This window comes from Hibiscus syriacus, unplaced genomic scaffold, assembly GCF_006381635.1.
Source record: "Hibiscus syriacus cultivar Baekdansim isolate YM2019G1 unplaced genomic scaffold, ASM638163v2 tig00113726_pilon, whole genome shotgun sequence".
In the NCBI taxonomy this organism is placed as follows: Eukaryota; Viridiplantae; Streptophyta; class Magnoliopsida; order Malvales; family Malvaceae; genus Hibiscus; species Hibiscus syriacus.
In genome coordinates, this window is record NW_024063472.1 from 3016299 (window position 1) to 3088387 (window position 72089).

Sequence of the window (72089 nt, forward strand, 5' to 3'; positions counted from 1 at the left end):
TAATATGAGTTATGAGTTTGGCTTACCCCAAGTGGGCATTTATAGCCTCTCAAAGCCTAAAGGATAAACAAAGAAAATAAATAAAATAATCCTAAAGATAATTGTATTTTAATTTAAATTCAAACTTAAACTAGTCTTCTAATGCAACTCTTCTCGTTAATCTTCCAAAAGGCGTGCGGAGGAAGTATTCCAGAAACCGTCGCTGACTGGACCTTCTAGAAACTGCCACGTCAGACCGCGTCGTGCCCATGTCTCCAGCCATGACCAAATAATAAAAAAAATTGCAGAATGTGCATGTTTTGTCACTAATTCTGGAAAGTAAGGACCTGCACGAAAACAAACATAACACGACCAATTTAGTAACAATAATTCCATAAAACCGAAGAAATAACGAGCAAAGATTGACGATTTTGAACACTCATCAAATTCCCCCCTCACTTATCTCATTCTTGTCCTCAAGTATGATTAATCAAATTAGTCAAAAGTTTCATTTACCATTCTTTGTCAAGTTTCATATTCGAGGAAGCAAGGTAGAGACCACAATAACAATTCAAGTCAAGAAATCAATCAATTGAACATCATCAATTGGAACAAGTTAAGTGCAATTGTAATAAACATTCATTCATCAATCTCAATGCTCATTATTCAACGCCTTATTGGGATTCACTCAATGTGTTTGGGGTAAAGAAACGCTCAATGTCAGAATTGACACGATATTACCATAGGCCTGTAAGTAAATCAAATCTCCACTACTAATGAGAACACGATGCATAAATCAAAGGGTCTTTTATTGGTTGTAACGGGGCTTAGGTAAAGGTGGGGAAAAGGCTAAATATATGGCTAAATATTCAAGGCAAGGAACTAACAAATAATAATTTCAACTCCATCAAAACATTAAGCACAACAAGATAAAAAGACGACATATCAAACAACAAATTTCTTTTCGAACTGTATTTTTTTTTCTTTCTGTTGTTGTTTCGTTTTCCATTTTTTTCATGTCTTTTTTCAACATTTTTTCTTCTTTTTTTGAACTTTTGTTTTTTCCTTTTTTTCGATGGAGCATACAATGGATTAATTATTCACTTTCCCTGAAATAGGTAGAAAAGAGGGATAAAATAAAAAGCCTCGGGTTTATAAATATGGTGAAAACAAAGAAGCAGGGATTGGCTCAAAAGTGGTTAACTAAGGGAAAAAATGCATGGGTAGGATATTTAGTGGGGAAACGAGATGGTTAATCCTAAGGTGCCCAAATCATTTTTAAGTATCATGTTCATGTGTAATCTCGACAGTATTCAACATGCAGGTTCTAGAATATCAATTCCAAATTCGACACACTCAATCCAACAAAATGAGAGCGAAAATGATATGCTCGTAATGGCTCAAATCTCACCAAATTGTTTCATGCATTGAGCTAATCACATTGCAACCAACAAAGTCATGGAATATCACAAAAACACCAACTTATCACAATTCATGCTATTCACTATCAAGAACATCCTAACATAAACAATTATGTGTTCCCAAACAAGCACAGCATTCCAAAAATTTTCAACAAGACAAAGAAATTCAACGAAATTTCTGACAAATCCAACCAACACATACTAGCATCGAAACATAAAGATAAGAAAAGGGAAATTCAATCATACACTCTACTCCCCCTCACTTAAAGCGTTTTGCCTCAAAACGTAAAACTGAAGTGCAAGAGAAGGGATATAATACTCCCCGAATTTCATGTTGGTTTTGCTAACGTGCGTCGGTCTCCATAGGAGTGTGCTAACGTGCGCCATTAAATGAAACGGTGCGCACAGCTGGGCATTATTTTTTTTGCTTGTTCGACTGTTCACTGCTCAGTAGTCTCCAAAATTAGCACTGTTCGAATCATAATTTTGTAAATCTTCATCGTTCAAGTTTGAATAAAAAAATCGGTTCCTGCAAAATAAAAATAAAATAAAACATGCTTGATCAAAAAAAATAAAATAAAAATAAAAATATAACGGAATTGAAAACAATGGGTTGCCTCCCATAAAGCGCTTTTGTTTAACGTAGTTAGCTCGACGACCTGATTCAGACTATAGGTTCCGTGACAAACGCTTCCACTTCATTCGCTTTCTCCAACTAAGAATTTCTTATGAGAAATTTGAAAATTCTCATAAAGATTTCTTTGAATATTTCCCAAATTAAAAATCCTGTCAAAAAGAATGGTCGTCAAAACATCTTTTTTACCAAAAAATGATTTCTTCAAACGATTCCTCTATGGTTTCGGCTTAATTTTTTGTGCCTGCAAAAGGGAAGGTAAATCTTTAGTGTTTAAAGGAGTTAAGATCAAATTTGAATCAACAACTAAAATATTTTTCAACTCCCTTATGTTGTTTTTTTTATCATCCGAATTCCTATATAAATCATCAACAAAGTTAGATTCATCATCAACAAGCTCAGTAATGCCAACAAAATTAATACTATGCACGTTATCCGGATATCTCATTGCTTTATAAACATTAAATTTTATGATCTCACCGTCGAACTCCATAGTAAGAATACCACTTCGAACGTTAATTTTTGTAATTGCCATGCTCAGAAAGGGATGACCGAGGAGGATTTCAGAACCAATGTGGCTACGATCATTTTCCATATCAATCACATAAAAATTAACAGGGAAAATTAAGTCATCTACCTCTACTATAACATTTTCTATGAGTCCTTCAGGATAAATAATTGATTTGTCAGCAAGCTGAAGTGTAACTCTCGTCTCCTTCAAAGGCTCGGTGTAAATTAAATAATATATGGAGATAGGCATTCCATTGATAGAGGCACATAGATCGCACATGGCTCGCTTAATCCTAACTTTACCAATTTTACAGGGTATTGCGAACATACATTGGTCTTTCAGTTTCAGTGGTAACTTTCGTTGGAAAATAGCTGAGATATGCTCTCCCAAATTTACCTTCTTGTTTCCGGTCAGTCGCCTTTTATTAGTACATAGATCTTTAAGGTACTTGGCATATCTCGGTACCTTCTGGATTACATCAAGAAGCGGAATATTTATTTCCACTTTCCGTAATACATCCAAGATTTTTCTCTCCTCTGATTATTTGTCTCTTTTAATGAGTCTTTCAGGAAACGGAGGCGGAATGGCATAGGGAGATGGCGCAGAATTAGTTTTCGATTCATCTTTATTCTCTTCTCGGGATTCTACGTCAACTGTTTCTTCTTCCCTCTAGGAGTTTGAATTTTCTTATTTCTTTCGGGATCTTGCGCTTACTTCCATTGGGTCTGGTTGTTCAACAATTGTACCGCTTCGGAGGGTGATGGCACTAACATTCTCTATTGGGTTCAGCTCAGTTTGTGATAATAGCCTCCTTTGTCACTCTAATCTCCCCACGGTTTGAGTTAGTTGGCTCATTTGCTTGTCTATCTCTTGGAAGTGGTCTTCTGCGGCTATTGTTGTGGTGGAAGTGGAGTTGGTCTCTCTTGATAACCTTGATCCGGCCTTGAGATTTGAGTATAACTAAAATTCGGATGATCCCTCCATCCTGGGTTGTAAGTATTGCCATAGGGATTATAAGTTCTTTGGGGAGGACCTGGAAAGTTTCTAACTGAATTGACTTGAACTGTTGTGTCATCTTGAATCAGTGGACAACCGTCTGTCAGATGATCATGCAATGCATATATTCCACATAATCGGTTTGGTCCTATCTTTCCTGCAACAAGAGAGTTGACAACTTCAGTTAATATATTTATTTTATTTTCCAAGGAAGATGAACTTATCTCATGAACCCTTCGAGAAGGTTCATTATTTGTGTGAAATTGTTGGGAATTTATGGCCATTGTGGAAATTAAATCTCTAGCCTCAGTAGGAGTCATATTCACCAAGGCTCCGCCGCTGGCAGCATCGATCATCTTCATTTCCAGGGGAGATAATCCTTCATAAAAGTATTGAAGGAGTGTTTGTTCGGTTAACTCGTGTTGTGGAAAACTAGAACATAACTTCTTAAACCGCTCCCAGTAGTCGTAAAGTGACTCTTTTTCAAGCTGCTTGATTCCAAGTATTCTCCTTCGTAGTTCACTTACTTTCACCGCAGGGAAAAACCTGTTAAGAAAAAGATGAGTCATTTGAGCCCATGTAGTAATAGAATTAGGAGGAAGATAAAATAACCACTCCTTAGCCGAATCGGCTTAAGGAAAAAGGAAAAGCTCTAAGTTTGATTTGGTCCTCGGTTACTCCCTGTGGTCTCATGCTGGTACAGACCATATGAAATTCGATGAGATGTTTTTATGGTTCCACGTTTAGAAATCCGCATAATGTAGGGAGGAGATGAATAAGGCCAGTTTTTAACTGGTATGGAGTTTCGCCTTGGGGAAAATCAATACACAAAGGCCCTTGTTCAGTAGGTTCGGCCATCGGAATTGTATCAACAGATTCACCTAAATTTGATTCTTCTTCTGGATTTGATTGTTGTTTCATTTTTCCCCGAAGTGTCTGTGTGTGGAGTCTCCTAGCTTTGGTTTCGATCTTCGGGTTGTACTCCACTAATGCTCCCGGATTAGTCCTAGTTATAAATCAAAAACAAACAAAAAATTAGTAACTTTGGCGAAGTCCCCGGCAACGACGCCAATTTGACAACTGGCGTTTTCGATGTCAAATAAAATTCCTTCTTCTCGAATAATAAATATGGAAATTCGCAGTATAGAGAAGTAAGGGTCGATTTCATGGGGACTTAGAAAATTATAAACTTTTGTTCGATTGTTTACACCAGGCGTGAAAGTAGTAAATGGGGGGTTTGATAATGAGATATTTAAATAATAAAAGTGATTAAATAAATAAAGTGATTTAAATAAAAAAAAAGAATAGAGGTTGTGAATAAATACGGTAAAATATGGTAAAGTAGTCGGTTACTTTGTCGAGGGCAATCCCTGTGACTCTATCTTGTATATCGAATACCCAAGGCAATCTTTGATTCTGGCTTCGGGAATTGAATCTAACAACATCAATTACCGTAGATCAATTTTCGTTTAAGTTCGTGGTGACCGACTCGGATTGTTACTTCAATAACCGTCAATTCTGATCTTAAATCCCTCTTGGCGAAGCTATCTCGCCAAGTGTGTTCCCAAGAAGTCGAATTGCTTTCTATAAGCCGAATCTTCCTCCCACAAGTTTAATCGCAACAACCTCTTGACCAAGGTCAATCTTTGATTTTGAAAACTGTTTTGATTTTGAAAAATGAGCGCAGAGATTGAGAGAGATATTCCAAAGATATTAAGGGCATGTTTCAATTCTCCCGTTAGAATTGAGTCATCGCGTCAACTCTCGGCTTGTGAAAAATTTAGCTAAGCATGACAAAAGTTATACTTAGCATTTTGAAAACAAAGCTTGAAAAATAAAAATGAAAAGAACTTGAAAAGTAAAAAGAAAAAGCTTTTATAAAAACTAGAGAGAAAAGAGAATTGTAATCTGAGTGATGAGTTTAGGCTTACTCCAAGTGGGTATTTATAGCCTCTCAAAGCCTAAAGGATAAACAAATAAAATAAATAAAATAATCCTAAAGATAATTATTTTTTTAATTTAAATTCAAACTTAAACTAGTCTCCTAATGCAACTCTGCTCGTCAATCTTCCAGAAGGCATGCGGAGGAAGTCTTCTAGAAACCGTCGCTGACTGGACCTTCTAGAAACTGCCACGTAAGACCGCGTCGTGCCCAGAGTCGTTCTCATGTCTCCAGTCATGACCAAATAATAAAAAAATTACAGAATGCGCCCGTTTTGTCACTAATTCTTGAAAGTAATGACATGCACGAAAACAAACATAACACGACCAATTTAGCAGCAATAATTCCATAAAACTGAAGAAATAATGAGCAAAGATTGACCATTCTGAACACTCATCAAGGATATATATCGTTCCGATTCCGGGGCCATATTTATACTTGTTACACTTTCTCTTTGAAAGTGGCCTTCTAACATCTATTCCTCCAAGGCCTAATACTTATTTGCGTCTAGATTGGCAAGGTGTCAAAATTCATGCATCTATCATTCTGGAGATTTTAGCCACTCTACGAAAAGTTTTACGATTATGAGATTAAAGGTTCAAAATCTCATAAAGGAAGGGTTGTTGTGCTTTGAAGATGGAAAATCTAAGCTTCCCAGAAGCTCAGAACTTATCGATAAGGGGAAATAGGCAAACCATGTCTCCCACAAGATGTTAGTCAAGAGTTGAACCATCAAAATGAATATCAATTATTATTTCACAAGGTCTTCAAGATGATCATAAAAGTGACAAAGAGAAAGTGAAGTCAAAAGAGCTTCTACTAAATTTTCCTTCATTTTCATACAACAAATTATATCCCAAGTTGCTCGAAGCTCAACTGATTACTCCATGTCTGGCTAAGCCTCTACTACCCCCTTATATGAGTTGGTATAATGAGAAAGTTTCTTGTGAATATCACGTCGGAGCCCGAGGACACTCCATCGAGAATTGTGGTAACTTCAAACGACAAGTCCAAGATATTTTGGCACATGGAGTTATAGAGGTGGATGTTAAAAATCAGTCGGTTTCAGTCAAACAGTTGGGAGTTATCCCCCAGAATAGAGTTGATAGGGTCCAAACAAATGAAGTGCATATAGAAAAAGGGTGTGAAGAAATAAAAGAGCAAAATCAAGGAAAACGAGGTATGTGAGGTAGAGTTAAAGGATTTAACTCTTGATACTTCTCTGATGATGAAAAAGGAGAAAGAAATGGGAAATGACGATAAGGAAATTAAAAGAAAAGTAATCCAAGAATGGACGCAAAAGATGTCTTGGAAAAATACGACCCTCAAGATTTTTCAAGTGCCCCCATTTCTGACTTGTTATCCCCTTTAATCAAGAGTCAGTACCTCACTCCAGGGCCCTTGAGAATGAGGACTAACCTGTCTGATTATGGCTATGACCCAAATAGTGCTTGCAATTTTGATCTGGGGGCATTGGGCTATCTCATTGACAAATGAATACCATTGATAGAAGAGATAGAAAAACGTGTTAACAAGGGAGTCCTGACACGAGAAATGATCGAGAGATGGGGAGAAAATAAGTGTAAAGACCCTAATCTAATTAGACACCCAACATTCTATGAGTAATGGGGTGTTCTAGATGAACAAGTGGAGGTCGTTATCCACCACAGTAGCACCTTATGTTGAAAACATCTTGTTTGAATTTGTTTTTTGTCATTTCTCAGCATTCTTGTAAGGATATTTAAATGAACTTATGCTACTTTAAAGATGGTGATCATTAAATCAAATTTTCAATCTTGCAGTTCTTTGAATATCAACTGAATTGGAAACTCTTTAAATTATTAAAATTATGAATCTTTGACAAAGTGACAATATTGAAAAACGATAAAACAATGACCCTTGACCTTACCCCAGAAGATACACTCAAAAACCATACCATTATCTTGTAGGGACCAATATAGCATTCTCCTCTCATGAGGAAATGATCAAGAGGCTTGGTATTCAGGTATGCATAGGAACATACAACATGGGGCATCTCTTGTTATGACATTGCAAAACTGACTAGAATACACTTCTATTAAGTTGAATTGTGGAGTGACTGAATTAGTATAGGTCAGTTGTTTGGTAACTGAACTCTAAATATGGGATTTTCTGACCATTAAAGACATCTAGACTATAACAGGTTCTTCTCAAAAAGCTTAAGAAATTCTAAATCTGAATACTCAAAAGGTTAATAAATTATTATTATTATAGATTATACAATAAAGCTGAGCTATTCCTCTAAAGCAATTGGTTATAGCAGAAACTCAAAAGACATGGCTTTATGAATAGATTGCATTCAAACCATGTCATTGCTCGGGTACTTGGCAATTTGGTGTTTGGTTTACTATGATTGTCAAGTCGAAGACTTTGTGATGTGATGAACCCTTCAGCTATGATTGAACAAAGGAAATCTAAATAAATTCCAATAAATAAAGGCTCTAATGACTATGGTTAATCTAATAATGAGTTTCAGTAAAATGGACTAAGGGAGTTGAGGAACACTTGTTATAGTCAACCTCACACAAGCACTCAGGAATTTTATATTTAGATTGATATCTCTGCACTACCTTTGCTAAGGAAATCTATGAAGCTTGAAAAAATAGAAGATTTTAGAGAACTGAAATAGAAGTGTTCAAAGTCTAGTATTGATTATGCTGGTTATGTCATTTTGTCAGTATCAGATTAAAATACCAAGCCAAGAAAGAGGGTCATGTTATAATGTTCACGAGGATCGAGAAATAAATAACATCTTTGATGACTAAAATCTTAGAAAATAGGAAGTCAACCTGAAACCAACCCATCAATTTTGACACTTGTTAAAAAGCTATATCTTTGAGAATATTAAAAGAGTCGTTGATTCTTTTATATTCTATGAATTCATGTTTATGATTTTCTTTAATTGTGAGCCTGAATAAAGGGACAATACTTTACAAAATTCTTTCATTATTTGATTTCTAAAATAAAAGAAATGAGAAAAACATTTTCAAGTAAGACAATCTCTAGAGTAGATCTTGGTAGTTGACACGAGTCTCACACACATAGAGCTCGTGCTTAGAATCAGTACTGGAGTAATAAATGATAAATGCTGGGGCAGAATGCCCATATCATCCAGAAATAATAAATGTTGGGGCATTTTTGAAGGTTCATATCATCCGGGAATACAAGATTGTTGAATTAAGCAGACATTTATTTTCAATGAGACAGAAAGGTGTGAAAAATGAAAATGGAAACAAGGAAAACGGAGGTTACTATATATGATTGTTTTATCCATCATCACAACATATAGTTGCATTATTATGGTGATTTCCTTTGCATTAATATCAACAAGCCAAAGCTTCCCACTTATATTCCCACTGAGCTTTATTCTTTGGTGTCCATTGCAACTCTATACAAAAGCTCTTAACACTATACAAAGAGCTTCCGTGGTTGAAAAATCTAGGCAGAAGCCACATGAAATGATGAATAAGTTGTCGAATGTTTTACGAACCAGTAACTATGGCATTGAACCAATGTTGCGATCATGTGGTGTTTCTATAAATTCTAATGTTACTCAAGATGAAGGTTGTATTTTACAGCCCCCGAGGTTAAAAGTGAGGAATAGTGAAGATTTCTTTCCACGAAATGGGCGATAGAATTTTAACAACAAAAAACTAGTGGAGCCAACTAAGATTAAACGATGGATTATTGTTAAACTTCTTAGAACGATGTGATACAACTTGATGTGTTTCAAGAGTCAAAACAAACATTGTTCTCCTTTTGATATAGTGGATAAAATGTTTGAGGACATCCAATCTAAACTTCCTGGTACTTCACAATTCCTCATTTGTGTTTTAACTGATAATAAAAATTCTAATGTTTATGAATCTTTCTGAGTTTCGTGTAGTCACACAAGTGTATGGTAGTACCTTACGAATTTGCTTCTAAAAATCAATGCAAAGCTTGAAGAACTAAGTTCGAGGTTAGTAATTGAGCAAACACCTTCAATTTTAGTTGTTTCGAATGTTCCAACCATCATCCTTGGTATGGATGTATCTCATGGCTCTCATGGACAGTCTTATATTCTATCAATTGTTGTGGTTGTTAGCTCCAGGCATTGGCCTTTAATTTCCCGCTACAGGGTAGCAGCACGTACAAAGTCTCCAAAGCTTGAAATGGTGGATCCTCTTTTCAAAGATGAAAGCTCTATCGGATTTCTACACAAGTTCAGGCGGAGAAAGCCAATCTTATCAGGGGAAATTTTATTGGGTTAAGAAGAAATTAACACAAGTCAAGAATTGCAAGAATGTACGCTAGTGCAAACAAAAAGTGAAGACAACTTAATCAGGAAGAGAATGAAGATCACTCTTGCATCCATTCCTACCACAAATCAAGAAAACATGCATTTATGCATGATACATGAATTTGCGTCATTTCATCATACATCATTTCATACATACATATATAATTCTTACAGATTTTTTAAGAAAAGAAAAGGAAAAAAGGTCAGGATTCAAGCCTTGAATGAAAGAAATTATATTCAGAATGGCAGAACCTCAAGAATTAAGAAACCCAATCCACAGAACGATCATTGTTTTAAAGCGGGGCATTTAACCCAATCAATATACATTTTTAAGGAAACTAAGTATGATTTTCAGAGATTTCTTGACGATTACTCAATCAAGATGATGGTTTCAAAAGTTTTTAAGAACCAAGCTTGATTTTCACGGGTTTCTTATTTAATAGGTCATTCGGGCCATCAGTAAGTCTTTCGAGCATGATGCTTAAATCATTCGAGTCATCTGTAAGTCTTTTGAGCAAGATGATAAGTCATTCGGGGTCATCCATAAGACCTTCGTGCAGGATGTTTTCACAAGATTTAAAAAAAATAAAAAGCGATTTTCAAAGTTTCTCATTTATTATTTTCAGAAAAAAAAATTGAAAATTAAAATGATTCAAAGTTCCAAAAAGGGAGAGGTTCAACTAATACTAAAATTGAGGTAAATTCTCATATTCGGTGACTGCTAGACAAGTTTTATCAAGAGAAATCGATTGTCAAAGATTCTCTTGAATTCCAGACCTTCAGGTATGACATTTTCAAATTCTCAAACATATACTAACAAGTGGTACTGTTTAAATTTAAATTTTGATATTCTTGAATATAAGAGAAGCAAATCGAATTTGATTCAATCTTATCTGATGAACAGTGGAATGAATCAACGTTTCCATATATGATTTTCCCTGAAGAAGCAGTGTAACAGATCCATATTTTTTCCAGATTTGATATTTCCTGAGGAATAGTGGAACAAGTCTGCCTCGATTCAATCTTCCCTAAAGAACAGTAGAATGAATCAACGTTTTCATATCTGATTTTCCCTGAAGAAGCAGCAGAACAAGCCCTCTTTTTTCCAGATTTGATCTTTCTTGAGGAACAGTGGAACAAGTTTTCCTTGATTCAATCTTCCCTGAAGAACAGTGGAATGAATCAACGTTTCCAGATCTGATTTACCCTGAAAAAGCAATGGAGCAGATCCCTTTTCAGATTTGATCTTCAAGAATCTCTCTTGAGATATTGTTCAAATCCAGTCTCACTTGAAACAATATCATATTTCCAAATGTTATACAAGTTTACTAATTGTGACAATATTATGACACCTTTTTTTTATATCACCACTGTATATATTTTTCTAATTTAATGTGGCGCTTATCTATTTTGTCACAAAAAAACAATTAATAGTGACAAAAGTACTTTTGATAAAATTAAATTTGTCACAATAATAGAAATTTTTTGTAGTCATAAGAATATTAAAACCCTAAACTAATTGTACTATAAATAACCATATGAATTATATTTATTTCTTATTATTCTATTTTTAAATTATTGAAAATTGAAAAATTTAAAATAATATGATCGATGCCAATAATGTTGGTACAAGTGGTTGAGATTCATGAATTTAAGCTTGTAAGGCCAAGTTCGAATTCTACCACTGTCACTCTTGGTATAAAATATTTTCAATCTGTTACAATAAGGTATAAAATATTCTTGGTGCAAAACATTAAGTGACATAATTTCATGATGTCTTTAAAAATCATCATATAAAAAAGATATAACAATGAGTGACAAATAGTTGATTTTGTCATGCTAAATCTATTTTTTATGAGAATAATAAAACACCACTTTTAATGTCATATAAAATATGACGAATCAAAGTGTCATGAATAAAATTTATTAGTGACAAATGTGCAACGTCGCGAATTCAAATCGCATCGTCATTATAATAAAATGTCACTAATACTTTTTTCTATTGGAGACGATTTTACAACGTCACTATTTTATCTAAATGTCATTATAAGGTTTTCCACCAAAAATTTTGGCAGGAAAATTTTGGCACCAAACATATAGTGACGAAAATCAATGACTATTTTTGAAATAATCATAAAAGATATAGCATTAATCACTAAATATGACGAAATGAAAAAAAAACGTCATGTTATATTATAATTTGCGACGTTATACGCAACGTCATATAGAAATTTCGTCACAAATTGATAAATTTGTTGTAGTGTAATGCATTCCGCCACTGCAAGCCTATGTTTCAGATCGACGGCACATGGTTTTACGAAAAATACACACAAATAATGTTATTGGCGGTTGCACAAAACGACAATAGGAAAACTATTCACATCATCTTCACAACAGTCTAAAAAGAAGACATAGAGTCTTGGGAATTTTTCCTTAAGTACTTGCACAAATATGTTCTATCACATGTTTTATATGAGCGTTCTAGTGGGATAAGTCTTATTTCTGACAAATACTCAAGGATTATATACACAATAGAGCATATGGTACTGACCTCCCCATATCTATCACTGGTACTGTTTACGCCATATTGCTACAAATTATTTCAAAAGTTTAGGAACAAAGATGAACGCATAATGGTGCTTTGAATATGTATGTCTTTCACTCTTTTGGGATTCAGATATCTTTTCATTTATTATTTATAATTAAATGTTGCATTTTTAGTGTCTAGGTTACTCACATTCTGTATGTAAGGTTGAGGAGTTGTTTCAAAAATAGAGACTCGTGAATCAACAAAGATACAACTACATTGTTAATATCCCGAGGGACAAATGTCTTTGATCATTTGATAGGGGTAAACGATATGGTAACTTGATAACGAACTTGGCTGAGGTGAAGGGAGTGTGACATTTTTCTATCACTTTCATTGTCAAAGCAATATATTATCAGTTGGCAACCCTATTTACAACCTTGGAAAGGCAAGCAGTTGACTTGATTGCAGGTGGCCACAGAATCATCACAGACCTTCACAAAAGATTGTAAACCTTTCTGCATCAAACAAATAGGATGAATGTGACATGCGTCTCTCATGAACAAAATAAATTATGTGTTTCAGAATATTCAAGGCCATTGGAAGACATACATCACAATGCATATGTCATCAATCTACGTGATAGAACTTACGACTGCAGAGTATTCCAAATATTCAAATACTTGTGTTCGCATGTCATTAATGCTTGTTCTTTTTTCGGGTCAACTAAATGCAATTCATTATCTCATATACTTACTTGAAACTATATTCAATGTGTATCAGTGCGAGTTTTCTCTAATTGGAAATGAATGAAGTTGATGATGAACTTACAATAAGGCTATATTTTACACTATGATGCAAGAGAAATGGTCATCCATCATCAACGAAGATTTACTGTGACGAGGATTTGGTCGAACATCAAGAAAGAACCGAAAAACCGAAGCTATGCAGTATTTGTAGGATTCTCGATCACTCAAAGAACAAATGTCTCAATCGATCACACCCTCGTATCAAATAATTTATATATCATCAAATCAAATATAATGTTAAAATTTGTTTAATTTGTTAATTAAGTTCTAATTATTAATTTGTGTAAGTTATTCTTCAACAATATGATTTTTACCTTGTCTCGAACATGCTTATGAAGCCATGTTAGCTTCTTCTTCATGTAGAAAACCAAGTTTTGGAACCATTTTGAACACGCCCCACTTACAATGTTTCATATGTATCGATATTACTCTCAATTGAAAGACAAGTTACAATATTACGCCTCTAATCTTATAAATCACGAAATTTTTCAGATTAAACACCCAAAAAGGCCTCGAATATGCCTATCAAACCATTTTAGCCTTTTCTTTATGCGGTTGATCAACCGAAAACTGCCAAGAGGGGTTGAATTGGCTTTGATAGAGTTTGATAGAAACTTGAATGGAAGATAAAACTTTTTTGGCACAAATTGATTTATAGTGGTTCGACTTTCTCAACCAAAGTCTACATCCACTACCTTATCTTTCCACCACTAAGGATTTCAACAAATTCACTAATTTGTTCTTACCTTTAAGGATAAAATGTAACCTTACAATTATATCTTTTTAATGGCTAAGATATAACCACTCTAGTTTTTCTAAGGCTAAACTAGAACCACTCTTGTTTTTCGAGGTTTGATTTGTGTAAACAAGAAGACTTCTCAAGGTAGATGTTTACAATGATTAACCTCACAAGAATAAAAACAAAGGATATGCAATTAGGCTCTATACACTTATGTATAAGAGAAAAATGAAGTAAATAAGAATGAAAACTTTTTTCTCTTGATCTCTAAGCTTGGCTAGGTGTAATAACCTTCTTCAAGTGTCATTGGGTTGCTTTCATATGATGGAATGAGCTAGTGGTCGTTTCTAAGCGTTGGAGATGTTTTGGAGTTGTTGGAAGCCTTTAATCCCCTTAATTTTAGTATTTCTGCACAGTGGTTTTGAAATTAAAAAATGTAACCATTAGAACATGGGGTTTTGAAACCAGGATGGGGGTTTTAAAACCATGTACAAGGGGGTTTCAAAACTAGGCTAAAATTTTTGAAACTTTGAGCATTCTGCCTCAGAGGATTCGAAACCTTACACCAATAATTGAATATTTTGACTTATTTTGAGTTTCTAAACATACTCTAAGGTGTAGATTAAGTCAAAAATACTTTGAAAACATTTTTTTATTTTGTGGACTTTGAATTATTTTTGAATCATTTGAATAAATTCAATTAAGTCCAAAAATATTTTACCCTTTTGTTATATAAAAATATAATTTCAACAATCTCCCCTTTTTGATATAAAAAAACCTTTGAAAAATAGTTTTTGGCAAAAATTCCTCCTTACGTACCAAATTCAATTAAGTCCAAAAATATTTTACTCTTATTTGTTATATCAAAATATAATTTCAACTTGCACAAAACAATCTTTGGAACCATTTTCAACGTGATTTTAAACTGCTTAAAATATTTTGTATGTCTCAATATTTATTTCAATTGAAAGATAAATTCCAATATTACGCATGTAATCTTATAAATTACGAAAATTTTGAGATTAAATACCCAAAAATATCACTCGAACACGCCTATAAGAGCTTGGGAATTGGGCTGGCAAACAACATACCTCGTGTCTTGGAAAACGTGAGGTACGTGGAATACCACTCGTGATAAATTCTATCGCGACGATTCGATATCTCGTAAACCTTGTGTTCTTTGTAACACGAAGTCATTAATAGCAATATAAATAATGTTATGTGAAAAGTACATTCATGTCGGACGTACCTCACGCCTTGTAAAACATGTGACATTACTACAAATTTCATAGGACGCAAGTTAATCTTACGTGGACAGTTTGCTGATATTTTTTAACATATATAAGCAGGAATTATTATTAATCTTATGGGTTTCGTAGGTCTTTTTATTTAGCAACCCCCTATATAACGGCTGATTGACCTAACTGACCCATTTTTTTTTAAATTCTCCCGTTCTAACACCCGTTGACCAATATTTCTCGAAGTAGCACCCTTTCGGCTGAGGTGGCACAAAGGCGCAGCCCCTGGGACGCGCTTTACCTGGGTTTATGCTGAGTCGGATGCCACGTGTGAAAGGCGCATCCCCGGGGATGCACTTTATATGGGTTTTACTGAATCAGATGACACGCTGGTCTTTCTTTTAATAATAAAGATTTTATTTTTATTATTATTATAAATAATTAATATATTATGTAAAGTGTTTCGATTATAATTTAAGAATTATCGAATGTATTTTTTAAATGTGTGTTAAAGGTGAAGCGAATTTAGGTTTTAGTGTTATATGTTTCAGAGACTTTGGCATTTACTCATTCCACGCGACATTAATCAGATGAAATAATAGATAAAAACAAACTTTGATCTTATTGTAGTTATATGAAAAATGTATGAAATTATAATATTACACTTATTGTTATATATCTATTTTTTTTATTTTCGATCTATTAAGTTTATTACATAATTATTTAAATGTTATCAATATAGTAATTTGTTATTAATATTTAAAGAAAATATTGATGCATAAGTTAATAAAATTAGTATAATTACACATTTAATCTTTACATAATATATTAATTATTTATAATAATAATAATATAATAAAATCTTTATTATTAAAAGGAATACCAGCGTGGCGTCCGATCTAGCATAATCCCGTGAAAGTGCATCTCCGATGATGCATCTTTTACACGTGGCATCTGACTTACTATAAACTCAGGTAAAACACATCTCCGAAGATGCGTCTTTATGTCACCTCAACTGAAAGGGTACTATATCAAAAAATATTAATCAACAAATATTAGAACAGGAGAATTTAAAAAAAAACGGATCAGTTAAATCAAATCACCCTATATAACACTGAAAATTTACGTCCATATTATTTATTATACTTAAATCTAAAACTTCAAAAAATATCAATAATTTATTTATTATCGAGGTGGTTTAATTTGGAGATTTATGTACAATATCTGACTCTTTTCGTAACTGGGTCCCACTTATTGCATAGAAATCTGCAACAAACCAAACGCGCAAAGCAAAGCCAAAACCAAAACAAACGAAAGACGCAGCCCCGGAAGAAAGAAAAAAAATCAAACAGTTGCTTGCACGATCTTCAAGCAAAAAAGCAACCTTTTCGTGAGCTTCCATACCAAAAGCTAAAACAATTCTTTCATTTCATTTATGTTCAGTTGCCTTACCTTTCTGCTTAAGCAGTCTGCATTCCTCAGCCGTAATATATAAAGGTACAACTCCCCCTTCCTTCTTCTCTCCCCTTCTCTTTCATTTCGTCGTTTACAAGGGTTTTTCGATTGTTTTGAACAATGGGTTTCTTCGAGGTGGACTTCAAGTCATAATCGGCTGTTTATTCTGCTTTGTTTTTTGTGGTTTCTCTTATTTTGTTTGATTTGTTCTTCAAAGATGGAAAATTCTTTTCTTGTTCATTTTTTCTGGTTAAAGTTTCCGTTTCATCAAGCTCTTTAATTTTTTTTTGGTTCAGTTATGATCTTAGTGGAAATTTAGCTTTGATTTTGTGTTTCTTTTTGGTATGAATTTTAGGTGAGAGATAGTGTTCATTGATGGGTTATTTATCATTTTCTAGGATTGGTGGATTAGTGAATTCTTCAACCCTTTCTTTTATTGCTTTGCCTAACTTGCTTGTTCCCATCAATGTAATCCCCCCAAAACAATTGTGACCCTATTTTTATAAATAAAAATGAAAAAATAGATTTTTCTTTTGTACATGTAGTAATTAACTGTTGGATTGAACACTAAACCTCGTGGTACTGTATATTTTATGTTTTTTTCCCAGAAACTTTCCATTTTGATTGTTACAGTTGAATTGATCCAAGAATGCATTAATGTTTACAGTTGAATCAAGCTGGATATGCCAAATGATTCTTTTAATATGGCATTTCTAGAACAAGAATAGAATATGTATGGTAAAACCAAAGGTCATTTGTTTTATATATGAAATGCTTTTATTTCTCTTTCTTTTATGTCCTTCTTGTTATATGCTTTCTAGTTCATGCCGATTGTTGTAAAATTGTCTTTCTAATTTGTTTCTGTTAGTTGTCACTGAAGTTAACTTCAAGATTAAATTGATCATAGCAACTAGCTCGTAATGATCTTTGTTCTTTCTGTCTTGTTCTCCGGGGCAGACAAATATTGTTAATCGCTCGAGCTAAATGGTATTTGAGATAATAGCAGAACAGAGCTAGATTGGTTCTTTTATATTCTTCATTCATCTAGCAATCCTTTTTATACATGTATCTGGTCTACGATGGACTGATATAGCTTTGGTTGGTTTGCAGGACTATCTGTTTTCTTAGCTTTGATTCACTTCTACATATTCGATGGCCGGGGAGAGTTCACCAGTGGCACTAGATATTTCCGGGCCAGATGAGGGAAGTTCGAGAAGAAAATCCTTAGCTGGAGCAGATTCAGTGAGCATCAGAGAGAAAACACTTCCTCGTTATCTGAGAGCTTCTACTGCTTCGTGTCATGATTTCTGCAAATATGGAAAGAAACATGAATCTGAAGAGAACTCTAAACATCCCTTCCGGAAGAGGAATACAAAAAAGCCATCTGGTGACCCAAATTTATTCCGGAGCTTAGATTTACAGCAGAGGAAGAAGACAACCGCAACTGAATCCAAATCTTTCCCCAATTCCCGATCTCATACCCCTGATATGCCTGAGACCATGGAGCTTCAGCTTTCCAACTGCTCTCCTGATGGAAATAATTCTACGGTTCATGGTGTTTTGTCGGAGAAAGAAAAGATGTCAGCAGCAAAGCTTAAGCCCAATCACTCACCCAATTCCAATAGTCGTCATGATGGGTCCGGTGTCCTCAACCTAGAAGTGTCAACAAATTCGACAGGCAGCCAAACTTCTAAGAAACACAGAATACTGTCAAAGGAAGAAAAGGCATCAACGGCAAAACTCAGATCTTCACCCAATATAAAATCCAGCTCTTCCAATGCCCCAAAAGCCATGCAGAAGGGCGGATCACCATCTTCTAAGAAAGTAGAAGTCTCATTGAAAGCTAAAGAGAAAAGCTTTTCTAAATTGCATGGCACTTCGAAGCTGAAATCTCAAGCCAAAATGCTTCCTTCCGTCCCATCAGAAGGTTTAAGTGTTAAGAAGAGCAATGGAGTTAGTGATATGAAGATGGCAAAAAGGAAAAATACCGCCAAAGTCTCTGTAAAGAAAGCATTATCATCACCGAGAGCCTCATTGTCTCCAAGAGCTTCTCTTGCTAGAGCTACGAGCCTAAATGCAAGAAAGAACCTGAACCTAAAAGTGGTGCCTCTACAGAAGAATCGGAACAAGGTTGAAAAGGCTGAAACTGAGCAACCTGTCGATGAACTTGACGTATGCAATAATGATGCACTTGAAGAGAAAACCATTTATGTTATCGAGACGGAGTTGGAAAATATATTGTTGGAATCTGATAAAAATGAAAATTGTGCCGCTGAATTGTCTCCACCCATCATTTCATCACCCAAGTCATCGACTCTGCCAATGTCTCCACCTTTGTCATCACATGGCACTAGGGATGAAGATGAGTCTGAGTATACGGATGACTCTGACTCTGAATATTATGAAGGTGAAACTGTAAATACAGAAGAAGTTGAAATTTTGGAAGGAGAAAATGAAGGAAGGCCCAGAAATTCTAGGATGGTAATCTCTGATGGAAAGGATTGTCAACCTGTGAAATTATCTTTTAGGAGAGGAAAGATCGTTGAAATTCAATCCGAGAATAATGGTCCAAGGAGGCTTAAGTTCAGGAGAGGAAGATTACTTGGGGGAAACCAAAATGCTAAGGGTGAGCGGAGAACCCTTAGGACAAGAGAACATGATGGTTCCATGAATGACAACCAACCCGGTGGGGAAAAAGTTGTTTTGAGACACCAAGATTTGCAGGGGAAGAAAGACGAAAAGGGTTTGTTTAACAACGTCATCGAAGAAACTGCTAGTAAACTCGTTGAAACCCGGAAAAGTAAGGTTAAGGCCTTGGTTGGCGCCTTCGAAACCGTCATCTCCCTCCAAGACAACAAACCTTCGGCAAACACTTCCACTTGAGCTGTGGGATGAACCATCTCTTAAAACAGTTGGTTTATAGGAAAGTGGTTGGAGAATAAACCAAAGTTTTCAAGAGGTAACTACAGGTTTACACAGATGTGGAAGTTTAAAAGTAGATTTTACCGTTGACTCGTACAATCCCGGATGCTGTTTCGAATTCGAGATCCCGTGTGTACTGATATTGTCATGCTTCACACACATACAGTCTTGCGATGGGTACACTTGTTCGTTTTTTTTTTAACGAGGTTATACTATGATCGATGTTCCATCATGTGAATAAAGCAATATACTCATGACTTTGAAGTTACATTTAGGAGAAAATGAGAATGTCTGGTAACTGCAATTTACGTATTTTTAAGTGGCATATTTGCTCATGACTCATTCTGTTTTGGCTGTGTGGTTTATTGTATATTGTGTTCATTGTTGGTTATCATGTATTCCTTCATCCTTCAAATATTTGACATTTGCATTGCAATTAACGACATCGGTTAGTATACTTATTGTGCATAAGTTGAGACTTTTTTATATGGTAAATTTGATAAATTTAAAAATTGTCTTTGACAACTCAAATCCAACAATCTTTATGTACGAGTCTTTTATGTGTTTAAATATAATTTTCTAAACATACATTTGTTGAGTGATGGAAGATAAAACCTATGCATGTGTGTCATCCTCCTCGCAGTCAAGGTCGACTTGTGCTAATGCTCTTTTGATCTATGATTCTCGTTTCTTTCATTTTGGTCTTGGGTGATGTGAACGTTGGAGATTATGGACGGAAAGCCTGTCATGCCGGCAAAACACTGCACCTTTCCGAAACGTGCTTCCCATGTAGTGCGTCTTTACCAAGAAATACGATTTTCTTAAATAAAATTTGTTTGGGTGTCATTTAACTAAATAAATATAAAATGAGTACTATTCTTATACTATTACCTATAAAATAATTAGATTTTTTATTTTGAATGATAATTAATAAAATTATTAATATAATTTAGTTCTTTATATTTTATATAATATTTAAATAAAACTATTAAAATCATTAATTCAGATTCTAACACAATCAATAAAGTCTTTTACAAATTTTAACACACTAATAAATTCTTGTACAAGTTTTTATCTTAATTTGGGGGGGGGAAGAAACAAAGAAATGAGGGTAACAATGAAAAATGGAAGCATCCAATCAGTAGATTCCACCTCGCAAAACATCCATCAATTAAAGCCAAGAAATTCTATATTTCCACGTGTCACAATTTAAGTGGTTAAGAACTTTTTTTAAGTCCCGACACGAAATTTCAAACATTTAACAGTAAAACCTAAGGACTACATTTTCAAAACGCCGAAGATCTGCTTTAAATGTCAACTCCAATGGGATACCGCCACGTGGTGTAAAGTGGTCCAGCTAAAACTACTTAGGCTTTATGTCACACGTGTGATCATATAATTAGTCGTTGATGTGTGAAGAAAAGGGTAGTTGTAAGATTAATTTTTTTTGAAAATATTTAATATTTATCTTTCTGGGCGTTTTTCTTGAAAAATTATCGGTGACTGGTATATTTATATATAATACCGGTCAGACTATATTTCCGATCTAACACCCTTTGCAGTAAAGCGCGTCCTCTGTACCGCGTTATATGTTGATTTGGCGCCACGTGGGGTAAGGCGCGCCCCTGAACCGCGCTATATGCTGATATGGAATACACGTGGGTATAGCGCGGCCCTTAGAGCACGCCTTACGCCATGTAGGGTATAGCGCGGGTCAGGGGTCGCGCCTTACGTTTAATTCTCTGACATAATTATATATAGCGCGGGACAGGGGCCGCGTCATACCTTTAACTGATATAATTATATAAGGCGCGGTGTAAGTACCGCACCTTGTATAATTAAAGCAACTTTTCTCGGCTATAAATACCCTTCTCCCCCGGTTAAGTTCCTCACATCTCCTCACATCTCTCCTCTCAACTTATAAATTAATACAACAATTCCGTCAACGAGTCAATAATTCTGACAATTGTCTCATATTTGATTCAGAAGTTCGTGCGATTTTTCGTTATAAGGTAATTTTGTGATAAATTTTTTTATTATACTTATTGTTTATTATGATTATTTGAAAAAATATTATACTAATTGTTGTCAATTAATTTTTGTGTTTGTAAAATTAGAAAGCAGGAATATACGTCGAAATAGTTTTGCGGTACAGGTAATAATATAAAATTATATTATTTAAATTATTTACGTTTATGTGTAAAAATTTTATTCTATTATATTTTCGTTCATATATTATTTATTTAATCAGCATTGTTTCAGTTATTTTTTTTTTGCAGATATAATATTGCCGCACTTTTAAACTCAAAGAATGGTGCGACTTTCAGCTATCGTTTATTATGATGGTGAAATTCGAGAAGATGAAACCGACGTTGTTTTCGTATCAAATGAGCGTATTAAAATATCATTGAAGAGAAACATAACTCTTGAGGGGCTGATAACGAAGATTTCGAGAAAGATTCATGTTGGAAGTAGTAGAAGAATGTCGTCGTTGCAGTACAGATTTCCAACATCATTGTTGCCATTAACTTATGCAGCGTTCGAACTTTTGAACAATGATGATGTTGAAATGATGATTGACGCTCAAAGTAATTATTCAGACGCCGATATTGAGATGTATACAAATTTTATTCAAGTGCGTGCCGTTCGGGATCAATCATTAAGCTCCCACTATAGGTTGGCTGAACAAGTTGATCAAGTTGACAGCCCGACGACAGTAATATATAATGATTTTAATGCCATAATGGAGAGACATTCATCCGCAAATCCTTACGATATGTACCGAGGTGGGTCGACGAATAATCCGTATGGCAATATCGCGTCCAATTCAAGGGGAATGCATTCATCTGCAAATTCGTTTGACCTTAATATGGAGATGTCATCGACGTAACCATCTGTTCAGTTTCTATTTGACACGATGGCATCAAGCTCCAGGGGGAGGCATTCGACTGCGAGTTTTTTCGATCTCATATCGATATGCCTTCTAGTTCAAGGGGAAGGTATGCAAGTAGTAGGTTCTTTGACCTAAATGTGGAGCGCATGGAGGAACCATCATCTCCACCAGAAGAATCGCTTCATGAGCCTGGTGTGGATGGTGCTGAGACTGGACTATTCATTCACCCAGAATCACCGCAATTCAACTCCGATGATGATGAAGTTCCAGGAAATGTGGCACAAACTGACCCTCCTGCACACATGTATGAAGCTGATTATGGTGCAATGTATGGGCCATAATTTAAGGATATGCCTCATCTCGGTGACTATGGATATTACTCATTAATAAATAATTGTGAGTTATCGTTAGGCATGGAGTTTTCAAGCAAAGAAGAAGCGGTGATAGCTATAAAAAATTACAATATCCGTAATTCTGTTCAGTCCAGAGTCAACTGATCCACGACCAAAAAATATGTATGCTACTGTGTCCGATACGAAAACAGATGCAATTGGATGGTTTGCGTATAAAAAATAAAGAGGAAAAACAACATATGTGAACTAATAGTATATAACGGTCCTCACACATATTGTGCTGGAGGGGTCAACCAAGATCATCCCAACTTGGACTCTGAAATGATATGTTAAGCCATCATGCCCATGGTAAAAAAAGCTCTCATATAGCTGTTGTAGTGTTGATTTCAGCTATACAATCGCAGTATAGATACACTGCCTCCTATAAAAAAGCTTGGTTGGCAAAACAAAATGCCATTGTCAAACTTCATGGTGAATGGGATGCATCTTACAACGAACTTCCAGGTTGGTTTAGGCTGGTGCGGACGTTGAATCCTGAGACAATTATGGACTTCAAAACCTCCTATGCATACCATAATGATCGAGTTCTTCTCGATCGATGCCAATTCTACCGGTTTTTTAGAGTTACCCACAGTGTGTTAATGTTGTCAAATACTGCAAGCCTGTGGTCTAGATCGACGGGACTTTCTTGTATGGAAAATACAAACAAGTTTTATTATTGACAGTTGTCCAAGATGGCAATCACAACATTCTTCCGGTTGTTTTTTCTCTTGTCGAAGGAAAAGATACAGATTCTTGGGGTTTTTTCCTCCGAAATTTACGTGCACATGTTATCACGAGGGAAAACATCTGTGTCATTTCAGATCGTAGAGCTGAGATCAAAGCAGGAATGGAGTCTTTAGGTCCAATGTGGCAACCACCCTTTGTCCAACTTAGGTATTGTCTCCGACACATTGCTGCGAACTACCATGGAAGGTACAAGAAGAATAATGAGCGTCAATTAATTGTGCGCATGGGTAAGTGAAACTGATGTAGTTTGTTTTATTTCGATCCTTTTAATTTTGCAAAGAAAGCAAGTTAGTAAGTTATACATTTTTTGATTAGGTTACGAACTACTTCCTCGAACGTTTGAATCAATACTTCAAGATTTGCGGGCGAAGAACGAGGAAGGATACGATTATATCAGCCTCATCGATAAAGAAATGTGGACGAACGCATATGATGGTGGATATCGATATGGACACATGACGACTAACTTGGCAAAGGCAATCAATTCAACATTAAAGGGTGCACGTCACTTACCAGTAGCCGCTTTGGTAAAGACTATATATTTTCGTTTGGGGGCGCTTTTTACGAAGCTCGGGGGACAATCTCAAACTTGGATGCAAGGGGGTCATGTCTATCACCCTAGATTAATTCCAGATCTACAGAAAAAAAAATTTCTGCATAAAATGGAATGTCTGTAACAAGCTTCTCTAGAAGGCATGAAATGTTTCGTGTCACAGAGTTGTCGCGACCTCTTCAAGGGATTGAAGTTGTGTCATTAAGAGTAAATCTAAGGGATAGAACGTGCGACTGCGGGTTTTTTCAAGCTCTAAAGTATCCATGCTCTCATGTGATAGCAACTTGCTTGCATACACGTCAAGACTATAACCATTTTGTGGATCTCGTATACCTATTATCTGAAGTTTTTAAGGTATACGAATTTGAGTTCCCCCCATAGGTAATGAAAAAGACCCTGATGAGGTTCAAGATTGGCTTCCGATTGTACCAAATTCGAGTTTATTGAGGGAGCGTGGTCGTCCAAAATCCAATCAAATTCATTGCGATATGGATATTTGAGAAAGATCTAGACAAGACAGAAGATGTGGGCATTGTAGAAACTCAGAACACACTAGAAAAACATATGTTGCCATCAAGTAATAATTGATGAGGAAATGATGTATTTGTTTATCAAATAATAATTCTTGAACTTTAATTTGCATTTACTTCAAGTTAATGTCATTCGACAATCGCTGATGAAGATTAAAAAAAATGATACAATAATACGAGTTAGACGTTTATGTTATATGTGATTATAATAAAAGAGATAATAAGTGATAAACTTAAGAAAGTTATCGAACACAATCATTAAATTTTATCAAACTAATAACAATTTGGTATTTAAAAATAATTTTAAATACAACAAACTTACAATAAGTATTAAATGGTAAATGATAACCAAATTACAATAACTGATATTAAATGGTAATAAACAAAATTAACTGAAATACATTAAAAAAAAGTCCAACAAATTTAACAAAATAAAGTAAATATTAAATGAGAAATAATAAAAAATTACAATTAAAAAGTCCAATAAACTAAATACAAACATAATAAAAAAACAAAATCTATCGATGCCTGCGACACGAATGTGTTCCGCAGGGCGGTGGCTGTCGGTCTTGAGGAGGATTTCTTCGTATCACTGGTTGTGACTCCTCGCTGTCATCATCATCGTCGTCGTCCCCTCCTCCTGAGTAGGTACATTAGGTTGTTGAGGAGCTGATGACGATGAAACACCTCCATAGAATAAGGACCCTGGAGATGTATGACTGACTATCCCACCGGCCTGCGAAAACTGGGAAAACTCATAAAACTCAGACATCAGTGTGAAAACTGTACATGAGGTGTTTGTGCTGAGGCCATGGGTGATGAGGCTGAACCCACCAAATATCCAGTATATGAACCCCAAGTCAGATATGCAAACATAGACCCATAATAGCCTCCAAGAGGGGTCATTTGTGACGGTTGTGGCAGTGGGGTCATAAAACCAGGTAAAGGCGACGGCGGCGGCATCTGGTAATGGAAAGGCGGTGGCGGCATCATATATGGTTGCTGCTGTGAAGGTCCTGCTGGTGCAACTGAGGATGAACCGGAAGCACCTGCTCTCCGTTCACGAGTCGGAGGACGATAGTGCTGTGTCGGTGAATGTCTCTGTCGATGTCGTGGAAAGGTCTGCCCTCGTGCATCCTCGGGAAGCACAAACGGTTTCCCATTACTGTTGAACCACTCATAATAACCGTCAGCAACCATCAAGAGGTCATAAAAAATGGGCTCTTTACGGGGAAGGCACTGATGTCGATCCTCCCACAACACGACCCACTCATGATGCCTCACTAGCCAATCCGTATCTGTCTTGCCGTGTCTATCTGTGCTATGCAACTCGTCCATATTGCGATGTGCTTCCGAAATTGGTCGAAAACAACCAAATTTCGGAGCACGCGATCAGTGGAGTGTCACTCGACGGTCGCATAACAGATCAAGGGGACCATCACCATCCAAACATCTGATGGGCCCCTTAACTCAGGTGGGATCACCGCCCTCACATCATCAGTAGAATATCGCTCCCATTCAAACTAAAACAAATATATATAATTTTTATTAAAAGAATAATCTAATTATATAACTATAATCTAAAATCAATTTTTAAACATTAAAATTCATACCTGTGTGTCAGCCTTCTGATCGATTAGCACCCTAATTTTTTCTAAATCATCAGGTAGCTCTTGATGTTTTTTCCTATCAGTAGACCACTTATTCAAGGAAAAAAATTTATTATACGCTTTATAAAATTATTAATATACGAAATCAGTTTTATAATTACCTCAGGAGTAGTGGAAATACGAATGGGTTCTTCACAACGGGACATAAAAATGGCAATCGATACCATACCCAAGACTGCAGCACCAGGAGACATCCGCTGATAGCATTACGTCTGTAGTTAATGGCTCGACACATCTCCCTGTACAACAAAGCCAAAACTGCGAGCCTCAACTGAATGATCCGACCAGATGAAAGTCGCTCAGATGTCGCAACCATATGCAGCGAACTTGGTTGCGCGATTTGTCCGGCATCAGCAACCCTCCTATCAGATGCAGTATGCATGCATGTGCATACATTTTAACTTCATCCTCAGACGCGTCCTCGCTCAACTCCCGAAAATTGGCATCTAACCAATTTAACGGTATCCGACCACCGTTAAAACTTTCTGGGACGCGTCCTAGATTTTCCCTGCACAAAGTAGTCTAGGAACCCTGCGCGATCCCATATATAACATCTCCATCCACCAGAAGCCCCAGGTGCATAGTAACATCCTCAAGTGTAATCGTGCACTCTTCGCACGGAAGATGGAATGTGTGGGTCTCCGGCCTCCATCGCTCTACTAAGGCAGAGATAAGGTCTGGTTCTATCTTATAGTGACCCTGATATCTACCTGTATAACCAAATCCAACCTCTACTAAATACGGCACGACACAACTAGGTATCATTAACTTAAGGTTCCTAATAAAATGATCTAATACACGGTTTTCTCCTAAAAATAAATAATTACAAAAATTAATTCATAATCTAATAATCATGTATTAAATAAATCAACAAATTATTACTAATAATTTAAATTAAATTAAAACGTTAAAATGTTATCGTATCGAGATACATGATTTCCATTTAAGCGAAATAGATCGCCTTCCATTATATATCTGCAAAAAAAATTATATAAGTAAAATATTAAATAAATTAAAATATTTAAATAAATTAAATACAAAATATTAAAAATATAATAAAATATACCTTAAACAGAGAATATAAGAATATTTGAGAGAAATTGAGAGAAATTAAGAGAATTTAGTGTGATGAAAGTGATTGAGGATAAGGGTAATTATAGGAAGGATTGTGGTGTGAAGCGTCAGGATATAGGGTAATTAAACATATATGTGGGGGTAGGGGTGCACCTTTCTGACATGTGGTAGATATATAGGTAAGGCGCGGCCCTGATCCGTGTTATACCCACGTGTATCTCATGTCAATATATAGCGCAGTGCAGGAGACACGCCTTATCCCACGTGACGCCAAATCAACATATAACGCAATTCAGGGACGCGCTTTACTGTTAAAATTATTAGATTAAAAAATATAGTCTGATCGATATTAAATCAATAAATATACCGGTCAACAGTAATTTTTCAGAAATAACGCCTCTTTCTTGTTCATAAAACCCCAAAGCTTCTTCTTCAGTCTTCTCTCATCACCGTTTCTCTGCAATTTATATTCTTTTGGGGATTTTTTTCAGTTACAAGGAGATTTTTTATTTTACGGCGATACCCTTTTGGTTACGTTAAAACCCAGTTTTAATTCTCCGTGTAAACATTTAAAAAAAAGGATTTGACAGTTTGTTTCCCCTTTTCTTTTGTAGGGTTGGAATTTGTTAGCAGGTGCAGGAAAACCCTAATATTTCTGCTCAATTTCTTATGTTTTTGCAGAGTATTTTTCTCTATTTTTAAAGGTCTAAAGACTATGCAAAGAAAGATTCTTCAAGGTGAAGGTGAGAGCTTTGGCTTTGATCTCTAATTCTTTGTTTTTTAGCTTAACCTTTGGTTAGTTTGTTATGGTTTTAGTTCTTGAGGGGGTTTTAGTTTTTAAATTTATAATGTAGATTTTGGAAATTGTAGTGAACAAGTGGAGTGGGTTTTGTTTGTATTAAGCATTTGAGTTGAATTTGTAGAATGCATTTTTTTTCTTCTTAAAACAAGTGTTTTCTTTGGATCCGAGCTTTGATAAATTTAATAGCATGCAATTGTCACATAAATCAAACTCTTTGTATTACCTTTTTGATCTAAGAATCTAAGTCAAGTTTGAGAATCAAATTAACTATTCTATAAACTAAACGACTGCTTTGGCTAATATGGAAAGATGCATAAATGCATTGATTGTTTCTGCATTATGAGGAACATTGATGTTTAAATGTAAAATCTAATTTAATAAAAGTGTGATTCTTCATTCTATTTATTGTCCAAAAATTCATTCAACTTAGATGCTACATTGCATATCTGTGTTTCAGGTTTTCCCACCCATTGATAGGACCTCAAACTAGCATATTTACTTTCTTCTATTGGAGGATCCAACACCTATTTAGAGGTACATTCGACGTGTAATTAAGATAAGATATTTATTCATCCATGGTTGAAATCTAGCTCTGAGAGCTCTCTAGGATGTTGTTATTGTATCTTTGTCTCTTAGTCGACAAAACGAAAGAATTTCGAGTTAAATTGTAATTCAATCCACTCCCCTGAGTTTCCTGGGAATTGCTGCCTGAGCAGCCGGCTAGAATGTGTATTAAGACATGAGTTTGCAGTGAAACCTTAGCTCTTATTTGCTTGATTTGTTAATTTAGATTTTGAGCTGTTAGTTTTCAAGTCATTCATTTTTGCTCTTTCATTATGCTGTTAAGCTCCATCCCTGACTGTTTATGCCAATTTTTATGGTTCATAAAATCAATATTCAAGTTCAAGCTACTGAAACATGGTGTGTAACTATGATGTTTTGTTGTTTTGTATAACCAGGATATAGGATCATTGTTTCTTTTGCTTGCGGGGACAATGATCCTGACAAAGCAGTATCGTTGCATACACTCATCTAGTTGTCAATGCACAAAAGGCCATCTAAGTGAAGATTTGATTTTCCTAGTGTTTCAACAACTCAACTGGAATCCGAAGTTGATTGCCACTCTTTCATTAGTATGCAAATGGTTCGATGATCTTGATAAGAGAGTACTGTGGAAAGAATTCTGCAAAACGAGGGCCCCAAAGATGATGCTTGACCTGCAGTCTAGTGGAAGTCACAGTGTTGATGGGAACTGGAGAGCACTTGGAAAACTGCTTATCTATTGTTCGGGTTGTAGTGGCGGTCACTTGTTCAACAGTGTTCAAATACCTGGCCATTTTGTTTACAGGACCAGGTTCTCAAGGACTTCAGGCAAGAGCTTCCTTTTACCACAATGCAGGACTGATATTTTATACGTGTCTGACCCCTGTGAACATCTGGACCAAGGGGAAGAGGGTGATGTGGGATTTTTCCGAGGAGTTTTCAAGTTATTCTTGGTTTCAAAGGTTCGGAAGATGTTGATTGACAGGGCAGCAAAGCTTCATCCAACAGCTGTGTGCCCTTATTGTAAGGCAAAGTTGTGGGACATGCTGCAAGCTAAAATGATACCGCAAAGTGCAAGCTGTAGTCTGGGTGCCTATGAGGATTGCATCGAGTATTACGTGTGTCTTAATGGACATATGCTTGGCATCTGCACCCTATTACCCTTGTCTGATTCTGAAGAGGCATCTGGATCGGAGTGAGTGATTGAATGCAAACCAGGTAATATCATGCAACAGGAATTCATATAACGAGCAATGCATATGGTGTAGGTTAATAATCTATTATTAGGAGTTTATGTGAGTTCTTAGCTGACAAAATACGCCTATATCTGACTAAATGTATACTTGTTCTTCGCAGTTCGTTTGACATCTCATTTGTGGATTGATCTCCTGGTGGATCAGCTATATAGAGGGGAGACGAGATGGACTGTACTAACTTATCTCTGGACCCGATAATCAACCATCGTAACTAAGTCTTCTCTCCAGTGCTTTGCTACTTTGTCTAAAGTCCTCACCGAGTGTTTCCTAGAAGGGTTAGAAGCAATAGCTAACCATTTTTTGCTTATTTCAATTCTCCATTGGTACACTGTGGTGAGTGTGAAACATGTAATACATGTACTTTGTACATTTATCATGTATGGCTCATGTGTTTTGCAGAGCTGATTGGCATCTCTAATAATTCATGAAGTAGTTGTTTAGATCATCCATTCCCTCGTGGAAGAAATTCGAGTAGACTCACAAACACATTTAGTCTTAAGTCTTCCTTATTAGATAATGCCAAATGGAAGAGAATGGAGCTACGTTCTTACTTTTTCCCATTCTGACATGTCCACTGTGTTTTTGATGAGATATAATGAGTTTCATTCATTATCCATGTGCATGTATGTCATCAATCATGTATACTGGTATGGGCATTGCAATCTGTCATCTGTTTCATCCAGACTATTGGGGGTTCCTATCCATTGAACCTTTGAAAATTGCATTAATAGGAATGAAAAGAAAAGCTTTTGGACATATAAACATTTACTCTGAAAACAATGAAATGATACCAGAACCTACACTTTTGAATGCACTATTTCACACCATTCAAACGGGTGATGTGTTATTTGCACATCACAAGACTATGGAAGATCTTTGAATATATTTGTTGATGACAATTCATCGTTTCTGATTTGGGAATCGTGACCAAAAATTCAAATTTGGTCGGCCAGTTTCGTAACTATATTTTATTTATATTTTTCTCTCTGTGAATGAGCAAATAACGAAAATCCAAAACCATTATGAATGACGCTTACAGTTCAAGTGATATCACAACGATCTCAGGGAAATTTTTGTAGATTATTAAATTGTAAAAATGACCGGATTTAGGTGTTCAAATTACCAAAGACACATACACCATGAACAATTCATGAAGGCAGGCCAGAATCCTATGCCCGAACTCTTCGTTTTCTTAATATTCATATTCAACATTTATTTAAATCCGAATATGTGAATATGATCATCCAAGGATCCTCAAAATACACATTCGACACTAAAGATATTATACAAGGGATGACGAATTCAAAACACAAAAACAAGTTCGGGAGACATATTCGGACGTAAAACCTGAGGTTCAATTGCTTGAGAGCAGAGTCTGATTAATGTGAAACCAATGAAGTGAACAAAATAGATGAACAGTTATCGACTACATGAATTCGGTGTAGAAAAGCAGAAAAACAACACATTCTAAACATTAAATGTCCACAACCTCTTTTTCTATACCAGATCTCTCGCTCTTTCATCTGCAGAAATTTGTTAAATCACAACTTAATTTAAAGCCAATGACTAGGGTAGAATGAAAAGGAACCGCGGATTAACAAAAGCCACCTGAAAATAATGCCTTCCCCACCTCAAGCTGCGGATTATAATATGACACAAACGCACTTGTTCTTCTTTGGTTCGTTTATTATTTTCTTTTCTGCACATTACAGAAAGATAAACATGTTACTTCACAGAACCGTATGGATTGCAGTTTTCAGACCAAGGAGTATTATAATTAATTATTAAGAAAAACATCAGATTATAGTTTTCGTAATTGAATGAATACTGATCGTACCTTTCTCCAAAGGAGGAGGTTGAACAACAACGTGCATAGTCGTTACTCCACCCGGAACATCACAGAGAGGGCTCTGACACTCCCCCAGTGTTTTGTTGTTCTCCAATATTTTCCCAGCACTAATTAACTTGACATCCTTCACTGTCCTTGGACCATTCACCTTCTCTGCACGAAGTTAAAACGACTATAATTGATCAGGAAAATGTTAATAAGGATGGAACGAAATAAAATTACAAAAAGGTCAAGTCATATACAGGAATAACAAAAGAACATAAGAGAGAAATCCAATGCTATTCAATCAGAGAGAAAAGTCGAGACTTCCCCACAACTGCAGTCCAAAACTAATACAAGCAATCCATTCCTTATTATCTTATATGACATAATGTATGTATACCACCATTCCTTTTTTCCATTTTCTTTCTTCTGTTACTAAAATGTAGGTCACTGCATTTTCCATTTTCCTCTTGCGTGAAATGCAGAACTTAGCTCAAACCACGGTTTTAGAAGAACCACAACTATAATTTAAAATTAAATCTATCCGCAAAACTTACATATGCGGACCACATACATAAGAAATGCAAAGCACATAAGAGACAGAATCAAGAGAGTGGGACGGAGGGATGAGATGAAAGCATATCACACTAATATGAACAATATAAAAGCATAAATCTTAAAAACTCCATCTAGATCATCTCAGTTAGTAACTCAATTATAAATTGTTTGACAAAACTGCCTCAAACGTGCATCACTCAACATAGTTTGAAAGCTTGCATCTGGCGCAGACATATATATCAATAGAAAAAGCCTGTGATGTTATGAAGCAAACCGAAACCTTTATAGTATGTTGGTTTATGTAGCGTGCTAACCTACTTCGGATGAATACAATTATCATTTACCCATAAAAGAAAATATGAAACAGCAGTAGTCCACCACAATCTTTGATCAATAATAATTTGAGAGCTAATAATAATCTTTTAACAGGAAAAGGCCCGAACTGGTTTCTATTCATATTTGTGACAGTACACAAGCATTTGTAATCCATTTACTGATCAAAGCATTTAAGCTAAAGCTACTCTGCTATGGAGGATTGAATTTTGGGTCCTAATAATGATTCTATTTTCTTGCATAGTTTCACTCATCGGAAAATCAAACCAACAAAATGAATAAACCACAAAAACAACAAAAATCAATTTCATGAACAAGATACCAAAAACAAATTATCAAGTGAAATAAAGCTGAAAGATTGACCAAAAAATACAATTGCATTTCATCAGACACTAGCTAACTAGCTAACCTTTAGGCCATTGAGCAATAACACTTTCCTTCAAAGTTGTAACACTTGTAGCAGCCGGAAAGGTTTTGGGACCGATATCGGATCCATCAGTCAACCGAAACTTGACCTCCAATTGATCTTGAACACTAGCCATCTCCAGAAACCTTAGAGACCCCAAAATCTAAACCCTACCCCAAGATCTTTACTCGGAAATTTTGCTCAAATCTATACAAAAAAATCTCAATCTAGAAGACTGGAACAACGCTAATATTCCTCTAAAGTAATTAGTTTCCTATATTTACAACAATCACATACCCTCCAAGAATTCCCATCTGGAAATTCTGCAGAACTGAAATCAGGAAAAAAGAAAAACGAATTAAATACGCAGGCAATCTATTTAAGGAAAAAAGCACAGAAAAAGTTCCCAAGTAACACAAATTGGGTAAATCCAAAAACACAAAATCATTAAATAAGAAAAGATCCACCAATATAAAAATAGAACGGAAAATCTCCAAATTAAAGTCTTTAAGATGAGAAAATCTGCTAAAAAAATCCAAAAATTGGCCACAAAAAAACCAAATAAATAGAGAAAAAAGAAAAGCAAAAGCTTAGTGGGTTATCTTACTTGAGCCAAAAACTGATATGGGTTGATTTCTTTTGGATGAAAAAGCCAAGCTTTGAAGAAGAAAAAAGAGAAACTGATGGGGCGGCTTTGATGAAATCAACAATAAGAGAAGAAGAAGAAATCAAAAGAGAAATCAATGCATATAGAAGATTGAAGAAGAGGCGGTTTTGGAGTTTTCAAAGTCTTCTCAATCTAAATCTGTGGTCAATGCTTCATTTTTCCCTTCTTCCAATCTACTATGCTATGGAAATTTTCACTTTCCCTTTTCTCTGTAAAATAAATAATTTAAAAATGGTTAATTACAGTTTTAGTCATTATACTATTTCTGTATTTTCATTTTGATCATAAACTATAGATTCTTTTTAATTTCATCATTAACGTTTAAGACATTTTTGGGTACACCTTCGTTATATTTTGGAAAAAGGGTAACTTTTGCCCTTGTAATAGATCTAATTTATCATTTTCGCCTCTATCATAATTTCACATCAATTTAACCCTTAAAATTGCTCAATTGTATCATTTTATACTCAACTCCTGACTTAAACCCTAAGTTATAAACTCCTAACTTAAACTTAAACCCTAAATCATAAATCCTAACCCTAAACCCTACCTTAGGATTTATAATTTAGGTTTTAAGTTAGGGGTAATATATATAACGATGCAATTAAACAACTTTGAGGGCTAAATTGATGTGAAAATACGATAGGGTGAAAATGATAAATCAAGTCTACTACAGGGGCAAAGGTTATCCTAATATTTTCATTTTGAGTGTTGCTTTTAATAATGAAAAAAGGTTTAGAATTTAGAGAGGGTTTAGAGGTTCGAGGCTCTATCAATGAGTTCAAATTATATTGAGAGTTGTAGACTCGTAATTTTACCTTTCCCTCGTTATATAATTTCATTTCACGCTTATTTGATCAATAGAAGAGGTTTTATTAGTGTTTTACATTAAGGTGATATATTTGTAATTTTGATATGTTTCATGTGAAACATAAAAATGATGCTTTGTGATTTAAATATATGCACTGTGCGTGATTTTGGTTGCAATGATTGTTCGACCTATAATGTACGTTGAAATTATGTATAGAAGAGCATTGGAGATTGTTTAGGCACCAAATGTGAAGGTTTGAGTCAATTTAGAAGGCTTTTTCGACTCAAGTATACATTTTCTAATTTTAGCTTGAATTATTCAAATGATATCGATATCATATAAAATTACAAAATAAAACTAAGGAAAATTAAAAAGAGAGTATCGATACTCTTAAAAGTATCGATACTGAACTAAAAAAACTTTAATATGTCAATTTTATATTTGTATTGTCTAAAAGTATTAATATCTTAAGAAGAGTATATCATCAATATATCAATATCAACAACAATAAAAACCTTAGAATTGAGTATTGATTCACTTGAATCACTTATAATTGTTCTATAAGATTTAAAAAAGAACCATATTGCTTGAATTACTAAACTCTCTTGAATATATTGTGCATTAAAATAAATGATTATGAATTGAAAATGAAACTTTGTCATAACGATGATAATGGTTAGGGGTGTACAAATTTATATATCGGATCTAATTCAAAAAATTGGGATACTTAAAATAGTAATTTTTATTTGATCCCAAAATATCTATATTTGAGTTTTTGAATATCCGAATATCTGGATATCTAAACCTGAATATAAAATTTAATTTGATAAAAAATAATTTTTTATTTTTTATTTTGTAATTTAATGTAACTTTTTCGATACATCTAGGGATGTACATGACTAGGGTTGGGTCAGGTTTTTGGTCCATCCGACTCAACCCAAAAATTATATTTCCTCCACCCGATTCAAACTCGACATGACCCTGACCCTCCTTTTTAGATAAAATATGACCTAACCCGAAATAATATATTTATTAAAATAATATTATTTTTATTGAATAAAAATAGACATTTAATTGAAAAAAATTTATAGGAGTATTATTGCAATTATCCCTAAATATATTTGGTAAAATTACAATTTTTTGGTCGGGTCGAGTATTTTTCCCCCAAACCAGAACCTGACCTAACTTGAACATAACCTCTAAAAACCCATAACTCGACCTGACTCAAACCCAAAACGTTTTTAAAAAATCCAACTCCATCAGGTCAGATAGGATCCCGTCAGGTTCGTGTCCCATGCCCATCCCGAGATACATCTACTACATTATATATATATATATATATGATTCAGAGCTAGGTGGCTTATCGAGCGAGTTGACCGCGAGTTGGGCAGTGCTCGACTTGTGCTCGTTAAAAAAATTTGTTGCACTACTCAATTCGTTTCTCGTTAAAATTTTTCTCGACTCGTGCTCGTTATGAAAGTTTGTTGGTCGAATTCGTTGCTCCTTAAGCTCGTTGCTTGTTAAGCTCACCAAAATTTTTATTTTTTTAATTGTAAGTAAAAGCTACTAATACATAGAACATATTATAAACATAGATTAATAAAAAAATTGTCAAAAAAGTGTATGAAACAAATTTAAAGTCTAAACATTAGAATAACAATTCATAAATACATTAAAATAATAATTAGGATTTAATTTTTTGATGTGGTAAATAATAATTATTAATTAGTAATTTAATATATTTAATTATCTATTACAAAATTAATAGATTAGTACTTTTTTAATAAAATAAATTTTAAGATAACTACTAAAAATTAATAAAAAAAATTAACGAGTTGCTTACGAACTTATCGAGTCAAGTTGGAACTTTACTCGACTCAACTCGTTAAGGTCTCGAGTAAAGCTCGAGTTTTAAAGTAGTTTTGACCGAATCGAATTATATCTGCTCAACTCATTAAACACCCCTATTCAGAGCTTTAATGTGTTAGCGAGTTACTCATTTATTGGGTTAAAGGATATCTAAAATCTAAAATATCAATTTTTTTTCTTCAGATTTTCGGATAATTCAAAATTAAAATTTATCCGATCCGAATTATCTAAAAAAAACGAATCGAATCAATTGGATCAGATCTTTTTAATCACCCCTAATAATGATTAAATATCTCTGAGAAAAGTGTTATTATCGATTGGTAACCATGAGTGATGATCGATCACTCTTGTAGTACTTAATGTATATTTGTATCTATGTGTGATCTTTATATGATTTGCGGTGATAAGTGTCATTTATTTCATCTTGGGTGATGAGTGGCATTCGGAGGAACGTTTTAAATATTCCAAAAATTATTTGATTGACAACCATCCATGACGTAAAAATTATCTGAATATATCCCTCACATGTACAATATTATTTACATTTACAATATACGAGAATTACTAAAGTAGACGATGTGATAAACTAAACAAAATGATACTCCTATTCAAATGATTCATAAGAATGGCATCTCTGATTCCATACACATGAAAAGCTTCAAATATGTGATGGAAAAAATAAATTATCGGCAAAGTTGTTTGAAATGATTCTCATGATAACAACATGTGAATATTATAAAACCTAAGAGCAGGTCCCTGGTTCATGGGAGCTGCAAACAAAGCAATCTCCATAATCTAAGTTCTAAATTCCACAAATATTTCAAAATAAAGGCAAAAGGAGAAAGAACAAATGAAACCAACAGGTTCTTCTTCTTCTTCCTTTTTTAGGATAGGAAAGAAAGAAGAGTGTAGGTTTGATGTATGAGCCCTTACCAAATGGCCATTGTGTTCCTACAGCAGTGACACCAATGGGGAAACACTTCCGAGTATCTGTGTATTTTCACACCTTATTCTGAACCTGAACAATAAGACAATAACCCTTGCAGGAAGACCAATACGAGTATCCTTTTCCCACATCAAAAATAAATAAATATTGATCGATTGCTATGTTACAAACTGAAAAAAGAAAGAATTTTCATGGCCGTGCTAGAAATGCAGGCCCTCTCCTGGCTACAGCATGCATTTTTCGAGTGATGGCGGTTAATCCAACCCACTCTTTACTCCGTTTGTTCACCCCCTTACCTTTCTGAAATACATCTCGATATATTTTTCAGGCTGCAATGAAAAACACTCGACTTGCATACTTCCGAGTCTATATCGTCCCTTCTAACTCCTCTAATCCGATTAACTACAATTCCAATATGTGGCAGTTCCTAACAAAATCATCGGAGTAGTTTACATACTTGGTCCAAAATGGCCGAAGATGCTCAAAGCCAATCTGCAGCCATGGTTTCGATTGGCCATTGTAATGAATAACTGCAGCTCTTTTTGCATTCTCGACATTGGTCTTACTCTGATAGCCCAAACCGAGCATATGCCATGACGGGTCAATTGGACGAATATGACCTTTGAATGCAATCAGTGCAGGTGGTAGAGTTCCAAGTTTCCACATTGTTAGGTTCGACTTCAGGTTCTGCCACAAAGAAACCAATAATCAATGTAAACGAGTGAAATAAACCAGTATTGATCGCTATATGTAAAGGATTACAATGATGTGATTCAATTTCGAACAAGGGTAAGGTAGAATTATACAAACAGTCGGGAAAATTAGTAGCCAATAAGTTACCTCTTTCAGCCAGTAATGATATGTTTCTCTTATATTCGTCTTTCTCCATGCATGGAGATCGAAAACATTCATCCCATATGCCCATGCACATTCATTGGGATCCAAATGCTTAGCTATAAGGGGATGGGAAAAATTGAAGTAGTTTCTGAAATGTTTGGACATCACCCACTCATCCTCGCCTTTACAAGTTTCAACAGCTCCATTAACCTTTCCCCATAAATCGATATCCCAAAGTGGCGACAAATCACGCTGAATTACGACATCATCGTCTAGAAACACCACTTTGTCAAGGTTCGGAAAAAGCTGTTCAAATCCCACAATCAAAACATGTTTTGGGAGGAAAGATGATGCATGCATAAGAAGAAATTGTCATGGAAGTCTCAAATTACCTCTGGTAAATATATCCTAAGATGGTTGAGTAAAGATATGTACTTTGGACTTCTAGCTTGCAATTTCGAAGCAAATGTTCGTGGAGTAGTTTCGGAGAGATTTGTTCCTGCAATATGATTGCCGTGATAGTAATTTCTGACGCCATGATGATTCTCCACAGCCTCAAGCACGGGTACATTCTCTCTAGTTAACCAATCAAACTGGTGAACACCTTTCACTTCGACTATCGCGGGGGACACAGGGTTTAGTGCAAACCAGGCATGCATACCTGCATAAGTCTTCTTGTCTGTGATGATATGGAAGACAATCTTTTCGGGTTTTAGAGATGATTGAACGGCAGAAGTGACGACAACTGATGCAGCCAATATGTTGTCTGTTGACAAGACAAAGTGGTGGTAAGAGTTGTTGGAAAGAACAGGGAGGAGCTCAGGAGAAGGCAATTGTCTGCGTGCATGAGCGTTTGAAGAATATTCGTCGGTTAAACGCAGAGAAAGGCAGTATAAACCTTTCGGAATGGAACTTGCTGCAAAGTGTTTGTTCATCAGCTCAGAAAATTTTGATTCCCTAATTTCTCTTTCAAGTTTCTCCATCTGTGCAGAAAAGACGAACGCTAAGGAAGTTCTCCAAACTCAGGAAAATTGTGAAAAATTAGAATTCATACCGAGCATATATGGATATTTGTAGATGCATAATGTTATCACATAGTGCACTTTATACATCCATTGAAGGATAAGAATGAGTTATTACCTAGTATCAGTGAAACAAAAAAAATAAATAAAGCATCCTACATATGTGAAACAGTTAATAGCCCTAGCTTTCACCATTTTTGTTTGAAGCTTAATAACCATGATCAAGTGTCAGATAAAAGAGGGAGATTTTATTCTTCTTTAGTTCATTTTTCTAACTGTGTCATCTGTGATCCCGTTTGTTATTGACAACAAAAATACCGAAAAAACAACAAAACAACGATAATCTTCCATCCAGATTATGCTAGCTTTCATCATATGCAACCAAAGGTCCATAAACCACACAAGTAAAACAAGCATTTATTTATTTATTGAAAATTAAAAAAAAAAAAAAAACAAGCATTTAAGCTAGGACCTTCGGGTCTAGTATAATGACAGGAAAATGTTTCCATGTCAATTCAATAACCAACACCTAAATGGACTTTATATATTAATTGATGCAACGTAAATAGTTAAACATTAACATTATTTCTAACAATCCTCAATCAATATTACCGAAAATAGAAAATAGAAATAGAGGAAAATAAAAGTAACGTAACACGACCGTACCATTGCTCTTAACATGAGTGCGAAGGTCTTTGCATCATATTGGTTGTTCTTCATTTCAGAAACAAGTTGATTAAATGAAACTGGAAGTTTTACACCATCTGGGATTTCCTCGGTGTTTGCTTGATTGAGGATCTTATAGAAGTCCTTAACAAGTCTCTGCTGCACAATCACCACAAAAGACCAACTCAATTTAAAATCATAAATAAATTGTTTCCCGCAAAAGACAATAAAAAAATTGGTTCCAGCATGGAGAAAATGGATACTTACCTCTGAATCATCTCTACCAAGAAGCCTCGGTCCTAACCGCCTACCTAAACAATCTAGGAATGGTGGAACAAGTAGAAGAGTCATGGATCCAACAACAACACTTTTTAAAGAACTCCTGTTCTAATCAGTTTTCATGGTATTTCCATCAGGAGAAAGAGATCAAGAATCAATAAAGTGCATAATTATACGAGTTTGAATTAACCAGTTCTAATCAGTTTTCATGGTACTTCCTTGGGGAAAGTTAGGTGCTCAAAATTATTCGATAACAAAGACAAATGAACTTTTGAAAACAGAAAGATCTGGTTCCAAGTTGAACAATTCCTCAAAAATATAGGAATTTTTTAAACCTATAATTTCACTAAGGCTAAGATGTGTAAATCAGTAAATCAACTGGAAAAAGAACTCAAATGAGATTAAAAGGGTTTTGAACTTTCAATTTCAACCATCTGTATAATCTAGCTAGTTCAATTGTGCTGATAACAAAAGCTTTAATCGATTAAAAGCTTAAGTACACTAACTTGAGATTCAGATTCAACCAGCAAAATTAAGTAAAAAAACACATTGACAAATTCATTTTTGTTAGGCTTGGATTTTATAATATCGCAAATAACTTTTGCATTTCAACGTAACGAACACAAATTTACAGTCAATGAAAGCTACAACTTGCAGATTTAGGGACCAAACCCGTCATGCCACATAAACCACATATCCTAGTCCATCAATAATGCAAAACAAGCCCACATGTTAGAATCAATGCACAGCCAAATTAGAATCAGGACAAGCTAAGATTAAAAGAAAATGATATAAAGAAAACTAACATTATATTAAGATAATAAAAGAACCAAATTAGCTCCATGAGGCATGAACACCCCAAATCAGATTAAAATGAATCCAAAATGTTATCAAATGCATCATAATACCAATCAAAATCAAATGCATAACCAAATAGACCCGAACAAAGTATAATTGAGATTTCAAGAAAAGACTAGCAGCAGGTAAATAGAACTAACATCAAATGCAATAACTAAAGAAAACATACATCAAGTAAGCTGCCATCTGACTATAGAAAAGAACCCACATCAAATCCAATGAAGATCTATGAGAAAACAATGAAAAAAAGCCACAAAAATTATAAGGGCATACCAAATGAGGAACACTTGTTGACACCTTCAAGGGTAACAAGAGCAGTAAGAATGAAGACGAAAGGCAACAAGAAAGCGAGAATAAGAATGGTATGGAAAAGGGTCCTATATGAAATATGTCTAGCTGCCACTTTGATCTTCATCAAGTCAATAAACCCATTGTTGCTTGATATCGTTAAACTTCTCATGCTAGGCGAGACGTGAAGCTGCATCCTTGTCTATGCAGCCCCTCCACACCTGAACAAATCCACTGGCTCCAAAAACACGCCACACTTGTTCTTGTTATCAAATTCCACTTCTCCACAATATATCTCGCTGCTCGGATCTGCACCCAATCCCACAACCATCAGATCCAACCCTTTCCCCTTCTCTTTTTTTTCCTGATTTAATCTTCAATTTCTTGATCTGGGTTCCCTTCAAAACTCCCCTTTTTTAAGTTGGTCTTAACAAAGGACCTTCACTGCATTGAATATTTTAACACCCACAAAAAAATTGGGTATTTTTCCTCTTTCTCTTCCCCTTTTTCTTGGTTTTTTTTTTTGGATCAAAGAATTAAGCAAGTTGTTTTTTTAGATCTGGGTAATGGTTATTGAAGCTCTCCCATAGATCAAGAAAGAATGAGGAGGAAAACAAAGAGAACCTGGGTCCCTTTTTTTTAATGTGTTGAAAAAAATGGGTTTATTTTCTCTTTCCTTTTCGGGTTCTAATCAAGATCTCCCATTGGTGCGGTGGATCGACTCATCTAATTTCTTAAGAAAATTAGAGGAAAAAGAAAGAGAATGATTAAACCCAAAAATGAAAATAAAAAAAATGAAAACTTTGATTTTGATGAGTCAATAACGTGTGGGCTTAGATGGAGAGAGAAAAGTGGGAGATTTACGACCTTTGGTAGAGGAGGAACCGAAACAAAGGAATTCTCTTTACAGTTAAATTTAGTTGTTTTCCTTATTTTATGGCTAATCATCTACTCTATGTGTGGATGTTATTTTCTTAAATTTACTCCAATGAAAAACCTTTTTAGTTTCATCTTATTTATATTTATATTTATATTTTAAATTTTTAAATTTTTTTATTTAAAGTTATAATCAGATTAAATTCATTAAATAATTTCAGTGATTAAATAAAATATTATTTTTTTAAACGATCTAGATCCGAGTAGTTGGGTCGATAAAAATGTGTGTGCATATTACATTATAATCATCTCAATTTATTTTAAAAAAACTTATGGTAAAATTTAATTTGAATAACGATTTATTAATAAATTAATTTTAATTTAATTTTTATAGATTATAAAGTTTTAGATAATTCAATCTTTTAGTTAATTCTAACTTCATCCCAACGGAAGTTAGATGAAAATATTTTTCTTTGGAAACGCTTCTCCAAACGAACTTTTCCAATGTTAAAGCATCGTTTTTTCAGTTTCTTGATTTGAAATAATTTTTAATAGTAAATTTTTAATTGAAAATAAATTGTTTAAAAGTATTTATGCATTTTAAATGAAAAGCCAAAATTACTTTCATAAATATTCTGAGATGACTCTTAAAAGTTTTTAGGGCCTCGTTATGTATTCCTCTAAAAATAGGTAATCTCTTTAAAATAGTGTCAAAGCAAGTGCTTGTATTTCATAATACCAAGCAATCAAATATGATAGGCGATAATATGTAGAAAGAAAGAACCTACGTTGTTGGTATTTTTAACTTTTGTGATTGTGACTCAAATTATTGACTTCAAAGCAAAAAGTTCGTAATAAGATTTTGAAGTTTGCCCATTTTCATGCAATAATTAATTAAGTATGCATTATTTTTTTATACAATGAAAATTGGTTTTTTTAGTATTATCTATTAAAATAATAATTTAAAAGTTTAATATTGAGTAGATAACAAGATACTAAACATATATTCTCACTAAAAAAAGGCCTGCTAGCCTTCCTTTCTCGCTGTCTTATAATTTTATGATATATTGTTATTAAAGTTGTTTATTTTAAAATGATGTCAATAAAAAATGTTACATATTTTTACTTTACTCAAAATTTGAGATGCATGATCAATATAAATGAAACACAATTTAAGAAATGGATGTCCCTTGTTCCCATATGTAATGGGGTAAGGGGGAGGTAAGATAATAGACTGCCCCCAACACTAGGTTGAGAACAACTTCCGTAGGAGACCTCCAAATTATGAAATACCCTCCATGGGACTCGATCCCACGACCTCAAGGTTAAGAACCTTGTGCTCTACCAACTGAGCTGGATGGTCATTCCACACAATTTAAGAAATGAATTACTTAAATATTCTTTTGGAACTAATAATAGTTGTGAGTTCTACCGGATAAAGAAAAAATATAATAAAATTAAAAGAAGTCTACAAATATTAGAGTAAACTAATCTAGGATTGCTTATTGAGTGAGTTGATCCTGAGTTGAACAATACTCGACTCGTTGCTCGTTAAAACTTTGCTTGACTCATGCTCGTTAAAAAAAACTTATTGCTCAACTTGTGCTCTTTAAGTGTAACACCCTAATCTAGCTCGACCGAAGATCGAAAGATTACGATGTCACACGATACCACCGAAGTGGGCTAATCCAAAATTTTTCTTTTTAAAATCATGTTAAACCATTACATATAACATCATTCATAGAAATGTAAATAAAACATAGTAAACATGTTTTACAAATACAGGGAGCTCGTAAATCATCCAAAATAATACAATGAGTTTAAATCAAAATAGAGTTATGATTAAATACAAAAGGGTCTAAAGTAGTACATGCCCTCTAATACAAATCAAAACGTACTCTGAAGCCTCGGTTGTACTGGAATATCTGGTGATGATAACGCTACACGGACTGCCTCCTAAGAACCTGCGCACGAAAACACATCCCAAATGTTGAGCTCAAGCTCAGTGCCTCGCTAATAACCGTACAATACTACATGTATTCACTAAATGTATGTTCTAGAGGCATAGGTACGAAGACTTAAGGAAATGCTGACATGACATGTTGACGTAGGCATCATGGTGTGACTGAGGGTTCTATATCTCGAAGCTCACACACCCCTCTAGTATTCCTAAATATCCTTGGGTATTTGGGGTGAGATCCGGAACTACACCAGAAATGTACAGCCGACCAACTTACTCCGTTGAGTTCTAGGGCATCTGCGTCTATCTAGCAGCTATAGTGCCTTGGCACTAATTGAGATATCCAACTATACGATTACTGCTAAAATAACTCGGGTGTCCTGATTGTATCCCGAACATCAAACAAGGCTAGTTTTATGTCACTTAGTTGTTATTGTTTCTAGTTGTTCTGAGTTTATTACTATTATCACTTATAGTTTTATTTCATGGTGTTATGGTATTATTAGGTCCCTCAATTCTATCCCTTAAAATCCTTGGGTTTCTTACCCAAAATTGTTCGTGGGTACCTATACTAAGGCCCCTTAGTATTGGTATTTGACCTCTGGATATCAATACTATTGACTTATTGAAGTCTAATAGAAAAGGGATAGTATCGATACTCCTGGTCTGTGGTATCGATACTTTCCTGAGTATCGATACCAAATTTGACTTCGATGTTTTGAAAAATATATATAAGTACCAATATAGCTATTGGGGAGTATCGATACTCTATCATTGGTATCGATACTCCCATGAGTACCGATACCAAACATGGTTACTAGAATCTACTAAGTGAACTTGGTATCGATACTCTACCTACAATATCGATACACATTGCATGGGTATCAATACTTCTAGCCCAAAACCCTTTTGTTTTTAGTGTCTAAAGAACATTATCGATACTATTCTTCTAGTACTGATACTTATGCCGAGAAATACCCTGTTTTGGGCACGAAAATATCTCCCCAACACCACTCCTATAAGTCCTACTGAGGTCCCCAAACGTTATTAAAGTGTTATGTCTAATTAAAGGGGTTATAATAGGTCCATTAACATATTGAGAACACTACAACAAAACATATTTTAGCAACGTTTTTTAGTCTTATAGCGACACTTTTAAGCGCAGCTGAAAATACTATCGGCGCTAGTAAGAGCGTCGCAAGAAGAGCTGCTAAAACGAACGCTACAAAAGTTAGCAGCGTTTGTATACCTAAAACGCCGCAAAAGGTACAGTTATATAGCGGTGTTTTTGGCCATAAACGCCGCTAATTCTTTTATCTTTAGTGGCATTTTTTCCCACAAACGTTGCTAATTCTCTTGTCTTTAGTGGCATTTTTACCATAAACGCCGCTAATGCTATTGTTTTTAGTGGCTTTTTTCCCACAAACACCGCTAATTCTCTTGTCTTTAGTGGCGTTTTTACCACAAAAATCGCTTATGATATTGTTTTTAGTGGCATTTTTTGCCACAAACGCCGCTAATGCTATTGTTTTTAGTGGCGTTTGTAATACAAAACACCACTACATATTATGATTTGTAATGCTATTTTTACCACAAACACCACTATTTGCAAAAGGTTGGTATATGTAAGTTTGATTGGGTTGCTCTTCGTTGAACCCGTAAATTGTTCATCATTGTTATTTTCAATATGTTTTGTTCCTACTTTGTATTGCCCTAATTTAACTTGTAACAATATCTAATAACAACCTAAAAATAAATTTATGCTTCCAATTAAACAAAAATACATAAAATATGAATAATTCAAAGTTTGCAAAGATCCATAAAAATGTAATTTAGTTCAATATTATTCACTAGAATAAACAAAACATTAACCTAAGAAATCACCTAGGATGAAGAATTTTTTGCTTGATTATGCTTCTTCATAGCTTCAAGTTGATTTTGAAGTTTTTCATATCCTCTATGTTTCTCTCACTTTTCTCGCTTAATTTGTCATCCGAGGCTGAATATTGGTGCAACCCTACATAAGGCTGAGTGTTGATGCAACCCTACATACAAAGTTGAGATAAAATAAGTCATTTCTAAAAATAAACACAATTACATTAAAATAAATTGGAATGTAATTTTGTATACTAGAGCATCAACTCTCAGTCTCTTACCTTCATCTTGGTGTTGTACAAATGAACATAGATACACTCGATGAAGTGGTTTGTAATCTCATTATAATCAGTAACAGACCTGAAAACAATAAGGTTCAAAGCTAGTGTAATCTTATTAGAATAAATAAAGGGTCTGAAAGCAACAACGAAATGCAAAGCTAGAGAATAAAAATCTAGAAGTGAGGTTCTTTTAAATTTTAATTGGCGTAATGTAAACTGATACAAAACTCCACTAACACTCAAATGAAAAAAAGACCAACCGACCAAAACAGATGAAACAAGCTTTTGTATGATTAATTCATATCAACGTAATGTAAATTTTACTTGGCACTGTATTCGATGTAAGCAGGTGCATCAATCTGCTTTATCAGCTTCTCTCCCTTGCAGGCGCGCAAATAAGAAAAATGAAGAGCTTAAATTAGCTGCTTGTAAATAATAAAAATCCATGTAGTAGGAAAACAAGTTAAAACATAATGACATTTCATGAAAAGCATGGACTGATGCTAAAATCAGTTACCCGTGCTGTAGAAATGGCCACAGCTCCAGGATGATCATTAAGGTACTACTTATCATCCCGAAGATTTGGATCATTAAGTAAAGAAAGCAATCATGGATTACTTACAACAACTCCAGATAAGTCATTTACGGATCACTAAAATTCGCAGCATAAAGACCAAAACTATTCAGAATTGTTGTAAGATTAATAATAGCCTTTCCATTGCATGGATACCTAAATACTCCTCAACCGAGAGCATTGCATGAAAGAAAATTTATAAACGTACCAAGCTTGGTTCCAACAAGAACAACAGGCACACCAGGGGCATAATGGTTTAGCTCGGGAATCCACTGGAAAGAAAACAAGAAAATAACTGTAAGTGAACAGTAAATTGAAAGCCGGAGTCCAAACCAAAGCACTTATCTTCGTTTGAAATTTTATGAAAATGCATGCAACCTAACCATTTTAGAAACATTTTCATGACTGGCCTTGCTAATGAGGGAAAATGCCAAGACGAACACATCAACGCCTCGATAACTCAAGGTTCTTAATCTGTTATAATCCTCCTGTCTTGTTACCCAGAATTTCAAAATTAAGGATCACCATGAAAATCTCTATAAACGTTCTTCTAACAATGAAATTTTAAAAGAAATGCAAAAACCTCAATGGGCAAAGTACCTGCAGTATCCCACAAACCTAGATTAACAGTACTCCCGTTGAAAACAACATTTGCGCTAAAATTGTCAAAAACAATTAGCACATAATCCTGTTTTCCACCGTAATAAAAAGCATGAGAAACCCGATCTTCAACAATGGATTTCTCTTTATCAATTCATCAAAATTGCTAACGACTTAAACCAAAGAGATAGTTTTTTTCTTCCCTTAATATCAAACTCATTTCAACATTAAACATTGAAGTATTTAGAAAAAAATGACATTACCGTGGGGAAAGTGTTGCTGGTGTAAGAAATCAACAAACAAGTTTTACCAACGGCACCATCACCAACAGTCACACACTTTATAAAACTGGTAGCGCTCATTTCCTTTTTCTTTTTCCTTCTTTATTTTTGTTCTTCACTCAAAGATTAGCCCCAGATCTTTAACACCTGAGGAGAAAAAGTTCGAAATCCAAATAAAAGATTAGCCCCTTTTACGACTCCCAGCCATAAGATTAAAACCCTAACAGATCCTTCGACGTTGTCTTTTTACGTCATCGACGTCGTTATTCCTTTCTTCTGCAATCCAAATCCCAAATATGATTCCGGATTCAAATCCAAAGCCCAACAAACAAACCCTAGAGATAGCAATATAAGATATGATTTGGAAGTTTTGTGCCACGGATATCGCCGGAGGCGACGATGCGCCCTGGGAAGTTCCAGAGGCGAAAGACGAGCGAGAAAGCAAAGAATAGATTATTCAATTCTTGAGTTGAAAAGGGGCCACTCTAATAAGGTTCATCAGTTTTGAAAAAAATATATTTTAATCATTGCGGCGTTTGTATAAAAACACCGCTAAAGTACTACTTTATTGTGAAATTTGTTGAAAAAATGCAATTATAGATGAATCCTATTATGGCATTTGTATAAAAGCACCGCTAAAGTATTATACTATTACGGTATTGTTGAAAAATACCACTATAGATAAACCCTATTGTGGCGTTTGTATAAAAACGCCGCTAAAGTACCACTATGTAGCGGCGTTTGTAAAAAATGCCGCTAAAGTACCACTCAGTTGTGGTATTTATAAAAAAAACGTCGCTAAAGTACCACTCTGTTGTGGCGTTTTTTTGAAAAATGTCATTATAGATGAACCCTATTATGACATTTGTATAAAAATATCGTTAAAGTAGTACTTTATTGCGACGTTTGTTAAAAAAAATATCAATATAGATGGACCCTATTACGAAGTTTGTATAAAAATGCTGCTAAATTTACTATTTTGTGGCGTTTAGAATGTAAACGCCGCTATATGTTTAAAGTTAGTGGCATTTACTCTCAAATCGCCGCTAAAAATGCCATTGTAGAACAATTTTACTGTAGTGGAAACACTAAACATTGAAATCCATCATGAACATGCTTTAAGACTCATGCAAGCTAACAAACTCACCTAGTGATCTACATTGCAGTAGAGTTGAATTAGAAGTGAGTTATCTTGAATCTCTAAGTTGTTTTAAACACCCAAAGTTCAACCAAGAGTGAGCTTTTCCTTTTCATTGCACTTGGAGCTTTCTCCAACTTCTCCCACTAAACAAATAATCAAATACCAGAGTTACTAATTTATTTGGAAGTTTAAGGTGTTAAAACAAGGGAATTACTGAAAATGCCTCAATGTATTAATTTATCTCATTTACATCACTTATATAGTATTTACAACAGAGGCTAACTGTCTAACTAATCCTCTAACAAATTTCTAACTTCCCTAACTGACTTCTTATTCTTAACACTCCCCCTCAAGTTGGGAAGTGAAATACATCTTCAACTCCCAACTTGGATTATGTTGTGCAACACCAAGAGCCTTTGTTAGAATATCTGCTTGTTGCTCTGCCGTTGGTACAAATTCTGTTTGAACCAGGCCTTGCTGAATTTTCTCTCTTATGAAATGACAATCTATCTCGATATGCTTTGTTCTCTCATGAAACAAAGGATTTGCTGCAATTTATAGGGCTGTTTTGCTATCACTAAAGATCTTTGCAGGTTGATTATTATTGACACCAAGCTTCTTTAACAACCCTTGCAACCAGATCAGTTCTGAAGTTGTTACTGCCATACTTCTATACGCACTTTTGCTGAAGATTTCGCTATGGTACTTTGTTTCTTTGATTTCCATGAAACTAGTGAATCACCTAGTTTTACACAGAAACCTGTCACTGACTTCCTTATCATTGGACATGTTGCCCAATCTGAATCACAACTAGCCACCAGCTGACAACTACTTGAAGCTTTCAAGATAATCCCCAACCCAGGATTATTCTTTATGTACCTTACCACTCTAAGAGTTGCCTCCATGTGCTCTTTCTTCGGATGATGCATAAACTGGCTAAGATGTTGGACTGAAAAAGCTATATCAGGCCTTGTATGTGTCAAATAAAGCAGCCTGCCAATTAACCTTTAAAATTCTGTTTTGTTAGCTAAACAATCCTCACCTTTGTTCTCTTGTTGCAGGGAATGATCATACTCCACTATAGTGAGTTTAGTATTTTGTTCTAAGGGCGTTGCAGCAGGTTTTGTACCCCCTATCCCTGCAACTTGAATAAGCTCAAGGGCATACTTCCTCTGATTTAATAATATCCCTTCTTTTGTTCTCAAAACTTCCAAGCCCGAAAAATATTTCAGTTCTCCCAAGTCTTTCATCTTGAAGTTCTTATGCAACACTCATTTCAACTCTGAAATCATCTTAGCATCATTCCCTGTGATTAACAGATCATCAACATAAACCATAAGTACTGCTATACAATCCCCTTGTCTCTTAGTAACATAAAATAGTCATGTTTGCTTTGACTATATCCTGCTGAGATGAGGGCTTCTGTGAGCTTGGAATTCCATTGTCTCGAGGCTTACTTTAAGCCATAGAGATACTTTTGTAGTCTACACACAACATTCTCCCCCTGACTACAGAACCCTTGAGGTAGCTCCATGTAAACTTCCTCAAGTAAATCACCTTGCAAGAAAGCATTATGAATATCCATTTGCCACAAAGGCCAATAAAAAATGGCAGCAAGTGCAAGAACAAAACAAAATATGGTAAGCTTTGCAACAGGGGAAAAGTATCCACAAAATCAACTCCCTCTCTTTGATTATAACCCTTAGTCACAAGTCTTGCCTTGAACCTCTCAACTTCACCTGAGGCTTTGAACTTAACGCAAAATACCCATTTACATCCAATTCATACTTTTCCTGGGGGCAAGGGAACAAGAGTCCAAGTTTTATTTAACTCAAGAGCATGAATTTCCCCATGCATTTCCTTAACCCATCTAGGATCAGATTGGGCTTCTTGAAAAGTTTTTGGTTCAGGGAAATGAGAAACAGAAAGCACAAAAGTTTGTGTATGTTTTGGTAAATGAGAATAAGAAATATAGTAAGATATGGGATATTGACCTGAAGGAGAAGTAGATTGGCAAGTATGAACAAAATCATGTAACCAAGATGGAGGTTTAGAAACTCTAGAAGATATTCTAGTAGTCACAGGGCTAGGAATAGAAGCTTGAGGAATAATGATTGTAACTATATCTGTTTAAGAATTAGAAAGATCTTCTAAAGAAGCTGAAGGCAAAACAGAATATGAGGAAGGAATTTGGTTAAGTGAGGAAGGGAATGAGAGTTGCAAAAAATCAGAGTCAGGTATATCAGGATGAGGAGGAAAAAAGACTGATTGGAGGAAGCGAATTTAAATGGAAAGACATCTTCATGAAAGATAACATCTCGGTTAACAAAAAAGGTTTTTAAGTCAAGATTAAAGAGAATGTAGCCTTTTTGAGTAGCAGAGTAACCTAGGAACACAATAGGAATGGCTTTTGATGAGAATTTATCACTATAGTGTGGCTTAGTTGCATAACATAAACAACCAAAGACTTTAAGATGAGACAAAGATGGTGGTTGGTGATAAAGCATCTCAAATGGTGTTTTCCATTTGATCACAGAAGAGGGAAGCCTATTGATAATGTAACATGCAATGAGTACACACTCACCCCAAAATTTAAGAGGAACATTAGAATGAAAACAAAGGGCTCGGGCAACCTCTAAGATGTGTCTATGTTTCCTCTCAGCAACACCATTTGTGTTGAGGAGTACCCACACAAGAACTTTGATGAACAATGCCAAGTGAAGAAAAGAAAGGGGAACATTCTGAATTAAAGAATTCATAGCCATTGTCACTCCTAATGACTTTAACAGAGGTAGAAAATTGAGTTTTGGCTAAGGAAATGAACTATTTTAAAGAGAAAAAAACATCATTTTTGTTCTTCAACAAATATAGCCAAGTCATCCTAGTGTGATCATCAACAATAGTAAGAAAAAACCTATGACCACTGTATATAGAAACTCTATATGCACCCCATAAGCCAATGTGAATAAGCTGAAATGGGATGGCCGACCTAGAGGTACTTATAGGAAAAGGTAATCTAGTTTGTTTAGCTAAAGGACAAATAGAACATTTATGCACCAAATCATGCTGAAACTTAACAGACTGCAAACAATCTATTTTATTCATTGTAGATAAAGCAGCATGCCCTAATCTAGCATGCCAAATACAAGTGTCAAGCTTGGCAGAATCCATACAAGGAGCAGTAAAGGAAAAATGATTTAAAGCTGGGGGCTGAGAAACAGACAAACCAGAAGCAAAAGAAGTAGACTCAAAAAAATATAATCCTCTAGATTGCCTACCAATCCCCTTCATCCTTCCAGTGCAGAGATCTTGTAGAAGGCAAAAGTCAAGATAAAAGGTAAGGGAACAACCAAGATCATGAGTAAGCCGTGATACTGACAGTAAATTATGTTTAAACTGTGGAACAACAAGAACATTATCAAGGGTATAATCTGAAGTAAGAGAACAAGAACCAAGATGAGTGATAGAAACCTCTTTTACATCAGGGAAATATATGAATATAGTAGAGGAATTACAAGGACTAGAAGAAACCAGGCTCTTAAAATCAAATACAATATGGTCTGTTGCTCCTGTGTTAACAATCCATTTAAGTGAAGCATTGGAATGTAAAGGATCGTTAGTAAATGTACCTGTAAGGTTAACAGCAGATTCTGCAGGTGGTTTGTTCAGTAACTGCAAGATTTGTTCATACTGTTCTTGAGTGAATAGTGGAGGAGAAGAAACTACTGAATTGAATCGAGTGGAAGTAGCCACCAGGTCAACAGAAACTGTTGAATTTGCCGCAGTGTTCGAAACTGCTTTCTTCTTAGTAAACTTGTAATTGGAAGGAAATCCAATTAGACGATACCATTGGTCCTTCTTGTGACCTTTGATCTTGCAGTAATCGCAAGTACCAGAGAAATATTTTCGCTTAGAGGAAGCAACAAAACTAGAGAACAAGGCCATCAAATCAGGTACAACAGCTACAGAGAGATGAGAACACTGTGATTCCTCTCGAATCTTCACGGAATAAGCTTGATTCACCGTAGGCAAGGACTGCATAAGAAAAATCTGACTCCTTATCGCTGAGTAAGACTCGTTTAAACCCATCAAGAGTTGAAACAGTTTTTGTTGAATAAGGTGTTTCATATTCTGCTGGGAAACATCACAGTCGCAGGCAGTAAACGGGATCAAGGATTTATACTCATCCCATAGCATTTTCAACAGAGTAAAGAAAGCAGAAATGGTAGATTCACCTTGACAGAGAGTGGAAATCTCTCGATGCAAAACAAAAAATGCGAGAGCCATCAATTTTATCAAACCGCTCCTGCAAATCGTTCCAAATGAAAGCACCGTTGGAGGCGAACACGAGTCCGGCTGATAAATCTTTGCTGACGGCATTCAAGATCCAAGATAGAACCACGAAATTACATCTATCCCACTGCACTTGCAACACATCAGTGTAATCGCTTCGTTGACAGGAGCCATCGATGAACCCTAGCTTGTTTTTTTGCAAGTAATGCAATCTTCATTGAATGACTCCAAACACTGTAGTTTTCTAAGCCAATTAGTGGCTGAGAAACGAGAAGAAGCCCAGGCATATTAGATGGGTGGAGATAGAGTAAGTGAGTGAAGTCAATTTCCTCTGCAGAAGGCATCGTCGAGAAAAGAGGAAAATAAATTGGGGAAAAGATGAAATCAGGAGAAAATGGGCAAAATGAAAAAGAGGCAAAAGCATGAGCCACAAAGCAAAAAGATCGAAATTAGGCTGATACCATGTTAAAACAAGGGAATTATTGAAAATGCCTCAATGTATTAATTTATCTCATTTACATCACTTATATAGTATTTACAACAGAGGCTAACTGTCTAACTAATCCTCTAACAAATTTCTAACTTCCCTAACTGACTTCTTATTCTTAACATAAGGAAGTTTAGGAACACTTCTAGGATTAAAATCTTAAAAAGTGAGCTAAAACACCATGGGTTCCTTAACCCCCACCACTAAAACCCATGGATGGACACTATCACCAAAATTTGTGTTTGAGGGCTAAAACTGAAGCTCTAGGAGAGGTGATTTCATTTCTTACCTTATCTAAGTCGAACAAGAATTGTAGACAAATAAAGCTTCCACTTTTTCTCAAGCTTCTAAAGAAAAGATGTGAAGTTTGAAGAAAGAAGAGAAAGATAAATGAGAGTTGAGAAAAAGAGAATGATATACATGATATCATTCTTCATTAAAAGATTTCAACCTTTGAAAATAAAAAGGGTATAATTACTTCCTTGATCACTCTAGCTTTGCCCAACTTTTAAAAATGCCCTTTTTAATTCTAGTTGGGCCAAAACCAAGCCCAACCCAATTCCCCATTAGGACCAAGCTTTCCTATAAGGTTTTTTTGGTTAATTTAAACATTCTCGGGTTAACTCGAACTACTAACACCGAATTATTGTGTTACATTAAGCTCGTTTCTCGTTAAGTTTGTTAATCGTCTCATTACTCGTTAAGCTCACCAAAATGTTTATCTTATTTTTTAATTATAGGTAAAATATACTAATACTACATAGAGCTTAATATAAACATAATTAATAAATTTAACTAAAAATTATCAATATAGTGTATGAAACAAATTGTAAGTCTAAACTCCAAAATAATAATCTATACATATATTAAAATGATAATTAGTGTTGGGTTTTTGGTGTAGTAAAATAATAATTATTAATTAATAATTTAGCATTTTTTATTAGAAAATTAATAGTATAGTCATTTATCATTTTTTATTATCTCTTAGTAAATTAATAATTTTTTGAATTAAATAGTTTTTTAGGATAACTACTAAAAATTATAAAAAAATTAACGAGTTGCTCGCGAACTTATTGAGTCAAATTGGACTTTGCTCGACCCAGCTCGTTAAGAACTCGAGTCAAATCAATTCGAGTCGATTTTTTACCGAATTTTGACTAAATCAAGTTCGAGCTGCTCACAAGCTACTAAACTCATTATACACCCCTAAACTAATCACATTAATCAATCATTTCTTCAAAAAATGAGACTGAACAAACTAGCCACTAAAGAGTCAAATAAGACTATACATGTAAAGACTTAAACACTCAATCAAACAACTCAAAACTGATATATATAAATAAAATTGTTAGTGTAAAGGATAAACACCATCAACATTAACATAAAAATATATCAACATTAACATAAAAATATATATAATAATGACGAGACATTAATAAATTAGTTTTATCATAACTCACTTGTGACTCATCGTTGGAGTTTGAGAGCGGGTATCAATATAAGATAATCTGTCTAAGGGGCAAAAATAAAAATAAATAAATAAAATAACTAAAAAATCAATCGAAAAAGTAATGTTAAATTTAATTTTTTAAAAAAGGGAGAAAAGAAAAAAAAAAGTCTGCAAACGCAAAGAAAACGTTTCACAAGAATATAAAAAAAATCACCAATTTTATTAGAAAATAGGAAAACTTATTAAAACTTTTCACAAAAACTTAAATAAATAAATAAATAGAAAGAGAAAAGGAAGATAAAGAAGAAAGCAAGGGTTATAATAAAGTATGAGTAACAATCGCTTGTCCAAAGGTCGGAGATGTTATCCTCCTTGAAACCAAAGAGGGGGAAAAAATACTAAGAGAAAGTTAAAAAATTATAGTATTGAGAGTAACAATCATATTACAAGTGAATACAAAATAAATCATAATATAAATATGAAATACAAAATAAAGTGAATACGGCTCATAAAAAGTATATTGATTAATGTATAAACACAAATTTATCAATAAATAATGCAATCTTTATGCCATCGCTTAAAGGAAAAATATGTCTTAATCATATTACAAGTTTCGAATAAAAATACTGTAATAATCTCAATCATAATCTTTATTCATATCATCTATCATTTAGTACGAATTTAATTACGATTTTATGATAAATAATGACACACATTTCGGATATTAAGTTAAAAAAAAGCGAGAAAACTTCAATTTGTAGAATGCATTGAAAAAGGTGATCCATATTAATTGAAAATAAAATATAGAATGATATATTGATTAGGATAGTCACTAGGGGTTAATTTTGAGTAATCTGGATCAGGTATTTGAAAAAAATTAAATTAAGTCCGGATCAGATAAATTTTAATTTCAGATTATCTAAAAATCTAAAAAAATATATATATTTAGAGTTAGATAGTCTTTAGCCCAATAAATAGTAACCATTAACCCATTAAAGTTCTATCCCAATAAATATTAAGATATTTAATTATTTATTTTGTGTGTGAAAAATAAAATGAATATATCAAAATAGTCCCCGTCGACTTTTTAGGGTTTTTTCGGGAATCGATCCAACTTAATATTGAGACATGTTGAGTTTTAAATAAATACATAAATATAAATTTGGAGTCACCATCGACTTTTAGGCTAGGTAAGTCGATTACCTAAAAATACATTTTAAAATAATTTTAAGAAAAATAATTTTAAAAGATAAAAAATTGATCTGCCATTGATCAGAGATTCAATTTGAAAACGGGTTCAAGAGCAGATTACGTGAGGGGAATGATTAGCACCCCCACAACGCCTAAAATTGGTACTTACGATTATACGTCATCTAATTATTAAAATTGGCAAATTCGAATAATATTTAAATTATGACATTTTTTAGGAAAATAAAAATGGGATATTATTTAATACAAATAATCCTCGAAAATAACTTCCTAGCCAGTTAAAGAGATATTTTTATGAATTACTTGTAAAAATAATATTTCCCTAAATTTATTTTAAATTTATTTACAATAAAATAAATTTATAAATATATAAATAAAGGATTAAAATAATAAATATAATAATTTTAGAGATTAAATTATCAAACTACAAAAGATCAAGACAGTAATAGTAAATACTTAATATATTAGGTACTATAATTGTAAATAAACCTATAATATTATTTAAAATTTAAAATATTAATTTTTGGGGATTAAATTGTAAAGTAATTAAACTTATGGCCCTAAACAAAAATATCATTAAATCTAAGTACTGGAATGGTAATTTAGCCTTAATCATTATTCGAGATTAAAATATAAATTATTAAAATTAAAGGACTAAATCTGATATTTACCCAAAATATATATATAAATACGTTTAGTGACTAAAATAGAAATAACATAAAATTTGAAAGCCAAATTAAAATACAGAGAAATCAATTTCCAGTGACTAAATTGTAAAGTTACAAAATTCGAGGGACTGCGAGAATGATTTACCCACGCGATAAATACACAGATACCCCTCTCCCAAAACGACGTCGTATGGGGGAAGGGTATTTATACCCTAGTCCGACCCTAAAATGGCCTTCAACCCTCATTTCTTAATTTCTACTTCTCTCTCTAAGAGAGAAAAGCTCTGTATTCTCTCTAGAATTCCCTCGTCGGAGTGAAGCCGACCACCTCTAATCACCATGCACCGGCACCGGCGACCACTGCCAGCTACCGTCCATGGTGGTCGGAGTAAGAAAAATTACCCCAAATTAAAGCCCTCACATTCCTACACCCGAATCCAAGCCCATCTCGTCCTAAAAACCCTTTAATCGATCTAGATCTAGATCTAGGTATTTACCTTCGAATAATCTGACTTTCCGATGACTTTTGAAGGTTTTGGTGACGACGAGGTAAGCTCATTTCTCTTCTGTTTGTTTCTCTTTGTCTTCGTTGCTTGTTGTTACCTTCTGTTTCGAATTAATGCTTTTTTTCTTTCTCTCGTTGTTGTCTATGTTTTTTGGTTGTTGTTTTGTTGTTTTGCTGTTGGTGGTCTCTGTTGCTGTCTGTCTCTTCGTTGTGTTTTTTTCTCTTTTTTTCTTTTGTCGTTGTCGTCTGTTGGTTGTCCTCTATTTTTATTTTTTCTCCATTTTTTGTCTCTTCGAATGAATGTCTTGGTTGCTATTTTCTTTGCAAGTGAGGGGTTTATATAGCTCCCTTGGTACGCCATTCGGATTGGTTATTTGAGAGAAGCCTAATGAGTTACTAGTCTATGGCGGTGGAAATATAGGGGCAGCGTCGATCTTTTAGAGATAAGGTCGGTGCGGTGATGGTGACAGTGACGGTGGTGAGGTGTCATTGGGGACAATGACTGCTAAGGTTAGAAACCTTATCTGTTGAGTGATCTGGACCGTTGGATGGGTTCAGATCCTAAAGTTGAGAGTTGCAGCGACTGGAGAAGATGAGTAGAAACCCTAGATGCATTCGGGCCTGCTGGGTTAACTTTTGGGCTTCGGGTCGGATCTTGGGCATGGACCGGTTCTAGGCCTGAATCGTGTTTTATTTTGAGTTTGAATCGGGTTGGACTTTTCTAGGTTGACCCGATTTGTTGTAATTGGGCTTGGGTTTGATTTGTAACTGGACCTCCGACCTACTTTGTAAATGTGCTTCTAGGTTTTTGTTTGGACCTGTAATAAAATTATTATTTAATAATAATAATAATAATAATGTAGGACGAAAATGACTGTCTACAGTATATATATATATATATATATATATATATATATATATATATATATATATATATATATATATAGTAGATGTATCGAATAAGTTGCGATACATGCATCACAAGGCTCAAATTACAAGAAGATAGACTAGCAATTCTAATTGATTTACACGAACAAGCCTTGGAAAATAACAATAACAGAACAACATACTTGCAACTATTTTTCGAATGGGATCCGATCTTATTCGACCAACATTTATTCTAAAGATATAATCGGTTGTCTCTTAGCTTTCCAACCATTTTTTAATCGTATTAATATGATATCAGTAACTCAAGATACATTCATTTTATTGAAGACATCACATGCATAAATTCATATACGGGATTAATACGGGATTTCATAAATATTACGAATTTTCAATATTTTTATTGATTTTTTGTAATATAATTTAATATAGGATGATGCATTATCTTTTAGGATGTTGCTATTGCCGCATCCTTTTCAAAGTTAAATGAAGCCTCCTTTATATAGGTGAGAGTCCTTGTTGTAACATGACTAATGAATAAAGATAATGTTTCGATTCTATCCTAATTCCTAATAAAATAATAATAAATTAAGAATAATATTTTAATTCAATATTAATTCTTAGTAAAATAATAAATATAATCATAAAAGATAATGTATCATCCTATATTAAATTATATTACAAATAATCAATAAAAATATTAAAAATTTGCAATATTTATGAAATCCCGTATAAGAATTTCTGCATGCGTTGTCTTTAATAAAATGGATGTATTTTGAATTTCTTATATTGAATTGATGCGATTCAAAAATAGATGGAAAGCTAAGAGATAGTCGATCATATCTCTAGAATAAATGTTGACCGAATAAGATCAGGATCCTATTCGAAAAGTAGTCGTAAGTCTGTTTTTCTGTTATTGTTCTTTTCCAAGGCTTGTTCGTGTAGATCAATTGGAAGTGCTAGTCTATCTTCCTTTAATGTGAGCCTTGTGATGCATGTATCAACCTCCCTCTCTTCAAAAGGATTTGACCTCGAATCCATTAGATGTGCTTTGAATCTTTGGGACTTTGTTCTTCTAGTAGATTCAAGTAGAATCATTAGTCCAAAGACAAAGGCTTTGTCATTATGGGTTTTGGTGCATGTATCATTCATCCTCTCCTCAAAAGGATTCGTCCATAAATCTTTGGACTCTTGTATATCATGACTCGTCACTGATATGGCACCATGATTAGGGCTTTCAAGTGATAATCCGTTAGGAGGGTCACCTAATACTTATCGAAAATCCTATAAATGAGATGAAAATACACTAGACAAATCCTTGTTAATATTAGAAATCGAAAGAATTGATTCCCTAAAGCGAACAAGGATACAATGTTATTGAAGAAGGTTCTCTCTCAATTCTTTTGTGCTCAAACATAGACTTTGAGTCACTATTTTCTTCTCACAATTAGGTTCACTCACGACCCGTAGGTCATGATTTTTTTTGGCTTTTATGACTAATGACCTCTTTTGCCTCTTTCTCAGCCTTTTTTTTATTTCCCTACATCGTCACAAATTTTCATTTGATCTTTCAAGATTTCTTTTGTTTGTATCAGGTTTTGTGGAGCTTTTGTTGGTTGAAAGTCGGCATTGTTATTTTCTTGTTGTCGTCTTCCGAGAAGATCATCAATTTGAGTTATTTGTGCAACCATTTGTTGGTTAATAGACTTAAGCATATTTATATCTCATTTAATAGAAGCTATGAGGTCTTTAAAAGCCTGAGAAGTGTCGTTGTATGTTACCATCATAAAAATTATGAATCTTTGCGAACTAGCTCCGTTGGGGGTACCTTGGCAGTTTTGTGTGCAAGAACAAGCAAGATTGCTTGATTCTTTCCAAGAGTCGGCCTAAATATGATACCAATTGATAAAGTATGTGACAATGGATGATGATGATGATAATGATGATTGATAAATAGTTGACCTACGAACCCTCCTAGCCACAATTGACTAGGCAAACACGATAATCGGCTCTAACCAGCCCTTCTAATCGCAATGAGAAGACAAACCGGAGTGTGAAGATCTCTCACACAAAGAACTTGAAATAACTTAATAAAAAGAATGCTTTGAAGGCACAACTCCTCACCTATATAAAGGAGATTTCATTCAACTTTGAAAAGCATATTTCTTTGATTAATAATACAACGAGATTTTATTTTTACAAGTGTTGATTGCCTTGTGTATTCGAAGCATTCTTTTTATTAAGTTTTTTCAAGTTCTTTGTGAGAAAGATTTTCATACTCTGGTTTGCCTTTTCATTGCGATTAGGAGGGTTGGTTAGAGCCGATTATCGAGTTTGCCTAGAAGCTAGGAGGGTTCGTAGGACAACTACCTATCAATCATCATTATCATCATCATCCGTTGTCGCATCCTTTATCAAGTTGCATAAAGTTAAAAAATATAAAATTTAAAACTAATATTTTATAAAATTAAATTTTATATTTGGAATCGAATATCCTATATTAAAATTTGGATATTTGATTTTATTGAATGAGATACATATTATTATTTTAGTTATCTAAAATTTTAAATATCCAAAATTTTGAATCGGATGAATATCATATTTTTTTATTTAAAATTTTGTATGTTCATATTTGTTTGTATAGTGTTTGTAGACACTTTTATTTAGTATAAATGAATATTAAATGAATACATTCATGAATATATAGTTGAATATGTCAGCGAATAATTAAAAATATATTTATTTATAAAATTATCAAGTAGACTCAACGATTAAATGAAATATTGTTTTCTCTAAAAGTTATGAGTTTAACTAAATTAAAAGCCATATTTTTTTTACCTTTTAAAGGATTTTTTAAAAACTCTTTAACTAAATTAACCATAATTGCAATTTAAAAAATAAAAAATCTGAAAAATTAAAAACAAAACCTTTTAAATTTTATTTTTATTAATCATTTTAATTTTTTAGATTTAACTATTTGTATTCAATTTATTGATCGATTATTTTAGATCAAATTATATAAAACTCATTATGGGACAACCCTCTTAAACAAATTTATTCTATCTTCAAATATCAAAATTCAAACTTATAATCTTACTTAAAAAATTTAATGTCTCATTCTACTATTCCCTTTTAAATATTTTTTTTAAATAAATTTCTCTTTTACATAAGAAATATTTTTTTTTAAATAAATTTCTCTTTTACATAAGATATCATTAGAATAGCATGTAAGACAAAATAATAGTATCAGAATTTTTTTAATAATATAAGAATTAAGTAAGAACAAAATGATAATATAAGAGTAGCTGAGAAAAGAAATTATATATTAGACAAAATAAGAATTATACCATAATACGAAAACAATGTTCTATAAAGTTTTTTATTTTTAAATTTGGGTAAACTACGTTAATAGTCACTAATGTTTGGGTTAGTGTTCGTTTTTATCACTAATGTTTGAAAAGTCACAAATCAGTCACTAACGTTGTCGTTTGTTACGAAATGGTCACTCATGTTAAAAGTGGTTAACAAATCGTTACTACAGTAACATAGTGCTGAAGTGGCACGTTAAACCAACTGACTCAGTATGTTTGACCGACCGTTTGATTCTTCTTCTTCGTCGTCTTTAAATAGTTGAAACTATGAAATCACGAAAGAATCCCAAACATGAAAAAAGGAACCCATGATCTGGTAGGGTTCGGGATAGCTTGCAGACAGAGATTGTAGCAGTTGATAAGAAAACTAAATATGTTAATTTGTTAAAACATGTTCTCTTTTATGATCTGGTCGTTGTTGTGTAGTTATTAGTTTTGTTGCTTTAATTTCAGGTTGTAACAAGGGATTTGTAAGAAGCCATCAAAAGCGAGAAAACATTTGAAAGTATTTGTAAGGAGCAAGCAGCAAAAATTGAGCAGTCAAACCATCTGGTAATAATATTTTTGACCCCTTTCGAATGGGAAGATATTATAACTTAGGCTATATTTTGATGTTCTATAAACTTCTACAGGTACAACGATACAAACTCGAGAAAGAAAATTCAGAAATTGAATATCCTCATGAGCATTCGAAGAATGAAATAATACCATTTGAGCATTCCAACAATGGTGGTAATGGAGAAGAACATTTTGATACGACTGAGAAGGAAGCATCGAAAAATTTATACTGAAAATTGAAACATTGAAGGGCGAATTGCAATCATATGCTACTGTTCCATCTCTAAACATTTCTACTTAAAAATTGAGGTCTTCTTTGTTGTCACGTTCCATTCAATTGCGAAAAAGTGTAGACGGTCGTAATAACAGCAAGAAAGAACTTGAGAGGGAAAGATAGAGATTGATGGAAATAGAAGTTGATTGGACATCGTTGATCGATAAACTTGGACCTTGAATCCATCCGATACCATGCTAATAAAGTAGAGATGGAATTGAAACAGGAGGAGGAGGAGGAGGAGGAGGAGGAGGAGGAGGAGGAGGAGGAGGAGGAGGAGGAGGAGGAGGAGTCAAACGTTCAGTCAAACATGCTGAGTCAACTGGTAAGAAGAAAAAGAAGAAGAACGTTCAGTCAAACATACTGAGTCAGTTGGTTTAAAATGCCACGTCAGCATTCCGCTACTGCAATAACGATTTGTTAACGACTGTTAATGTCGAATGACCATTTTGTAACAAACGATAACGTTAGTGACCGATTTGTGACTTTTCAAACATCAGTGGTAAAAACGAACTAACCTAAACATTAGTGACCATGGCATAGTATACCCATTAAAATTTTATTACTGAGACTCGGCTTTTGTATTATAATGTTATTTAAAATGATATTTGTTATCGACTTGGGTGGGGCTCAAGTTTTTTATATTACTATCTTATTTAAAAAAAAAATGAAATTATATATCTTTAAATTCACATCTCAAACAGATTTTCAAATAAAATCAAATCCAAACTTCCACTTAATCAAATCTAAACATCATATTTAGACACAACGAAAATTTTTAGGAAGCCCCAGCCGTTCCCCTCCTTAGACCCCACGCAAGAGTGAGTGTTGTGTTTGGGGCAGATGCAATAAGTGCATATACTCAGTACACTTGATGAGAGTTGTGATGCATATTACTCTATTTTCATTTCTACTCCATTGCTTTGAAATCTGACGTGGTGGAAACAGGTAGATTTTACCACACAGATCCCTTGAAACCCAATCAATAAAGCCACAAACAGCATGTTATTGTAACAACAAAACTCTGAAAGGCCATGCACATGGCATTCACCATCATCACTAACGTGTTTCCTTTTCTAATCTCACAGACTTCCTCCATTTTTTATACCCTTCTTCCTTTCTATGTTACTCTTGCTATGCTGATTCCAATCCATATCCGACATGGATATCGGTATCAGTCTCATCAAACAAAATCGAATATAAAGCCTCTGTCATAGCAGATGATTAACAAGTAAAATTGCTTTCGTTTCATATGTTGTATATTCAGCAGAAAAGAATATATCTCACACATTTTTCTTCTATTCTTCAAATGTATGAAACAAAAGAATGAGAACATTCAATCAAGATATAGAGAGCAATGCTGCTGCTACTACCAAAATTTACGAAACGGAAATTGTATCAATGGAACTTTTACGATACCAAGCATCAGTTGAAACAAGTAAGCTGGAAGTGAGTTACCATTGGAAACCAGAAGAAAAGCCAATGGTAACGGTTTCGGCATTGCCTTTCATCAGTTAGCAACTAGGCTCAGTAAAGCCCACTCTTGCAGTCCGTTCCAAGACGGCGTGACTTAAATCCGGTGTCACCTTTGGCCTCTTCATTGTGTATAACTGGTACATTAAGATCAATAACATCAGAAGATATGTTACAATGGTCTAGCAGCTCCGCCGGCTGTTTTTTCGACATGTGAGACTTCTTGTGACCACCCAAAGCTCGCCCCGATCTGAAAACCTTCAAGCAGATTAGGCATTTGTGCGCCTTGTACTCTACTCCTGATACAGAACTAGTCACCTCATTCATTTCTTGATCTTCGACCGGCTCTACGGAACAGGTATTACTCTTTCTGTGGATTGTTTGATGACCTCCAAGTGCCTGGTGAGATTTGAAAGTCTTGCTGCAGATCCTGCACTTGAATCTGTTCTTGTTCTGGGAATCATCAGACATCTCAGAATTCAATGGAGTACTTATTAACTTGTTCGAAGCATCCCCTCCCGGTTTCGAATCACGACCATCGAACATGACATCTTTGCAAGAACTAGATTTTGTGGACCCTAAACCAGTTAATTCCAATCCTTCCATCAAATCCTTCCCTGGTTCAACCCCATTGCACCCCAATTTCATCACTTCACCGGAAATTCTTCCCTCGATCTCGGTTTCACAATATTCGAATCGAGATTCATCATTCATAGAACCAGAGGCGTATGAATCAAAGTCATCCCCATAACCAAAAGGACTCTGCAAAATTTCTTTATCATCACAAGACTCCCAAAAACAATTGAATTCGGTCCGATTCTTGATTCCCCTAGACAACATTATCAAACACAGAGCAGCTTCTTCAACCTCTTGATCAATTTCGAGTAAACCATAAGATTCATTTAGACCATTGTTACTGTACCTCAATCTTTGCGATCTCTTTCTCCTCACTGTTAATCCCTTCAAAGGGTGCAATCTCATATGAACAGTGAAGGCCTTCAAAGACTTAAACTTTCTGCCACATTCTTGACAGTTAACTTGTTTCCTTTCTTTTGCAGAATGATGCCTCATATGACCAAACAGAGCTTTCATTGACTCGAATTGTTTGCCGCAAGCTTTGCACTGGAACCCAAGGGTCGAGCCAATATCGTCAACCTTAGAGCCCAAAGATTTCCAAGATTTCTTAGGGTTATCCCTCAAGACATAACCTTGTAAACCCATTGTCTCCTTTGCCTTTCTTTTACCAGACTTCGTTTCCATTGAAACGAAACTCAACACAAAGAGAAGAACCCAGATCAAAAAGAAGGTTCTTTTAGAGGAAAAGGAAGAGAAATCTTAGAGCTCACATCAACTAAAGAAGAACCAATTGCATGTTGGGTTAACTTGATGAAGATAACAGTGTAAAAAAATGAGATCCAAGTGGCTAAAGAAAGACTCGATGGAAAAGTGAGTATTGAATCTCTTGTGTGCAGTTTCAATCGTTTGAATTGAAGTTAAAGAAAGCAAGTAGAAAAGGTCAAACTAAAGTGAAAGAGAGTTTTGGATAATCAGATGTTTTGGCCTTTTAACAGTGAATTTGCATCTTGAAATCCTTGCATGCCGAGCAAAGTTACCAAAGCTAACAGGGTTTGCGCACTATCCCGTCTTTTTCAAATTAATTTGAGTTGATAAATATTATTTTATAATTTAGATTTTATTTAAGATATTTTTTAGTCACGTTGAATATATAAAATTTCAATCGAATCAAGTAAAATTATTTAAATTTTTATTTATAAATATTTATAATGTGTACTGATTCATTTTAATTTAAGCGACATTCTTTAAATTAATTGAGTTTCTATTTGAAATTTGTTACACACTATATGATTTTCATATGTGTTATATATATATAATGTAGATTTGTGGGAGACTTGAATTTAAAAATTAATCAATTAATTATTAGAAAATTTAAATTATTTAAATCAATTAATCTTACTTTATTTTTTTCAAATCAAGTCAAACTTATAAAATTACAAGTAGAACCGAATCATCGAATTAATTTTATTAAAATGTGTAGAGCCTTGTACGCATTTATAATAGAATCGTACAACAGTTATTTTCTATATATATATACACACGAAAATTTTGATTTTAGTTCGATTAATGTATACTAATTTTAATTTAATTATATATATTTTATGAACAAATGTATTTATTTATTTTTATATGGACCAAATTAAACATTGGATTTAAATTTTTTAAAATTTTAAAATTAAAATCAAAATCAAATCAAATCAAACTTATCATATAATTTTTCAATAAAGAAGAAAATTTATAATATCGTTTAATTCTAGAACAACTTTTGATTATTATTTATTTGAAAAAAATAATAATACTCCATATAATTTGGAAACAACATATTGGAGAATCATTAATAATTACTTTAATAAAAGATTTTTTTTAATAATTTTTAGGAACTGATAATAAGAAAAAGTAGTTAAGCATAATTATAATCTCCCATAGCTTACCAGGTTTAATAAAAGATATTTTTAATAAATTTTAGAAAGGAAAATTTTGCAACGCTCGACGAGCACAATGAACGCTACTAACGATGAACGCCATTAATTTAATTTATAAAGCTTTAAAATTATAAAGCTTTAAAATTATAAAGTATTCAATGTATAATATATATTATAAATTAGTTAAAAATCTAAATGTAAATTATTTAAAACAAAATATTAATTATATTGTTTTTTATAATCTTATTTTTAATAATAATTAGATCAAACCTAAACCCTAAATTAAAAAAACCTTAATTTTTTTTAATAGTTTTGAAGCTCCCGCCGGTAACATCTTTCGCCAGTGAGATAGTTGTTGCCGTTCCTCCCTCCCGACGTGGTCGTCGTTCACTGCTGTTCGTGCAAGCAATCCAAAAGGTAATCTTTATTTTTTGTATTTTGTTTCGAACTTAGGTAACCGTCCAAGCCATCATCGGTGGGTGCCATCTAATTAAGCCAATTGTAGAACCCTAATTCCCTAATTCAATACTATAATTCCCACACTATAACCCTAATTCCATCCGATAACTAAACCCTAATTTCTATGTTAGAACCGTATTTTTCAAATCCAATTATGAATTCTCATATTGAATCTCCCAGGTTGTACCTATACACTGACTCGTGTACCAGTACACGAGCAATTGAGTATTGATACTAATTGCGTACCGATACAATAATTGCACACTGTTATTTATTTTAGATATGTGTACCAGTACTCTAGTAAGGCGTACAGTTATGATATGTTTGAATTGTACAATTTTGTTTTAATGCTATTACATGCAGACTTAGATTTTATGTTTTTAACTTAGAAGATGGATCTAAACTCAGCGCCTTCAAAACAAGTTAATATGATAGAGTGTAAGCGTCATATCAACATGAACTCGGATAAGACAAACAACGAGGTACATTCATTGTAATTAACTGAAATTTTAATAATAGAGATGAATTTCTTTTTTGTTGGTATATATTATTTAAGATTATTGTTATATTTTATTTATTTATTTTATATACATATAGGAAAAACTGAAGTTTTACATGAGGAAAAGATAAAAACTCCTTATTAGAGTGATCACAAGTTCGAGACATTCATTCATTCGGTGCAAAATATTGAAAAGGAATTTGCTATAATGAATGGTAAATTCAAAAAATTAAAAGGTCAGTTTGAAAAATTAAATGACCAATTTGAAAAATCAATGAGCATATTAACATCGAGTAATGTTAAAAGTTCAATACAAGATGATGATTCAGTAAAAGGAGAAGGTATACATAGTCGATCATTAAAGGAGATGCTTTAAATAATATATCAGAAGAGACTAATTTACATAGCATTCCATTGAAAGATGAGAGTTTAGAAAATAAATCACACATGGAAGAAGGATTAAGTATTGCATCATTGAAGGAAGAAACCGAAAGTCGAATTAAAAACTGAGTTTCTCTCAATTTATTAATTGTGATTGTGATTATTTTTCTCCCTCATTAGAACCTATTGGTAAAAGAAAACTTAAAGTTAATTCTGAAGACCACATCGAGACTAAACATGATGGTTTCTAAAAAAATTCGAGCTAAGTTTTTAACTTTCAATTTAGTCTCCGTCGATTTCCTAGTTAATTAGTTACGTTAAAGGAATCTCTAATGATTAAAAATATTGGGCATAAAATTTCTAAAGACTTTGACTCTCAATAGAAAAAGAGTGTGAGATGTTCGACTGGACGTTCTGATTTTACTGATGATCTGAATTCGAAAGATTTGAAATCTTAAAAAAACCGATAATATCTAAAGTGAATACAAATGTATGTATAAATAATTATTTATTGGTTATATTTCATTTTAAACTTTGATATTATTTTAATTCAGTATAAATCTTTTTAAGAGTTAAATGTTTTTCATGTAGTATAAATATGAGGTAGGTGATTCGTTATCAGAAACTTTCAAAGAAATTGGTATGATAAATGATGCTTACAAGCAATATTTGGAGTGTTAGAACCAAACCATAAATAAATATGAAAAACTAATATATGAGGTAGGTGATTTATTTTCAGAAATTGAACGCTTATCAAAATATCCAAAATCCATAAATATTAAGCAAATAATCCAACATATCCAAAATACTAGCATATTAAGCAAATAATCCAACATATCCATATATGATATCCAAATTTGCATAACCACAACAAAATAATCCAACATAATCCAAACTAATCCATAGAATAAAACTAAGCCTCCGGTGTATCGTCACCGCCATCAACATCATTCTTGGCATCATCTTGAACAAGATGAACCGATATCCCAAGATCTCAATACGCTCATTTACTGAATCAAAACAACGCATAATGTGACCCTCCATCTAAGTGATCAACTCTAAAAGTGATGCCAAAGAGTCATCTCCTTAAGGTACTCAAGCAACTAGCTTATGAGCCGCTCGAGGTGCTAGAACTGGCTGTGAAGCACTTGAAATCCACTCATCGTTGATGAGATTGAAATAATCCCTTCGAAACATAAACTATAAATCTTATCTATGTAGTAATCTATGTTCTCCTTAACAAATATATGGTTTAGGACGCAACTGTAGTCAAAGGAGTTGAAAATAAAGGTGAGATAGTTGTGAATGATGTAGACTAGGTCGACAAAAATTATCAGAGCAAGATTGATGTGTTGGCTAGTGTGAAAGCATTGAATCCACCAAGTATCGACAAACCTAATGGTAAAATACTTACATTTGGATGGTTGAAACCACCAAGTGATAATCAAATGGAGAAAACAATCATGAGCGTTTAGGGCAGTAATAGAGTCGGGGGCTGGAGAATCAGTAATAGGTTGATCCTTATTATCAAGACCAGTGTTTTCTAGACCTAGATGGCTGGAAATTATTTCAGCGTCTAGCATAAAGGTCTTCCCTATAAGATAAGACTCTATAACAATAATAGTGTTAGTAGGTTCATCAATAAGACAACGAACATTGGAAAAATTTTTGGGTTAAAGTGGGAAAATATTGTGGCTTAAACTTAAGAAAGGTAAACAAAATTCATCGCTTCATAAGATCAAGGTACGAAAATTTAAAATTTAGATCAAACATAAATTCAAAATCTGCAACACGTTCATCCCTAATAGTAAATTTTTTGTACATATCAAACTTTGTCATTTGGTTTTTTACTCTAGATTCATTAAAACATATGTCGAAAAAATAGGTAAAATAGGTTTAGGTTGAGGTTTGGTTTTGGTCTAACTCTTAGACGGTAAACTTGTACGACGATGTTTAGTTGTAAGTTTTGATTTTATTACCATTTAAAAAATTGAAGGTTCTAGACACACATAAAAATTAAACGCCTGCAAACACAATAAGTACATTGTATATAAAATCCATCAATTTCAGTCCATTTTAAATATTTGAACTAGATGTAAAAACCTAAAAACAAAATATAAGATTCGAATAAATTCAACTAGATGAAAAAACCTAAAAACGTTCAATCTAGATGCAAAAATCTAAAAAGAAAATATATCATTCGAAGAAATTAAAGGAAATTTGAAAATACATGGGAAAATAGACAAAAGAAGTGATAGGTATGGACAAATTGTTGATTGGAGATGAAATCCTTTGAAATCTTTGCAAAAACCGTGAAGGATTTCGATATTTTGAGTGAAAAATGGGTAGATTTATTTAGGGAAACTTACGCTCTTAGGGTTAGGGTTTGATAAAATTTGGGAAAAAAAAGGATAAGAGGCATAGTTATATCACCCGACCCTGTGCATATCGATACGATCATTAATGAGTATTGAAGATACTAATTTTTTACCCATATTGATTTATTTATTATTATTATTATTATTATTATTATAATTATTATAAATATTATTATTATTATTATTAAATATATTAAATATATATATAAATAATAATAAAAAATACAAGCCCAATTTTCCGGCCCAAACCAAACTGAAACCCTAAACATTTAGGATTTCAGCTAGGGTTTCTAACCCTAGCGCCGTAGCCGCCTCTGCCTACAGCCGCCCCACGCCGACGGTCAGCTACCAGATGCTCGAATCCACTTCAGCCACGACGCCGCCGCCTCGCTGAAGAATCCAGAAGCTTTGCTGCTTCAACAACCGCCGTCCACGTCACAAGCCACATGGGGTAAGTCACCACATAGCTCGGTGACTCACCGAACTCCACCTTTCGGACCGGTCCGAGATAAGCGCCGGTGATGGCTATAAAGCCATCACCCAACTTGCAAAGAAGAGACACACACAAAGACAGAGAGAGACAGAAAACAGAGAGCAAACATCCCACAACCAGCAAAAACCAAAACAGAAAGGAAAAGAAAAGAAAGGAGCTTACCGAGGAAGCCACCGGACCCCTTCAAACGTCACCAAAACCTTCGGAAACCGAAGGTACTTCTTTAGATTCGCTTCGATCAGAAGCTATTTAGGAGAAAGGAGCACCGGAACCGTCCTTAGGACGGTCCGATCTATCTAATAGTGTAAAAATAAAATTTTCCGGCCACCGGATGCGGTGGCCGGCGGTGAGGGTCACGGCGGCAGATGGTTGCCGTCTGGTGACCGGCTTCCCTCCGGTGAGGGAAGCTAGAGAGAAGGGAGAGCTTTTGTTCATTATCTCTCAGTTAGAGAGAGAATGAAAACTGGAAAATGAAAGAGATGGCCCGAAGGGCCGGCCGTTTTGGGCATTAAATAGCCCTTCCCAAACGACGTTGTTTTGGGGAGGGCTATTTGTGTAATTATTAATAGTTAAATCCTATCCGCTATCCCTTTAATTTGTAAACTTTACATTTTAGTCACTACATCGAGTTTATAATCCTTTTAATTTGATCTTTAAATTTTAGTTTTATTTATTTTAGTCCTTTATATTAAAATAATCTATTTAGGGTAAATAACATATTTAATCCCTTAATTTTAATAATTAATATTTTAATCCTGAGTTTATATTTTTAATTTATTTTAATCTAATATCCGAATTTTATATAGTTTTATTTCAGTCACTAAATTAATAAAATAAAAAAATAGCATGTTTAATCCCTATAATTTTGATTAATATTGAATTAGGTTTTTAATTTTAATTTTACTATAATTTAGTCAATAATTTTAAGTAGTTTTATTTATTTTATTGCTTTTAAATACATAGTTCTAATTGTATTTATTATTTTAATTTTACTTGTCTAAATATTTTTATTATTATTATGTAGTCATAAATATATATATAATAAATAAATATTTTTTTTAATAAATTATTTTTAACATTTATTTTTCAATATCAAAGAAAAGGGCAGTCTTAATACAACTGGATGTCCTATTCTGATATTTTAAAATTAAATATAAAAAAAATTATTATTTAATTTTATTCAAATTAATATTTATTAATATCAAAGAAAAGAGCTGTCTTAAGGCACCTAGAAGTCCCTTTCCGATATTTTTAAATTTTTTTTATATAATTTTGAAATAATAGGATTATAA

At 34.1% G+C, this 72089-nt stretch overlaps 5 protein-coding genes and 1 pseudogene across 11 annotated transcripts; 2 read left to right on the forward strand and 4 right to left on the reverse strand.

Annotated features, from left to right (window-relative positions):
- The first annotated feature begins 16450 nt into the window (after positions 1-16450).
- LOC120187856 lies at positions 16451-19821 on the forward strand. The gene is made up of 2 exons (XM_039191456.1): positions 16451-16614; positions 17683-19821. Exon 2 carries the CDS (start codon positions 17725-17727, stop codon positions 19453-19455), a length of 1731 nt encoding a protein of 576 aa, XP_039047387.1. The 5' UTR covers positions 16451-16614; positions 17683-17724; the 3' UTR covers positions 19456-19821.
- An 8044-nt stretch (positions 19822-27865) lies between these two features.
- Positions 27866-30359, forward strand: LOC120187858 (EID1-like F-box protein 2). 5 transcript variants are annotated; one of them, XM_039191464.1, is made up of 5 exons: positions 27885-27917; positions 28038-28099; positions 28616-28692; positions 29118-29919; positions 30058-30359. In XM_039191464.1, exon 4 carries the CDS (start codon positions 29154-29156, stop codon positions 29898-29900), a length of 747 nt encoding a protein of 248 aa, XP_039047395.1. In that variant the 5' UTR covers positions 27885-27917; positions 28038-28099; positions 28616-28692; positions 29118-29153; the 3' UTR covers positions 29901-29919; positions 30058-30359. The 5 variants fall into 5 exon arrangements, with proteins under 5 accessions (XP_039047393.1, XP_039047395.1, XP_039047391.1 ...); XM_039191462.1 differs by lacking the exon at positions 28616-28692 and having other exon boundaries at positions 27866-27917; XM_039191463.1 differs by lacking the exon at positions 27885-27917 and having other exon boundaries at positions 27963-28099.
- A 931-nt stretch (positions 30360-31290) lies between these two features.
- On the reverse strand, positions 31291-33892 carry LOC120187859 (membrane-anchored ubiquitin-fold protein 1-like). 2 transcript variants are annotated; one of them, XM_039191465.1, is made up of 4 exons: positions 33693-33892; positions 33089-33408; positions 31795-31959; positions 31291-31656 (listed from the first exon to the last, which is right to left on the reverse strand). In XM_039191465.1, exons 2-4 carry the CDS (start codon positions 33219-33221, stop codon positions 31601-31603), a joined length of 354 nt encoding a protein of 117 aa, XP_039047396.1. In that variant the 5' UTR covers positions 33222-33408; positions 33693-33892; the 3' UTR covers positions 31291-31600. The 2 variants fall into 2 exon arrangements, with proteins under 2 accessions (XP_039047396.1, XP_039047397.1); XM_039191466.1 differs by having other exon boundaries at positions 33089-33416.
- A 3228-nt stretch (positions 33893-37120) lies between these two features.
- Positions 37121-42084, reverse strand: LOC120187857 (probable galacturonosyltransferase 13). 2 transcript variants are annotated; one of them, XM_039191459.1, is made up of 6 exons: positions 41314-42084; positions 40171-40223; positions 39904-40059; positions 38608-39198; positions 38219-38521; positions 37121-38065 (listed from the first exon to the last, which is right to left on the reverse strand). In XM_039191459.1, exons 1-6 carry the CDS (start codon positions 41522-41524, stop codon positions 37781-37783), a joined length of 1599 nt encoding a protein of 532 aa, XP_039047390.1. In that variant the 5' UTR covers positions 41525-42084; the 3' UTR covers positions 37121-37780. The 2 variants fall into 2 exon arrangements, with proteins under 2 accessions (XP_039047390.1, XP_039047389.1); XM_039191458.1 differs by having other exon boundaries at positions 39904-40062.
- Positions 42085-46640: 4556 nt separating this feature from the next.
- LOC120187835 lies at positions 46641-48204 on the reverse strand (annotated as a pseudogene).
- Positions 48205-64143: 15939 nt separating this feature from the next.
- Positions 64144-65349, reverse strand: LOC120187836 (zinc finger protein ZAT9-like). The gene has a single exon (XM_039191439.1). It carries the CDS (start codon positions 65347-65349, stop codon positions 64144-64146), a length of 1206 nt encoding a protein of 401 aa, XP_039047370.1.
- Between the last annotated feature and the right edge of the window lie 6740 nt (positions 65350-72089).

Bases quoted from the DNA above. Each gene is read 5' to 3' on its own strand.
- LOC120187856 (XM_039191456.1), top strand. From the start codon at position 17,725: ATGGCCGGGGAGAGTTCACCAGTGGCACTAGATATTTCCGGGCCAGAT.
- LOC120187859 (XM_039191465.1), bottom strand. From the start codon at position 33,221: ATGGCTAGTGTTCAAGATCAATTGGAGGTCAAGTTTCGGTTGACTGAT. The intron at 31,960-33,088 runs GTTAGCTAGTTA...AACTTCGTGCAG, and splicing joins TATTGCTCAATGGCCTAAAG to AGAAGGTGAATGGTCCAAGG. The intron at 31,657-31,794 runs GTACGATCAGTA...TGTAATGTGCAG, and splicing joins ACCTCCTCCTTTGGAGAAAG to AAAAGAAAATAATAAACGAA.
- LOC120187858 (XM_039191462.1), top strand. From the start codon at position 29,154: ATGATCCTGACAAAGCAGTATCGTTGCATACACTCATCTAGTTGTCAA.
- LOC120187836 (XM_039191439.1), bottom strand. From the start codon at position 65,349: ATGGAAACGAAGTCTGGTAAAAGAAAGGCAAAGGAGACAATGGGTTTA.
- LOC120187857 (XM_039191458.1), bottom strand. From the start codon at position 41,524: ATGCAGCTTCACGTCTCGCCTAGCATGAGAAGTTTAACGATATCAAGC. The intron at 40,224-41,313 runs GTATGCCCTTAT...CACCATTCCTAG, and splicing joins CAACAAGTGTTCCTCATTTG to ATTGTTTAGGTAGGCGGTTA. The intron at 40,063-40,170 runs GTAAGTATCCAT...GTGATTGTGCAG, and splicing joins TTGGTAGAGATGATTCAGAG to CAGAGACTTGTTAAGGACTT.